Consider the following 72089-nt stretch of genomic DNA (forward strand, 5'->3'; position numbering starts at 1 on the left):
TCTCTCTCTCTCTCTCTCTGTGTGTGTGTGTGTGTGTGTGTGTAAAACATTTTTTTATCACAATTAGAGTTAGCCCAAAAAACAACCAAGCTACAATTAGAGTTGGCTACCTTCATTCGTCTCAGAGTTATATAAAATATGAAAGATATATTTACTCATTTCAAGAAATAACTTTAATTTTATATTATTTCCATTTGAGAAAAGTATACTTTTCGTCCCTTAATTCTTGGTGGAGTCTAGATTTAGTCCCTCAACTCTAAAACCGGACAGCTTGCACCCTTAACTGCTGAAACCGGATAAGATTCATCATTGTTCATGGTTTTGACCGGTTTTAGTGCTGTCCTACCCTGCTTTTGACCGTGCCGACCGAAATTCATGTACTTCTTCCAAGTCCGCGTAATATTTTCAAATTCTGGTACTTTTCTCAAATATGTTAACTTTCTAAAAAAATATGTCCTTTTTTAAATCCACGTACTTTTTTCAACTCTGCGTACTTTTTAAAAGTTCATGTAGTTTATTCAAATTCATGTAATTTTTTAAATGGACTTTCATATTCGCGTAGAATTTTTTTGGAAAGAATTCATGAATTCGAAAAATTTATGCGAGCTTGAAAAAAGTACGCGGATTTCAAACTCTTTTACGCAAATTTATGTGGATTTGAAAAAATATGTCCACTTGAAACAAGTACGTGAGTTTCAGACAAAGTTCATCGATTGGAAAAGAGACACGAATTTGAAAGAAATGCCTGAACTTTAAAATGTATGCAGATAATATACGGATTCCAAAAAAGTACGCAATTTTTTTTCAAAGGACGGATTTGAGAAAAGTAAGCAAATTTTAAAATAGTTCACAAATTTGAAAAAAAGTATGCTTATTTTTAAAATTATGCGACCTTGCAAAAACAACGCGGATTTGTAAAGAGTATGTGAATTTCAAAAAGTTCACGAATATGAAAAAAATACGTGAATTTGAGTCAGCACCGGTCAAAACCGGGGTGAGTCATTACCAAAACCGGTCAAAACCAAGACCGGGGATGAACCTTGTCCGGTTTCGGTAGTTGGAGGTGCAAGTTGTCCAGTTTTGAAGTTAAGGTACCAAATCTAGACTCCATGAAGAGTTGAGGGATGAAAAATATACTTTTCTCTTTCTATTTTGCAGTTTTATGTGTACCCGGCACTAGGAGTACCAGCATTTTCTAAAGAAGACGTTCTACTGTATGTTAACGAAATGAAGATCCCCGAATGTGATAGAAATGGACAATGTGACACGAGCTCTCGGGATAATGTGTATTTCTTGCTATCACTACATAAATAATTATTTATGTCTACAAATATTTGACTTTCCAGAGCTAATATGTTCCCTGGTTTTGTAGATCCTTGCAGAAGTGGAGTTCAACCCATCTGGGCTACCAGATGGATGGGTGAAAGAAATGGTGTACCGAAAAACATTGAAAGGAACAAGGAAAGACCCGGTAAATATAAATTAAAAACAAAACTTCTCCATTGTTCTTTTTTAAAAATATTTTCAAACTCCTAATCACTATTAATTATGCAGTACTACACGGACCCTGTTAGCCGTTATGCATTCAGGACATTGACGTCCATAGATCGCTTCCTTCAAACAGGAAACATTTCAAAACGTTCGTTTATTCAAAGACAAGTGTACATGAATTGTACAATTTTGAGAAGTCTGCTAATCTGGTAACTGATCATTTCAACATTTTTTTATTATCAGTGATTGCCATACATCGTTGCCTCTTATCAAAGTTATGTTCCATTCTAAGAACATCACTTTTCTTGGACTAACATGCGGTGGTATAGCTATTAAAAATTATCCACTTAAAATTGAGTATATATGTTGGGCATGTGTCATGTTACAACAAACTAGCATTCAAATTGTTCATCAAATAACTAGACTTATGTTTTCATATTTTTTTTATTATTTGAGTGCGTGCTAAAGTAAACTTACATTTATGTATATGAGACACACATTTTTTACAAAAAGAATGGCATGCCTTCGGTCAACATATACGTTGGACCGTACTTGGAATGAGCATTGTTTGGTTTCTTCCACAAGTGTGTCAATTTTCTTAGGCAACTTTGAAGAGGTTACTCATTTATTATAAGACCCAACATAGCTTGCCAACGAGACATGACAATGTGATGGCTTAATAGTACAATTTTTTGAACAACATGTTTCTCATGTAGTTTGTAGTTATGATCTTGTGTATTTCATACCTTATTAGTTGAAAAACATGTTCAACTATTTGAATTGTTATCTTTATAAATAAATGGATTTTCACTAACGTTACTAAACTTGTAAAGTTAATATAAATAAATTAATTATATTTATGGATATTCAGTATTGCTATTCAATTGTTTCCTTTTGCAGCATGAGAGTTTGCACAAAAGACTGACAAAAAATGTGATGAATGATAAAACAAATGCAAGTCCTTCGAGACCTAGAAGATCAAAAAGGGGAAAAGGTAGATATGAATGAGCAAAATTCAGGTATTCTTAAGTTCCTCCAGCCATCGCTGCTATGGTATTTATTTATACTTGCATGTCTCACCATATTGTTTTCCTTAGGTTTTCCCATCCAGTCTAGTCAATTTACCAAAAATACGTTACTCGTGCTATTGAGGAGAAATGGAAATAGCATGTGCTAGTAGAAAATATGTTACTACACAAGTATGCAATGAGGAAAAGAAATACTCATGCATACTACTACATAATCTTGTGGGAACATAAATTTGGTTGTACACTTATATGTATTCCTCTCTTTGTGTGATATTAGATTCGTTTTCTCTTGCTCTATCTGAGGATGTCCATTAGTTAGATAAACTATATGTAAGTTCGAGCTTTTTCAAGTAGCTCAATGTCTTTATACACAATTTAATCGAGTTATGGAAAGCGTTCAAGATACTCTAAATTAAATAACCGAATAAATATATGATATACATAGATTATCTTTATATGAGGTTTACGGATTGGAGACTTACAACTGAATCAAACAGGGATCTTCCAATCAATTTTGCATTTTTGCACATGAACATTCACGTATATTTTCAAGCAATTGTGTAATTAGTTTTGAGTAGTAGTAAAGTCTGCATGTTATCTCTTGAAAACCATATTGGTTGCATACTTACAACTTTAGCGACCATATTATGATATTAGTAATACGGCCTCTCCGCCTGTAATATACATTGCTTGTACTTTTTGCCAAAAAAGGTACAAACAATTATAAAATCATCATGATTCCTTCGAAAAATTATATGTAGCTAGTCTAAGGATCAAATTTATATTTCCTTCCTACTAATGTCTATTTTATTTGTTATAGATGAGGATGTCAACACGTCTGCAGACTTAGTTTTTCCCAATGAGCACCAAGAAATCAAGAAGAAAAACATGAAGGCTAATCAAGAAGAAGCATACTCCTCCGGAACTATCAAGCGTCCAAGAGGGAGTCCACCCAAAGTAGCGAGGCAAACTGAGGAAGACATATCTAAGAAAGAAGAATAGGTGGTGAAAACAAAAAATGCCTAGATCTAATACAAAGGAAATCAAACATGGGACAAGGTAACGAAGAAAGGGTTATTACATGAAACCATGAAATAAAATATGGAACACACAATTGGAAGTGACAAGAAATATTTGCCCAAGCTTTTGTAAAGTGTTTTTTATTTGTTGGTACAACTTTTACTATGTTTCTAGAATAATGGGGAATATATATGTCCCCCTAGAGAGGCTCGAACACCTCAAATATTGATCCCACATTTATGTGCTTATATTTCTCTACAATCAGGGTTTTTATTAACTCATTCATTGGGTAATCGGCTTGATCAAATGCGCATTACTTTATTATAAAAAAAATAGATATCACAAGTAGTGGGTAGTACCTGTTCGGATAAGATGCCAAGGAAAATTAGTTCTTGATATTTATAGACAAGATTAGAGGGCAATACGAAAGATAAAATTGAAACCTACAAGGATGCATAACATATTTATAGTTACACACTTAGAAGCATGCCTAATATATTGGATAGTGAAGATAGGTGCCCTAGCTTGTAAGGTCGGGATTAGGGCAGACTGATGGAAAAGAGATGTTTAGGAAGGAAGAGGAGTGTGGTGGGTTCATGACCTAAACAACAGAGGGGAGAAGAGGTGGGGTGGGGAGGGTACGGGGGGGGGGGGGAAGGGGCGGGGGTGGCGGGGCTACGATGGTAGAGGAGGTGGGCGGGGAGAGTGAGCGACAGGGGGAGAGACGGGGGTGACAGTGCGAGAAAGATAGAGGACGAGTCCGTGACGGAGATAGGGTAGGGCGAGCAAGGGTTTTAGCATGCGGTGGCTGCCCTTTATATCTCCCGATGCAAAATGTTGATTCTGCTCCCATCAAAACAACCAAATAGCTCACCGTTGCCATCGGTAAAAATTTCCGATGGCTCATGTTGATGCATGAAATATCCAATGGTCGAGGTTGGTCAGGCGTGAACAGTGCGATTTTCAAAAGTTCCTCGGACATCCAAAATTTATGTTTTTTGCCACGAGCTCCTTGAATGTCCAAACAACACAAAATTTTGCATGGGGTTCACGCTCAGGATCATCTGGCAATACACACAAAATTGGAATTTTTTGTTTTCTATTTTAAATCACGGTATTGTTCATGCTCCGGTTCATCTGATCATGGGCACCAAAACGTCGCTCTCCTCTCCCTCTCTAAAGCCTGGTTCTCTCTCTCTTTCACACACCCAACCTCTTTTGCTCTCGTAGCTCCCGGGAGCTCCTATCCCTAAACCCCAATGCGTGAGAGCTCATACCACTGAGCCCCAAAGCCCAAGAGCTCCTATCCATGAGCCCCAATGCCCTAGAGCTCCCTGCCATGAGAATTCCACACGTCGGGATGCTCACCCATGTTGTCACCGCCAACTCCCTACCACTACCACCTTGCACATCTCTCTCTCTCTCTCTATCACGCACACACAAACACACACAAACACACCATGCACTCCTACTACAACTCTTCCTGACCTCCACCTCTGAACCGCCTCCCCCAATGACTAGCACCGGCCTCTCACGTGCCTCCTTTGGTGAGGTCACCTGCGACCAGTGCCGGCCTCCCATGCATCTCACGAGGCGGCCTCGCCTGCAACTAGCACATGGAAGTTGTACCTTGTATTTTAAATGGCTGAGTTGGCTAATGGCGGTGAGGGAGGCGGGTCGACAACCCTTACTGAATCAGTGAGAGGGGGGAAGGGGAAGCTGCAAACGACGGCATACAATAGTAGGGGGTGAAGACGGGGAGGTTGGATGACAATGAGGGGACTATGAAGTCCTAGAGGGAGAGCGACGGTGAAGATAGGTGCCCTAGCTTGTAAGGTCGGGATTCGGGAAGACACAGGGGAAAGAGATGTCTAGGAAGGAAGAGGACTGTGGTGGCTTCATGACCTCGATGACAGCGGAGAGAAGAGGTGGGGTGGGGACGATGCGCGATGGGAGGGGAGACGGCGGGGGTGGCGGGCCTACGATGATAAGGAGGTGGGACGGGAACAGTGAGCGACAGGGGGGGGCGGGGGTGGCGACGCGAGAAAGATAGAGGATGAGTCTATGATAGGGACAGGGTAGGGCGAGCTAGGGTTTTAGCATGAGGTGGCTGCCCTTTATATCTCCCGATACGAAATGTCCGTTCTGCACCCATCGATACTACCAACAAGCTCACTTTAACATCGGTAAAAATTTCTGATTGCTCATTCTGATCCGTGAAATGTCCAATGGCCGAGGTTGGTCAGGGTTGAGATCGGACGATTTAGATCGCTAGGGAAGACTGACCGAACCAGAAGTTCCAGTGAATGTGATAGCCTATGTAACTATGGGATCCCGGACTTAGTCACCTTTCAGCTCCCACCCACTTTTTTTTTGTTTCTTTCCATAGCTGCACATCACATGATTTGTCAACAACTCAGCAGTACTTACATATGGTGCACAGCCGGTCACTTTACCGTTGCGTTTAATTGAGATTATACTTACAGATGGTCTATGTACGACACGTTTTTGGTAACTCTGGCTGGCACCCTTGCAATGTCCGGGCTGGCCAATAAATAGTTTCCTAAATTTATTTTTTAGTTGCACTCGGGTAACTGAAATGCCAGCAGAGAAACTAGGTGTATCATGGATTATTTGAAATATCTATGGAGAATTTAATGGACAACCTTTCGATCACTAAAGAAACCACCGGTGTAGATTTGTTTTCTTTGGCTGGCCAAATTGAGCAAATACTTTCCATAGATTGAATATTTTCGTAATTGACTACCCTACACCCTGCCGGATGAGCTATACAACATTTCGCGCCCTACCTATACCTAGGCGCAACGGATACACATTTCGATGGCGTCGTGTTCGCGTGGCAAATTATGACATGTCCCTGGCGGTGTAATACTTGAACTGCTACAGAAGCTGGACAACTTTTCGCACCATTTTGTCATACCAGTGTGAAGTAGCGGGGTGAACGTAATTGAGTGATAAAATGATGTTGTTCTATGAGATGCCGTAAATTTTTAACCTTTTTTTGCGGCAAGCCCAAGCATTCTTCATGTGCCGGTGATCTTTCCATACATCCGATGCCGACAGTCATAAAATAAATTGATTTCTTTTCGCGCCAGAACTAACTAGCCGCATAACGAACAGCCGAGTTAAATAACAACCATCACAATTTTACGCTGTCAATGGCGAAGAGCGCGGAGATCAACGAATCGAAATATGCTTTTCCGAGTAGAGAAACAATTTATTTTACGAAGAAACGTGGTTCTTGTATTACTCATATCCGTCGAACAGCAAATTGTGCAAGTCATTTGATGGCAACCTTTGGTAGACCGCAATGCCGGACGAACGACTATGAGGCCTGAATTTGGTATTGAGGACGCATTGGACATTATTAGATGTGATTGTAATCCCTATGTTGATACAAGAATTATAATTTTCCTAAAAAGAAAATTCTTTTGGACCAATACACCAGCCCGCCCTCCCCCTCTCAAATTTCAGCCACCTACCTCGTTTTGGCCCTTCCAACCCTAGCTCCTTTCCTACCGGTGCTTCCTACACTGTCCGATCCATCATCTAGGGCCAGGACAAGGTAACGGCACAGCTGCACCCTTGTCTTCCTGTCCCGTGGATATATGTAGCGGCGACCCCCAAAGATTTCCGCCACCCACAGCCAGACTCCAGCCACAGCTCGCGTCCCGTCTCGTCTCGTCTCGTCCTCGTGCTCCTCCGCTTCCCCATCGATCCGTCCTGCTCCGCAGTCGGGCGGCCGGCTCGCCTCCCTGTCTACCCGTGCAGCCGGCGCGTGGCACGGACGGATTACCGGGTAAACCCGCGTCAGTTTCCCGTGTGCTAACTCCAGCCGGCAGGCCGTGACAGCAACCGGCCGGCCGGCGGTCCTCCCCTCCCCGCGATTCGATCCTGACCGCCAAGGTATGGACCGAATCCTCCCCTTGTCTTCTCGCTAACCATCTTTACTTGGACGGAAATTGGGTGGGCGGTCTGGGGCTGACGTGCGTTGCCGGGAAGTGAACTTGATCTGTGGCGGACGGAAATTTGGTGGGCGATAGAGATTCGTTCGCGAGTTGACATAGGTACGGCGGGCGGTTTGGGGGGTTTGGGGCTGATGTGCGTTGCCGGGAACTCGATCTGGGTCGCGGGGATTAATTCGCCGAGGAACGGCCGCCCGCTTCGGTGGCCGGATCGTGGAGCGCCCGTGGTACCTACCTACCAGTGTCATCGATCCTGGGGCGGATGAATTTTGGTTTCCGCCTTCCTATTCCGTTCGCTAGAGTTTCCGTCATTGTTTGTTTTCCTTGAGTTGGATCTGTGCAGTGGCTATGCAGCGGGAAGCCGATCCACATTCTTGTCTGGGTCGCAGGACGACGACTCCAACCTGATTCATGGCGTCGGTGTCGTTGAGTGTCAGCTGGGTGTTAGGCTTAGCAGAAAAACTGTTCCAAGTGTGGTTAGCATGTACTACGGAAAGCTGTAGTGAAGCTCGAGCTACCTGGTACTCACTATCTCGGTCGTTGGTTCATCTCCATGTACTAGTACTAGTACTAGTACTGATAGAGTTTCCGTGAGTTGGATTGGATCTGTGTAGCAGCGGGAACTCGATCCAATTCTTGCCTGCCTGCGGTGGCTGGATGAGGTCGATTTTTGTCTGTTGTCTGTCTGAGGTTGCTCGGTCCGGTCCTGATGGCGTCGGGTCCTGAACTCAACCTGATTGATGGCGTCAGTTCTGTCAGATCAAACTGCAGAATCCCTGCAAGCTTTACGCAAGAACACGAAGTATTATCACGTGAACAGCGAGATATATAGAGGAAAACCTTAGAGCCGAGAGAGAGAGATCATTTATGCCGCACAAACTCACGGCTCCTGCTATCTTCCTTTCCTTTATATAAGTCTTACAACGAGTTCATGCCCAACACGGCACACCATCTTGCCCAACACGACGTGACCCTTCTAAGAAGGTTTCCTAACTCAATGCGCTAGATCAAATCACCGTTTTATAAATCAACGGTTTGATAGACAGAATCCGGCTACTTCAACTGGCCCAGTTTTTCATGTCACTCTCCTCGCAACATATCCTCCGGTTTCCACAGGCCCTGCAGGTTTGTACAACTCATTTCCTCTAACTATTTTTTGCTTTGTCATTAAGTCATGATTTTTTATAAACTTTAGCTCCTCCATGCTTCAAACCGTTTCTTCTCTTTTCATTGTTTTTGTTTGCTTTTTCATTTGTGGGGGCAGAAGTAGGTGTTGATGAGACAAGAGAGGAGGTGGCGATTGAAGTCAGCAGCGGGCACAACCGTGATGTGAAGAAGGCAACACTCAAGAGAGCTGCAAAATCGCCAGAAAATGCGCCCAAGTTGAAGAAGATGAAGAAGATCAAAATTGATGCAACAGACGATGCCATATACAAGCAGTACTGTTGCACCAAATACCATATTAAGGACCCACCACAAGGCGAGCTACTGTAAGGGTTTTTGTACTCTCTTTTTGTATGTTGAGAAAAAAATTCTTTACCTCTAACCGATCCACTTTCTTTTTTGTAATATGTAGCCCTCCGTTCATCAGGATAGGCGGGTTTGATGTTTCTTTCAAACATTTCAGCAACGGGCTCAAAAAGCATGCACATTTGAACAATGAGGTGATGTCACTATACATTGGAAGTTTCAACATCGAGCACATGTACAGCTCAAGCAAGCCTAGAAAGTTTGCATTCTCGCCGCATATGGCTGTGAGTCAACTACTCTTTTTCCCCTTTTTATCACTTGTGTTTCTGTCCGCAACATTCAATTCTAATCAACAGATTTGTTTTTATAAAATAGACCAAGCTTGCTGTGGAGCCGGATTCTTTTCAGACAGGGTCTTGCATCAAAGATTTCAAAAGGGCATGTGATAGGAACAACATTGCGAATTGTGATCAGGTAAAACATTTTTGTTCTTGCATCAGAGCTATCTTTTAGCACAACTTGCTATGGGTTATTGATTTTTTTTCTTGTTTAATTTTGCAGCTCTTCTTCACTATTGTCCATGACGGGCATTGGGCAGTTGTGGTTGCAAACTTGATGCAAAAACAATTCAATGTGTTTGATTCCAGGAGTGACGATCCTAACTACGTCAGTGTTCTTGAGGAGCCATGTCACAATCTGGTATGGGCGATACACCCCTTCCATCTTTTCTGGTCATTCCTTTTTTCTTTGTATCAATTTTATGTTTGCGGTAGAAATCAAGAAAGATGTCACTGCATCACCTACTTATATATCTTCTTTTTTCCCGATATCAAATGTGCAGATAGCAAACTTTAAAACTTTGGTCAGAGAACAAAACCCATGGAAGCACGACCTTGATACATTCATTCGTTTCAGCCCAGATGGGTATCCGCAACAGTCTACAATGTATTTTATTTATTTATTTTTCCCTTTTTCCTTTGTTTTCCATGTGTCCATCCATAGAATTTTGCATTTTTTTAGGGGAAGCAAAACTCATCTGCTTTTTTGTGCTTTTTTGGTGGCAGGTTTGATTGTGGGTTTTTCTCTATTCTATACATGGAGAATCTGACTGCCAGGGGGATGGATCCATTCAACACTGTATGTCCCATATTTTTGCTATGCAACACTGGTAGCTAAATATCATGTGTACAGGATTTGTTTGTGCAACACTAGCAGCGAAACATACTCTTTTTGCTAACACCATTCACCAACCCTGCTAATGTGTTATCATGTGTATTTTTTTTCTTTTGCATCAGGATACGAGGTCGTTGCTCAATTTCTGGACGTTTGTTGCAGCAAAGCTTTTCAAGCACCCGCAAAACACTCTCAACTCAGCAGAAGAGTTCCAGTCCTTGTTGAAGGGGAAAAGGCCATAGATGATGGAGCCCTAGATGATGCCAATCAGGAGGACAAACACCTTGCTAGTTTGTTTAGGCTATTATTGGGTCCATCATTTTCTTTTTTGTAACTGCAACATGTTGCTTGCTATCTCGTTTTTGTAACTGGGAATCAGCTAGTTGATATTACCTATCACCTTCTTTAGTACTCTATGGAACCCAAACTAAAGCATGTGTCATGCTGGGGATGTTCCTTTTTCTTTTATTTATTGAGTGTCGGAGCATCATCCATTGCTAAGCTTCACTGTGGTACAGTAGAGATGAATTTTTCAGATATGATAATGAAATGACTACCTTTTTTATTCTTTGTTTTCTTTGCTCACTGGTATACATTTTGTCATTAGTGAAACCTCCCATAAATGCCACTTTAAAATCGTCTTTTTATGTCCACTCAGAAACATGTTGCTCCAGGATTGCACAATCAAACCACTTTATAATCGAAACAAAAAAAATCGTGCAATGTGAATAGACAACCAATGAGCTTGTATGTCTCAAATCCATGCACAGATAACAATCTGAGCTATAATTTTATTTTTTCTGTTTTTGCGTAACATAGATTTTCATGTTTTCACATACAACTCAAATACATCATCAAGTTTGCAAAAAATAGCTTAGACATGTATCCCAAACATGGGAAATGGAGCTTGAAATGAAAAGGAATTTGCAAAAAAAAACTTTCTTCCTTGTTTCTCTCATCTCTTCCCTAGAGCTTCAGTTGCGATGCTTGTGCAGTTTTTGGAGCATTTTCCATCACAGCTTTGAAATACACACAAGCTGGGACTGCATGACCAACATCATAACAAAACTGGCATGTAGGGGGTGCTGCCGCCGCCTCCATTGCAGCTTTATAGGCTCCACATGTCTGAATATTGTGTCCTTCTTCATGGCAATGCTTACAGCGAACAGTCTGTTTTTTAGCTATTGGCTTTGTCTTTCCTGTTGTTGTTGGCTTCTTCTCTTGTTATTTCGCCTACTTTTCTTGCTCATCTACTCGTTGCTCTACCAGAGTCTTGTTCCTCTTCACTCTTTCAGTTGGTCTCCCTTTCTTAGGCACGCGAGCCAGGTTTTGTAGCATCTCGAAGCTTTGAAGTTGAGGCAGGTCATCATGCATTGTTCCTATTGCGGCAGCTGCTGGTGTTGTTGGTTCACTCTGCTGTGTTGCATGTTGAGCTGGCAGCGCTCCTCTCCTCACCGCTGCTATGGCAGGCTCAAGAACATTTATTGCTTCATCCAATATTTTGTAGACATCCTCATTGCAACATGCATTTGAGGCAAGCCATTTCAACCTTCGCACAGGGAGTTGTATTTCAGTGTGTTTGTTCAGGGGTGCCCGAAGTCTAGCAATTGCCCAATTCTGGCCATGCTTGTCGTCGCTGCTTCAGACCACCCCTCCAACAAGTATCGCTGCAGAATAACTTGCACATTGAGGTGCACCATCACCCTTATTATGTGGGCACAAACGGGGCCATTATTCATCTCAAAGTAGTGGCAACTACATAGAAACAACCCTTCATCCATCATAACATGCACAGAATAGAGCTTTGGGTTCTCATATAAGCTTGATGTTAGCTTGAATAGGAGACCTTGCGCTTGGTACTCAGGGTCTTGGTTGACAATGTAGCCGGTAGACGCTGTCACTTGTTTCTGGAACTTGCCAAAGACATTGCGTGTGTAGTAACCAGCAGCTTGGCGCTCAATGTTGTATCTGCAACATCACAAAAGGAAACAAAGGTCACAAATTAGATCATAACAAAACATTTTTTCTTTTGGAATTTTGCTTTTGGTATAGAGACGTTGGCCTACCGAGAGTATAGTGGAGGAGCAGTCGTTTCATCAGTGAAGCCAACATTGTCCCCACGATCAAGCGCTATTTCCTGGCACAGTTCATATTGTTGCACAAACCTCCATACAGAATTAGTTGGACGAATCGTTGTTTTGAAATATGAGCTTAGCCCCTGGGACCTGCCTTTCGTGCTCGTGAATGGGAAGAATTGTTTTTTAAGTACGCTGGAGCCCACATATGTCTTGTTCGCCACATGTTCCTCAAGCGTTTGTTTTCAGCAACTTCGAAACAATGGAACATGTGCTGCCATGTTTTCATAAATTCTTCAACCGTTTCTGAGTTGTTGATACAAGTGTAAAACACATCTGCAAACATCTCGAAGTTGGAATCTTCTCTTTGATGAGGTGATCAAAGCATTTTGGTTTATACAAGTTTTTGGAGAATCATGTATTTACAAGAAAGTGAGTGGGAGCTCTATAGCATTTCTAATATTATATGTCGATAGCATATTGCTGATTGGAAACAATATAAAACTTTTGAAAAACGTGAAGGAATATTTGAACAAGAGTTTTTCAATGAAGGTCCTAGGAGAAGCTGCTTTCATATTAGGCATCAAGATCTATAGAGATAGATCGAGACGCTTAATAGGACTATCACAAAGCACATACCTTGATAAGATTTTGAAGAAGTTCCAAACGGATTAGTCCAAGAAGGGGTTCTTGCCTATTTTGCAAGGTGTGAAGTTGACTCAGACTCGATCAATCCCCAGCGACTACAGAGGATAGAGAAAAAATGAGTGGCATCCCGTATGCTTCTGCCATAGGCTCTATCATGTATGCAATGTTGTGTACAAGACCAAATGTTAGCTTCGCCATAAGTATGCCCGGAAGGTTGCAAAGTAATCCAAGAATGGATCACTGGACAACGGTGAAGAATATCCTTAAGTACCTGAAAAGGACTAAGGAAATGTTTCTCGTCTATGGAGGTGATCAAGAGCTCGTCGTAAAGGGTTATGTCGATGCAAGCTTTGACACTGATCCGCATGACTCTAAGTCTCTAGCCGGATATGTATATATTCTAAACGGGGGAGCGGTAAGCTGGTGTAGTTCCAAGCAAAGTGTGGTAGCTGATTCTACATGTGAAGCGGAGTACATAGCTGCCTCGGGGCAGCAAAGGAAGGTGTCTGGATGAAGCAGTTCAGATCTTGGAGTTGTGCCTAGTGTACTGAACCCAATGACTCTGTTCTGTGACAACACTGGTGCCATTGCTCTAGCCAAGGAACCAAGGTTTCACAAGAGGACCAGACACATAAAGCGATGATTCAATTCCATCTATGATGCAGTTAAGGACGAGGACATAAACATTTGCAAAGTACATACAGATCTGAATGTTGCAGATCCGTTGTCTAAACCTCTACCACGGGAAAAATATGATCAACACCAGAACTCTATGGGTGTTAGATTCATTATCATGTAATACTAGATTATTTACTCTAGTGCAAGTGGGAGACTATTGGAAATATGCCCTAGAGGCAATAATAAAGTGGTTATTAATATGTTTCCTTATTCATGATAATCGTTTATTATCCATGCTATAATTGTATTGACCGGAAACTCAAATGCATGTGTGGATAAATAGACAACAACATGTCCCTAGTAAGCCTCTACTGGACTAGCTCGTTGATCAAAGATGGATATGGTTTCCTAGTCATAGACATGAGTTTTCATTTGATAACGGGATAACATCGTTAGGAGAATGATGTGATAAACAAGACCCAAACTATGAATGTAACAGATGATCGTATCAAGTTTATTGCTATCGTTTTCTGCATGTCAAGTATATGTTCCTATGACCATGAGATCATGCAACCCACTGACACCGGAGGAATACCTCGTGTGTACCAAACATCGCAACATAACTAGGGGACTATAAAGGTGCTCTACAGGTATCTCCGAGGATGTCTGTTGAGTTGGCATGGACCAAGACTGGGATTTGTCACTCCATATGACGTAGAGGTATCTCTTGGCCCTCAAGGTAATACAGCATCACAATAAGATTTCAAGCAATGTGACTAATGGGTTAGTCATAGGATCTTGTACTACAAAATGAGTAAAGAGACTTGCCAGTAACGAGATTGAACTAGGTATGGTGATACCAATGACCAAATCTCAAACAAGTAACATACTAGACAAAGGGAACTACAAACTGGATTAGCTGAATCCTTGACATCGAGGTTCTACTGATAAAGATCTTCATAGAATATGTAGGAACCAATATGGGCATCCAGGTCCCGCTATTGGTTATTGACCGTAGTGGTGTCTCAGTCACGTCTGCATAGTTCTCGAACCCGCGGGATCTACACACTTAATGTTTGGTGACGATATAATTATAGTTGAGTTGTTTTGGTGGTAACTAAAGGTTGTTTGGAGTCCCGGATGAAATCCCAGACATGATGAGGAACTCCAGAATGGTCCGGAGGTGAAGATCAATATATAGGACCAAGGGAATCGGAGTCCAGAAGTGTTCCGAGGGTACCGGGTTATGACCAGGAGAACCGAAAGGGGTTGGGGGGGCTCATGGGCCAAGGGAGGGAGGCACACCAGCCCACTGAGGGTCTATACGCCCCCCTCACCTCATCTCATGATCACCAGAGGGTTGCTACGCCCCTTAGGGCTGCCTCCCCCTTGCTTGGGGGGCAAGGAACCTAGGGGCCACCCAAAACCCATCTAGGGTTGCCCTTATGCCCGGCAGCCCCCCTAGGGAAACCCTAGGGCGCCTCCTCCTCCCCCTTCCCCATATAAATAGAGCGGTAAAGGGAGGGCAGCCGCACCCATCTAATGCGCGGCTCTGCCCTCCCTCTCCCTCGTAGCCATCTTCCTCTCTGTAGTGCTTAGCAAACCTCTGCTGAGATTCCACCACCACCACCACCACCATGCTGTCTTGCTGCCAGAGGACTCGAGCAACTACTTCACCATCGCTCGCTGTATCAAGGAGGTGAAGGCGTCATCAAGAAGTACGTGTGTTGAACATGGAGGTGCCGTCCGTTTGGCACTTGGTTCGGAAGTTCGCGGGATGGATCGTGATTGGATCGCGAAGACGTTTGACTACATCAACCGTGTTTCTTAACGTTTCCGCTTAGCGATCTACAAGGGTATGTAGAAGAAACCTCTCCTCTCATAGATGTTCATCTCCTAGATTGATCTTGATGAGCGTAGGAATTTTTTTGTTTCCCATGCAACTTTTCCCAACAGCAACGTCAACAAGAGTTCGTAATCCTCAACCGGTATTTTGTGTTGCGAGTGGTAGTATATAACACGCTCCGGTTGTTGCATCAATGGATGTGTATGCTCCGCAACAACGCAAGTGACTCTCCATCTCTCCTCCCTTAGCCCAACAATCATGTGTGCCTTACAATCATGATGGAGAATCCTGTTCTTCTGGCGTGTTCTTGTTACATTCATTTCAGCACCAGGCCGCCTGCAGGAGTTGCTTGTTTCTGTTGCAACGCTCTCCAGGTGCTACTTGTTTTTGGTTTATCGGGCTTTTGTGACACCCCAAAAATTTGGCCTTGTTTTAATGAATTAAAAATTTTGCCAGGAATTAAAACTTTGAATTTCTGAGCTCCATTTTGATTTTTAAATCATTTCCTTCCCTGTTATGATGAGTTTTTCCCAAAGAGAAAACTTTTCAAATATGTCATTGGACATATTTAATCTCTCAAGAGAAATTTTCCCTTATTTAATATAACTAATTAACTAATTAAATTGCTTGATCTTTACTTTCCTGAAAAATGGTTTTTCAAGGTTATATGGCCATATTTGAACTACAACTATTTGATAAATTCACCTAAAATTCCAACCAAAATTTGGAGATGTCATGTGATGTTTTTAAATCACTTTTATACAAAAATATCTCTTATTCATGAAATATTTTGAGCTCTACACTCAATTTTCTTCTCTGGTCCAGAGTGCAATTTGCACTACAACCCATTTAAATAATTCTTTCTAGCCTCCACCAAAATTATGGGATATTAGTAGTAACACATGATTCAACATTATGCAAAAACCCAATGATGTTATTTGAAAAATTTGAGTGAATCAACCTCATTTTCATTCTGGACCAACTTGATGGTTTGTACAGCAACCATATTTTTTCTTGCTCTTTAACCCTTGATTATTTCTCCTACTTGTAGTCCTCCATGTTAAACCCTTAAGTCCAGGAGCATGCACCTTTTGGATCATTTTTGGTTCATGAAATAATGTCATTTATTTCCTGTCCAGAATTGAAGTTTTGCAAAACTTGCACTAACAAGTTTCTGCATTTGGCAAACCAACCTTACCACCCTCTTGTACATCTAAAGAGACCACCATCTGGAGTTTTTGGCCACTCCTAGACCTGCCTAAGTGCCCTTAGCATTTTGTCAAACACCTTATGGGCAGGATCTGTTTTGGCATGAATTTTTGGATTGCACTGTGAACCTGATCCCCTGACCAAACCAGCATGTGCACTAGACTCCCCGTTACAACTAACCTGGGTCTGTTAATTGCCAGCCTCGACCTCGACCTCTAGCACGCTCTGGCATTACGTCGAGCACCTCCCGTGCACGCCCGGAGCGCGAGCAGAGCGCGCGTATTGCACGACCCGCGCCCGAGCCGACACGCTGGCCCCACGGTTTTGGCTCGCTCTGCAGCACCTCGCCACGCGCTACCCTTCTCACCGCAACGCGCCAAGCAGCCCTCGCCACGCCCGGCAGGCCAAGAGCTAGCCGCCACGGCCACCGACAGCCCCTGCTCCGTTCAGCGCCGCCGAACCTTCCTTCGCTCGCCAGCTTGCCCTTGGAGCAGTAGCCGCTCGTCCGCTAGCCCCTGCCGCCATCCCCAGCCTCGCCACGATACCCTGCCACTACAGGAAGGCGGTCCGCCGTCGTTCTTATCCGGCCGCCGCGGAACCGACCTCGACGAGCTATAAAAGGAGGCCCCCGAGCCTCCCCGAGCACGCAGGCAACCTCAGGCCACCCCAATGGCGCTCCCCTAGCTCGCATTCGACCCGGGGAGGCCTTCTTCCTCATCTCCGGCAACTGCTGCCGCCGCCACCGCCCCGGTCAATTCGGCACCACCAGGGCCTCCCACTCTCCGTTCTCTTCGCCAGGAACCTCCACATCCTCCCGTGAACACATTCCCCTACTCGATTTTGATCGGAATCCACCGTTGCCCCAAAACCACTCCGCGCCCGAAGCTCTCCGTCCGCCGCGAAGCTCGCCGCCGGCAGCTCCCTCCGTCCCCACCGGCCTGGCAACCACCGGGAGGACCGCACTGGAGTGGCGAATCCATCCCCGCCCTCGGGGCCCCGCGAAGAGCTGCCAGTCGCCGGCAACGATCGCCTGAGCTCCGCCTCCGCTCGCGACAGGGGAAGGAGGGGGAGAAAGACTAGTCAAACCTAACTAGTGGGCCCCTTGGACCCACTGTCAGTGACCCTGCGCCTATCCCCGTGGGTTAAGTGAAGGCGTAATCCGCCCAGATTTTGGAGAGAGAGAAGAAACTTTCAAAAGTTTTGGAGAGCACCTCACCCCTCCACAACTTAAAGGCAAGCATTCTGAACCCTGGCATAATGTTTTTGGTGTGTTATTTGACACGCTTATAACACCATCTTACTTCGGAGGACTTGTTATTTCATGTGACATGATCATTTGCATGGAAGCATATTAGTGATTTCCTCGCTGTTGGAAATGAATATACTTGTGATGGTAATCATCCTCATGTGCCTTGCATGCATGCCATAAAGGAATCCGGGAAAGCCTCGGCCTTGGGTAGGCGTGAGCTTGTCGCCGGTCCCCGTCGGGACGGTTATGTCCGGTATGGCATGGTAAGGTATATTGAGTGGTGTTTGTGTTGATTGAAATATATTTGTTTACATGTCATGCCGGGAACTTATGAACCTCCTGAGTCGACCGTAGACCGAGTCTTGTTTCGAGTAACCCCCATACTTGCTATTTACTACCACTTGTCCCTGCCGCAGGTAGGGTATGGTTCAGTAAGTCGTCAACCCCTTTCAAGCACACACCGTACAGAGAGGCCATGGTGGAAGATATCGGTTGTAGCCGGTAGGCATGCCACCTGGTCCGGGGGCATGGGTGTTTCCGGTTGGGACCGAGAGGGGAGGCCACCCCTTAGAGCGCGCGATATAAATTTGATCCCATGCTACGCGAGGTTGTAGCCTCCCCACTTAGAGTTTGCTTGACAGGTGTCGTGGGTGATTCCAGACACCGGTGAGTTAAGCTGGTGTGTGCAAGTTAGGTGTGTTTTCAACTAAAAGGCCGTAGACGGAATTAGTCCCGATGGACTAAAGGAATCCGTTACTCGTGGGTAAAGAGTACACCCTCTGCAGAGATTAAACCTATTCGAATAGCCGTGTCCATGGTTAAGGATTACAGTGTGGGATGGGTCAAGTGTTGGTCTTAGTGTCGGTCTTCGGAGGAGATATTATTAAACCAAACTTGGATACCGACTGGTTACTTGTGAGGATTATGATTAATATCTTGTGATGTACTAACCCGTTGCATTATTTGTATTATTGAGTATCCCTGGGACGGTTCTACCTCCTGGATATTCACTGTGATTATTTATCTTGTAAGCCCTTTATGTGGTGTCGCTTAGACGCCCGACTGTGGCATTTCTTTTAAGGCGATTTATGTGGTGTCGCTCAGACGCCCGACTGTGGCATTTCTTTTAAAGCCCTTTATGTGGTGTCGCTCAGACGCCCGACTGTGGCATTTCTTTTAAAGCCCTTTATGTGGTGTCGCTCAGACGCCCGACTGTGGCATTTCTTTTAAAGCCCTTTATGTGGTGTCGCTCAGACGCCCGACTGTGGCATTTCTTTTAAAGCCCTTTATGTGGTGTCGCTCAGACGCCTGACTGTGGCATTTCTTTTAAAGCCCTTTATGTGGTGTCGCTCAGACGCCCGACTGTGGCATTTCTTTTAAAGCCCTTTATGTGGTGTCGCTCAGACGCCCGACTGTGGCATTTCTTTTAAAGCCCTTTTTGTGGTGTCGCTCAGACGCCCGACTGCGGCATTTTATTCCCTCTCTATTACTGCTTATTCACGTTGCATGATAATAACCTGCTTGCATGCATAAAAGATATTTTAATTGTGACTGACGATGTGATCATAGAATATTTCAGTGCATGATTATCAATTATATTATCCCAGTGTTCATAATGTTTGCGAGTACATTCAAAGTACTCACTGGCTTGTCCCTGGCTATTGTCTTGGCCAGATTTCTGCATGGAGAGGAGCGTTGCGGTGACAGCCCCGGAAACTAAGCAACGGTGATAGCAGCCTCGCGAAGATAGGAGTTAACCTGGTCAGCTGTTCCCGTGGGAAATGGAGTCCCATACACTGATGATTCACAAACCGCTTCCGCCATCAACCACTAGAAAACCATTTGATGTACTCGTAGGCCACAATGGTCTTGTACTACACATTTTGTACTTTTGCTTGGAATTTCTGTAACAAGTTGGTGCCTCATCAGCTAACAGTAATCCTGGGGCTGGTGAGCACAACGGCCATTTTCTGGAAATTTATATCCGGAAAACCCGGTCGTGACAGACTTGGTATCAGAGCCAGGCTGACCATTGGCTAATCCTATTTTAGCCGGGCCTATAAACTTAGGCAAACCAACCCACCAAGCCATAACCAAACCCCAGCCAAGCTTCTCGTGCAAGATAGCCACATAGTGACCCAACACCTTTTTGGCAGTCGGTGCCCAACCTATCAACCTAACCTGTCACTCATGCGCCAGTGACCGGCCCCTAAATAGTCCTTTCTCGCAAGCGTGCGAAGGAAGACTCCGTCCCCTTTTCCTATAAAAAGGGGCACACTAGTCCCAACACAGCACAGCACAGCCTCTACCCCAAACCGAGCCACAATGCCTGGCCCTGTCGTGCACAATGAGACCACGGCAACCAACCTTGGAGGCTTTGTGACCATACTCGCAAACCTCACCCGTCGTGCCTATGCGTTAGAAGAGCCCCCAGAATATGTTGTGTACCAAGGACCCATGAACGGTGAGAGCCGTCAATTCTGGGCCACTGTACACATCTACGGTAGGGGTCTAGAGCCCGAGCGCCCCTACAGGTTCACCGGGAGAACAACTTCCTTTGAGCTTCAAGCCATCCAACTAGCTGCCCGAGAGGCCATAGTTCATCTCCGGCACTTGTCGCCCATAGTTAACTGTCGCTCGTTCCACTACTACCCCAGACGTGAAGGGTATGGTAGGCCACCCCAAGTTGCCAACGGAGATCATGAGACAGATCCTGCATTGTTGCACCTGGTGCGCTATGTAAGTGCACTAGAGGAACTATGCGATCAAATCACTATCGATCTAATCGCAGCTCGAGGAGAGCTGGTTCGTCGAGCCCCGGCGAGAGAAGAAAACGAGCCCAACGCCGACAACCCAGTCGTGCTGTTTGGACACCCGATCGAGTCTCTAAGGTCTGCCCCAGCCATCGGCCAAGGTGCTGCAATAACCCCAGAAGTGCTTCGTCGCATATTGGGAGCACACTCCAACGGGATTGTGGCCAACAATCCCCGAGATGGTCCTCATCGCTACCCCGAGCCTGCAGCCCCTCGACCCACTCCAGCTAATTCCAATGACGAGACTCGTGAGGAGCCTCAAGGCACGCCCATTTGGATGTAAACGAGGTAGACTAAGTCACCCGAGTTGTATCGAGTTCCAGTGTACCCTCGCTTTGTAATCGTGTGGCCTTGTTATTAAACGCCGCCTGTTGTCGTGCCTCTGTTTTAATAGTAGCCTTGCCTGGATGCGCCAGTATGCGGTAAAATATTTCTATCCCAGGCACAGTTACCAAAGATCACCCCGTCAACCCCCCACAGTACCACATCACTATAGTGAAATGTGTGAATCTGTGGCTTGACCCCGACCCTTGGGACAGAGCTGAATATTTTCTTTACCATTCACCACAGTAAAAATGACCCAGCTCCAGTGCTATAAAAGGCCACCGCGTGACCTTGCCAAGCACCCCTCACCTTGTGCACCACCCTCACAACCATTTCCTAGCAATGCCGAGCCCTAGCATTTATCTGAGAACCCCAGATGCAACCCCAGGAAGTTTTGTCAAGATATTGCGGGATTTTACCTGCAGTACCATGGGCGCTACCCAGCCACCCCAGTACGAGCTGTTCAAATTGAGGATCACCCCTTCCACCTCGAGATATTGGGCAGCAGTACACATCCCTCCCGTAAACTCAAACCAAGACCCAACAGAAGTCTCCTTCGTGGGGAAATCTATGCCAACCTCACAGATTGCCATAGAAGCGGTTGCATACGAAGCGCTTGCTCGCCTTCGATTCGCGGTACCCTATGCTAGCGAACGAGGGTATTATTACTTCCCGAGCCGTGCAGCACCCGGAGGAGTGACATCTTTTCCCGGTGGACAAATTGAGAGAGACCCAGTCCTGGCCAACCTTGTCCAGTACGTCATCGCTCAAGAGCATTTAACCCAGCGTGTGATGAGTTATATCCAGAGCCTCGCAGATTTAAATCCTCAGATCGCCATCGGCAGAGCACTAAGGCCCGACTAGGAGAGACACGTGCATCGACTGGTCAATCCACTTTCCCCGATAGAAGAGGAGTGTATCCCAGTACCAGAGACGTTTTCTAGGGACCCCATCCAGTTACCGTTTCCATTTTAGACGTTGCTGCGGTGTTCATTATTGCAAACATTTATTTATGTGTGTGACTTATGCGTGATGCCATGAGTTTGTATGACGAGTCAATTATTTGGTTTCTACTAATGTGCGTAATTTTTGTTGTGGTTTATGCTCTTTTAAAATTAACTGTTTTCCCTCGCAAAATCCTAGAGTGAGATTTCTTTTCCCTGAGTTGCTACACCTGCCCCTTCTCACGGCGTGGATTTATTAATTTCACACAGCACCACGCAGCAGACTCACAACCATTACCATTCGAACACATATACTGTTTGCAAAACTTTGCAACAGTGTTGCATCCAGCTAATCACCCCCAAACAACGGTTAAGCACCCGGCACACCCCATCTACTCCTCGTGATCACCACCACCGCGGAGAGCCAACACCCGAGCAGCAGCGTCCCGACGCTCGTCGAGCATCATCGCGCACAGGAGCACGGAGAGCCCCAGCAGTGTCGCCAGCCCTACGTATATCAGGACCGCAAACCAGTCCGGCATCGCCTCCGCCATTAGAGCCTCACCCGAGCTTCTGTAAGCAGTAATGGAGGAAGATGGAGGAGGAGAAGTGAGGCCAGGTGTGAGGAAGAAGAGGAGAACACCCCGGCCGTTTTATAGCTCGAGCTCGGTGTACGGTGGGCGAAGTCCACCAACGCCGCTCGTCGCCCGATCGCCGGTGTTCGGAGTCGAATCCGCGAGTAGTGCCGACATCACGCTGGCCCGCGAGGTGAGTGCACGCTGCACCGGCAGCTAGCACGCCGCGCACTACTGCGGTACGGCCTAGATGCCCTACGCGCTAGGCGTCGCCGGTGGAGAAAGCGCGCGGGAGAGTGGAAGAAGAGAGAACCAGAGGGAGAAGAGGAGACTGACAGTGGACCCCGGGTCCACCTGTCAGCCAGAGAGAGCACTGTGCTCTCGGGTACGACCAGCGTATATTTAAATTTAGAAATTATTCTAAATTTATATCTAGCATAGAATCCCATGATTTTGTCCCGGACCGTAGACTTTTCCACGCAGCACCAGTTTTCACACTGTGGTTTTTCACCACTTTTTGCCCTCTCACTGTATCCACATTTTTACGGCTTATTGTTCTTCTTAAAACAGCTTTTAACAAATCTCGAGGACAAGATTTTTCTTAAGGGGGGTAGTGTTGTGACACCCCAAAAATTTGGCCTTGTTTTAATGAATTAAAATTTTTGCCAGGAATTAAAACTTTGAATTTCTGAGCTCCATTTTGATTTTTAAATCATTTCCTTCCCTGTTATGATGAGTTTTTCCCAAAGAGAAAACTTTTCAAATATGTCATTGGACATATTTAATCTCTCAAGAGAAATTTTCCCTTATTTAATATAACTAATTAACTAATTAAATTGCTTGATCTTTACTTTCCTGAAAAATGGTTTTTCAAGGTTATATGGCCATATTTGAACTACAACTATTTGATAAATTCACCTAAAATTCCAACCAAAATTTGGAGATGTCATGTGATGTTTTTAAATCACTTTTATACAAAAATATCTCTTATTCATGAAATATTTTGAGCTCTACACTCAATTTTCTTCTCTGGTCCAGAGTGCAATTTGCAATACAACCCATTTAAATAATTCTTTCTAGCCTCCACCAAAATTATGGGATATTAGTAGTAACACATGATTCAACATTATGCAAAAAAACCAATGATGTTATTTGAAAAATTTGAGTGAATCAACCTCATTTTCATTCTGGACCAACTTGATGGTTTGTACAGCAACCATATTTTTTTCTTGCTCTTTAACCCTTGATTATTTCTCCTACTTGTAGTCCTCCATGTTAAACCCTTAAGTCCAGGAGCATGCACCTTTTGGATCATTTTTGGTTCATGAAATAATGTCATTTATTTCCTGTCCAGAATTGAAGTTTTGCAAAACTTGCACTAACAAGTTTCTGCATTTGGCAAACCAACCTTACCACCCTCTTGTACATCTAAAGAGACCACCATCTGGAGTTTTTGGCCACTCCAAGACCTGCCTAAGTGCCCTTAGCATTTTGTCAAACACCTTATGGGCAGGATCTGTTTTGGCATGAATTTTTGGATTGCACTGTGAACCTGATCCCCTGACCAAACCAGCATGTCCACTAGACTCCCCGTTACAACTAACCTGGGTCTGTTAATTGCCAGCCTCGACCTCGACCTCTAGCATGCTCTGGCATTACGTCGAGCACCTCCCGTGCACGCCCGGAGCGCGAGCAGAGCGCGCGTATTGCACGACCCGCGCCCGAGCCGACACGCTGGCCCCCCTGGTTTTGGCCGGCTCTGCAGAGCCACGCCACTCGCTCCCTTCTCACCACAACACGCCAAGAGCCCTCGCCACGTCCCCGGCAGGCCAAGAGCTAGCCGCCACGGCCACCGACAGCCCCTGCTCCGTTCAGCGCCGCCGAACCTTCCTTCGCTCGCCAGCTTGCCCTTGGAGCAGTAGCCGCTCGTCCACTAGCCCCTGCCGCCATCCCCAGCCTCGCCACGATACCCTGCCACTACAGGAAGGCGGTCCGCCGTCGTTCTTATCCGGCCGCCGCGGAACCGACCTCGACGAGCTATAAAAGGAGGCCCCCGAGCCTCCCCGAGCACGCAGGCAACCTCAGGCCACCCCAATGGCGCTCCCCTAGCTCGCATTCGACCCGGGGAGGCCTTCTTCCTCATCTCCGGCAACTGCTGCCGCCGCCACCGCCCCGGTCAATTCGGCACCACCAGGGCCTCCCACTCTCCGTTCTCTTCGCCAGGAACCTCCACATCCTCCCGTGAACACATTCCCCTACTCGATTTTGATCGGAATCCACCGTTGCCCCAAAACCACTCCGCTCCCGAAGCTCTCCGTCCGCCGCGAAGCTCGCCGCCGGCAGCTCCCTCCGTCCCCACCGGCCTGGCAACCACCGGGAGGACCGCACTGGAGTGGCGAATCCATCCCCGCCCTCGGGGCCCCGCGAAGAGCTGCCAATCGCCGGCAACGATCGCCTGAGCTCCGCCTCCGCTCGCGACAGGGGAAGGAGGGGGAGAAAGACTAGTCAAACCTGACGAGTGGGCCCCTTGGACCCACTGTCAGTGACCCTGCGCCTATCCCCGTGGGTTAAGTGAAGGCGTAATCCGCCCAGATTTTGGAGAGAGAGAAGAAACTTTCAAAAGTTTTGGAGAGCACCTCACCCCTCCACAACTTAAAGGCAAGCATTCTGAACCCTGGCATAATGTTTTTGGTGTGTTATTTGACACGTTTATAACACCACCTTATTTCAGAGGACTTGTTATTTCATGTGACATGATCATTTGCATGGAAGCATATTAGTGATTTCCTTGCTGTTGGAAATGAATATATTGTGATGGTAATCATCCTCATGTGCCTTGCATGCATGCCGGAAAGGAATCCGGGAAAGCCTCGGCCTTGGGTAGGCGTGAGCTTGTCGCCGGTCCCCGTCGGGACGGTTATGTCCGGTATGGCATGTAAGGTATATTGAGTGGTGTTTGTGTTGATTGAAATATATTTGTTTACATGTCATGCCGGGAACTTATGAACCTCCTGAGTCGACCGTAGACCGAGTCTTGTTTCGAGTAACCCCCATACTTGCTATTTACTACCACTTGTCCCTGCCGCAGGTAGGGTATGGTTCAGTAAGTCGTCAACCCCTTTCAAGCACACACCGTACAGAGAGGCCATGGTGGAAGATATCGGTTGTAGCCGGTAGGCATGCCACCTGGTCCGGGGGCATGGGTGTTTCCGGTTGGGAGCGAGAGGGGAGGCCACCCCTTAGAGCGCGCGATATAAATTTGATCCCATGCTACGCGAGGTTGTAGCCTCCCCACTTAGAGTTTGCTTGACAGGTGTCGTGGGTGATTCCAGACACCGGTGAGTTAAGCTGGTGTGTGCAAGTTAGGTGTGTTTTCAACTAAAAGGCCGTAGACGGAATTAGTCCCGATGGACTAAAGGAATCCGTTACTCATGGGTAAAGAGTACACCCTCTGCAGAGATTAAACCTATTCGAATAGCCGTGTCCATGGTTAAGGATTACAGTCTGGGATGGGTCAAGTGTTGGTCTTAGTGTCGGTCTTCGGAGGAGATATTATTAAACCAAACTTGGATACCGACTGGTTACTTGTGAGGATTATGATTAATATCTTGTGATGGACTAACCCGTTGCATTATTTGTATTATTGAGTATCCCTGGTACGGTTCTACCTCCTGGATATTCAGTGTGATTATTTATCTTGTAAGCCCTTTATGTGGTGTCGCTCAGACGCCCGACTGTGGCATTTCTTTTAAGGCGATTTATGTGGTGTCGCTCAGACGCCCGACTGTGGCATTTCTTTTAAAGCCCTTTATGTGGTGTCGCTCAGACGCCCGACTGTGGCATTTCTTTTAAAGCCCTTTATGTGGTGTCGCTCAGACGCCCGACTGTGGCATTTCTTTTAAAGCCCTTTATGTGGTGTCGCTCAGACGCCCGACTGTGGCATTTCTTTTAAAGCCCTTTTTGTGGTGTCGCTCAGACGCCCGACTGCGGCATTTTATTAAAGCCCTTTATGTGGTGTCGCTCAGACGCCCGACTGTGGCATTTCTTTTAAAGCCCTTTATGTGGTGTCGCTCAGACGCCCGACTGTGGCATTTCTTTTAAAGCCCTTTTTGTGGTGTCGCTCAGACGCCCGACTGCGGCATTTTATTCCCTCTCTATTACTGCTTATTCACGTTGCATGATAATAACCTGCTTGCATGCATAAAAGATATTTTAATTGTGACTGACGATGTGATCATAGAATATTTCAGTGCACGATTATCAATTATATTATCCCAGTGTTCATAATGTTTGCGAGTACATTCAAAGTACTCACTGGCTTGTCCCTGGCTATTGTCTTGGCCAGATTTCTGCATGGAGAGGAGCGTTGCGGTGACAGCCCCGAAAACTAAGCAATGGTGATAGCAGCCTCGCGAAGATAGGAGTTAACCTGGTCAGCTGTTCTCGTGGGAAATGGAGTCCCATACACTGATGATTCACAAACCGCTTCCGCCATCAACCACTAGAAAACCATTTGATGTACTCGTAGGCCACAATGGTCTTGTACTACACATTTTGTACTTTTGCTTGGAATTTCTGTAACAAGTTGGTGCCTCATCAGCTAACAGTAATCCTGGGGCTGGTGAGCACAACGGCCATTTTCTGGAAATTTATGTCCGGAAAACCCGGTCGTGACAGCTTTCTAGCGTGCACACACCCAAAGACCTGCTTGATCATTATTGCATCCTCTTTCTTCTAGCCTCTCTTTTGGCAGTACTTTCTAGAATATATGTGTGTGTCAAACACCAACTTGAAGGCATAGTCATTGTAGAATTTCTTGGCATCCTCAATTGTGTCAAACACCATGCCCACATAGGGCAGTAGTGGCTGTAATGAAACTGAAGGAAATATGCCCTGGAGGCAATAATAAAGTTGTTATTTATATTTCCTTATATCATGATAAATGTTTATTATTCATGCTAGAGTTGTATTAACTGGAAACTTAGTACATGCGTGAATACATAGACAAATAGAGTGTCACTAGTATCCCTCTACTTGACTAGCTCATTAATCAAAGATGGTTAAGTTTCCTAGCCATGGATATGAGTTGTCATTTGATAAACGGGATCACATAATTAGAGAATGATGTGATTGACGTGACCCATCCGTTAGCTTAGCACTTTGATCGTTTACTTTATTGCTATTGCTTTCTTCATGACTTATACATGTTCCTATGACTATGAGATTATGCAACTCCCGAATACCGTAGGAATATTTGTGTGCTATCAAACGTCACAACGTAATTGGGTGATTATAAAGATGCTCTACAGGTGTCTACGATGGTGTTTGTTGAGTTGGCATAGGATTTGTCACTCTGATTTTCGGAGAGGTGTCTCTGGGCCCACTCAGTAATGCACATCACTATAAGCCTTGCAAGCAATGTGACTAATGAGTTAGTTGCAGGATGTTGCATTATGGAACGAGTAAAGAGACTTGCCGGTAACGAGATTGAACTAGGTGTCGGAGTAAATAGCCATGGGTAGCCTAGCCAGCTTCCCCTGGCACTCCTGAAAAAGTTACGAGGCCGCCCGGCTCTCACGAATCCAAGACATGGGGCCACCTTCCCCCCGCCGGCTGCGATCCAGGCCGGCTTTGGGAAGGCGGTCCGACTTTAACCTTCATGAGAGGGCCGACTCCAAGAAGCCGGCTGCGAGAAGGCCGAATCCTTTGAGGCGGCTCCCCGTAAAGTAGTCAAGACCGTACCCACAAAGTTTGCACCCACCTAACGGCGGTGCGACGGGGCGTGGCTACAGAAGAGCCTGCCACCCCCGAATCCCGGGGCACGCCTGGCACAGTGCGTCGTACGAGGTAGGCATGACCCGTCTGGCGTAGCACTATTGCCATGTTGACCCTGGCGTCACCCACGACGGGCCGCCAGCGTGGCCCACAGGCGGTGGGCCCCTTAGAGCAGGGAGACAGCCGAAGGCGGCCACGCTTCCAACCAGCCGGCCCAAGACGGAGCCGGCTCCCCGCGGCTGGCTCGCCGCCTCCCTCGAAGAGGACGCCCCATTAAGGAGACAAGACGCGGTAAGGCTACAGCGATCGTCCGACAGGCGGCGGTACTGTAGCTGCGCTTACCACGATGAAGCTCACGTCAACAAGATGAAGCCACAGTGACCAAGGAGTTGGCAGCCGGCGGGCCCCAGCAGCCGGCGCAGAAGCCGGCGAGCGCAGTCACAGACGGCTGGGCCCCGTGCCCAGTCGGATTACCATTGTACCCCCGGGGGGTAGGCCTATATAAACCCCCCGGGGCGCCCATGCAAAGGGTTGGACCCCCTGCTAGTTCTAGACACCATACAAGGAGAAGAAGCAGGCTAGCCGTGCCCTTTCTTCCTCCTCCCCCCAAAACAGCTCAAGGAGCGTTGTGTATCTACTCGATTCATCTAGTGAGCATGCGGAGACCCCGCAGAGCAGCAGTAGGGGTGTTATCTCCTCGGAGAGCCCCGAAGCTGGGTAAGATCCGCCGGCGTGCATGTCTTCGCCTCATCCCGCTTCCAGGCACCGGCGATGTCTTACTGGTTCCCACAAAGATAAGCCACCCGTTGGCATATGTCGCAACCACCACCCGACATTTGGCGCCCACCTTGGGGCCAGGCGCACCGTCGTCCGGAGACCTGTTCTGGACGGGAACCCTTTTCCTCCCCAGCGAGCGTAGCCAGCCCGGCACGCCCGATGGCGCTTGCCACGATGCGCTGCAAGGCGTCACCAGCATCTGCGCGTCAAGCGGCCTCGCCAATCTCCCCGACGAGACCTTCATCTCCGACGAGCTCGCCTCTGATGCGGGCACTGACCGCCTCGCCAACCTTCTCGGCCAGCTCCATGTCTCCAGCGAGCCCGCTGCGGACCGGGAGTCGGTTGGCTCCACCGACCCGATGCCTGTCGACTCCGACACGGCCTCCTACGACGCCTTCCCCGCCAACGTCGCGATCTACAACGACCCGCTTCCTCGAGCCGACGGCTACGCTGCTGTCACCGCCGAAGTGATGGTTGTCGGCCACGGCGGCCTGGCCGACGAGAGCGCCCGCGACGCCCCGCGCGCGGTGGCCCACGACTTGTCCGCTCCTCTTCCGGCGGACGCCGACGACGAAGCACTGGAAGCACGCCGCCTCGCTCTCCTCGCAGAGGGCCGGAGGCTGGCCTCCGTAAGACGCCTCACTGAGGCCTACCGGCGCGAGGCTGACCGCGCCGCCTTCGGCACGCCGGCCCCGGGCGGGCCAAGCCGGGTCGGCCTTGTCAAGCAACGCGGCGCCGTCATCGCCGACACGCTGGGAGTCGACCGCCCGGTCTATGCCACTCCGCTCGAGAACTTGCGTGCCGCCCAGGCGGCCGTAGACGAGCTGGACGGCCTGGAAGCCGAAGACCTTCCGCACATGACCCGGCGCATCTAGCAATTGATTGACGCCGCCGCGCAGCGGCACGAAGCCGCCGCTCGCGCGGAAAGCCTTTCCCCGCACCGAGAGCACGGCGCGACGTCCCGGGCGCCGACTACGAGCAATGCCCGCGCGCGACGCGAGAAGGAGCCGACTACCAGCCGCAGCCGAACCCGGATCTCCATCGAGCGGGACGCGGACGGTCATCCCCGAGCCATGGAGTGGCGGGGCGACCCACCTCCGCCCCGTGGAGGGAGATATCCCGCCTCACTGCCAGTGGCGCACCCTACTCTCAGCGGCCGGCTGGGCCGCCGCGAAGGAATCGGCGAGAACGACGCCCGTCATCGGCTCGACCGCCTGGCGCGATCCCTGGCATTGGAAGAAGAAGACGATGTCGGCCCGCCTTGCTTTGGCCCCCGCATCCGCGACGAGCCCTTTCCCAAAGGGTTCTCGCTCCCAAGAGACACGCCCAAGTACAACGGCTCCGTGAAGCTGGAAGATTGGTTGATCGACTACTCCACCGCAGTTAGCATAGCCAACGGCAATCGACGCGTCGCCGTGAAGTACGTGCCCCTCATGCTGCAGGGCACGGCGCGGACCTGGCTCAACAGCCTCAAGCCGCGTAGCATCAACAGCTGGCTAGACTTCACAAAAGCCTTCATCCGCAACTTCACCAGCACCTACAAGCGGGCTCCCAAGCCCAGACAGCTCTCCTTGTGCGTACAAGGCCCCGCCGAGTCCACTCGCGATTACCTCACGTGTTGGGCCGAGCTCCGCAACTCCTGTGAAGGGGTGCACGAGGTGCAAGCCATAGAGTACTTCACAGCCGGATGCCGAGAAGGCACCCTCCTCAAGCACAAGCTCCTCTGCGACGAGCCGGCTACCCTCGACGAGCTTCTGGACATAGCGGACAAGTACGCCACCGCCGACTCCTCGATGAAGACCGAGCTTCGGGTAGACGCGTCCGGAAAGGTGCTTAACCCGGCGCCCAAGAGCCGGCTGGAGAACCCGGCCGACATCCCAACTCGAACGACAACAAGCCTCCGGCCGCTCGGCCCGCAGTCGGAGCCGTGCATGACGAGTTCCCTGATGAGCAAGCAACCTACATCGTCTTCACCAGCCAGCCCGAAGACCGGCGCAGCAAACGCCGAGAGCACCAGGAAGTCAGCGTGGTCGCTGCCAACCCCGCTGGACACATGCATTGGTCAGAAAAGCCCATCAGCTAGAGCCGGGCCGACCATCCGGAGGTGATGCCGTCTCCCGGCTCTTATGCTTTGGTTCTGGAAGCCACCCTTGCAACGGACAGACGCGCCGCCCGCTTCTCCCGTGTGTTGATAGACGGCGGGAGTAGCATCAACATCCTGTATCGTGACACCCTGGAGAAGTTGAACGTCAAGACAAAACAGCTCATGCCCACTCGGACAGTGTTCCACGGCATCGTACCCGGCCTGTCCTGCGCCCCCATTGGCAAAATCAAGATTGATGTACTTTTTGGGGACAAGGAGCATTTCCGCCGGGAAGCGATCTGGTTTGAAGTGGTGGACCTGGAGAGCCCTTACCATGCATTGCTGGGCCGACCTGCTTTGGCCAAGTTCAGGGCTGTCCCCCACTATGCCTACCTCAAAATGAAGATACCAAGCACCAAAGGCATCATCACCGTAGCCGGTGACTACAAGAAGTCCTCCGAGTGCGCAGCGGCCAGCAGCCGGCTGGCCGAGTCCCTTGTGATCGCCGAAGAGAAGAAGATGCTGGACCGAGTCGTGGCCATAGCCGGCAAGCAGTCGGCCGTGTCCCCCGACCCCAAGGAGCATGATACTCAAGGGTTGTTTCAGCAGGCCAAGGAGACGAAGAAGATACCTCTTGACCCCGAGCGTCCAGAGAGGTTTGCCGTCATCGGGGCAAACCTGAACAGCAAATAGGAAGGCGAGCTCGCCGATTTCCTCCGTGAGAATCGGGACATCTTTGCGTGGTACCCCAAGGACATGCCGGGTGTTCCGAGGAAATTCGCCGAGCACAAACTACATGTTCGAGAAGGCGCAAAGCCAGTCAGACAACCCCTTCGCCGACTGTCGGAGGAGAAATGCAGGATTGTAGGGGAGGAGATAGCCCGGCTCTTGGCGGCCGGCTTTATCATGGAAGTTTTCTTTCCAGAGTGGCTCGCCAACACGGTCCTTGTGCTAAAGAGGAATAACAAGTGGCGCATGTGTATAGACTACACAAGTCTCAACAAGGCTTGTCCCAAAGATCCTTTTGCCCTGCCAAGGATAGACCAAGTGATAGACTCCACAGCCGGATGCGAGCTGTTGAGTTTTTTGGATGCTTACTCCGGATATCACCAGATAAAGCTAGACCCGGATGACCGCCTGAAGACCGTCTTCATCACGCCGTTCGGAGCCTTCTGCTACCTGACTATGACATTCGGCTTGAGAAATGCCGGTGCCACCTTTCAGCGTTGCATGCAGAAGTGCCTCCTCAAGCAGCTCGGCAGGAATGCCCAAGTTTACGTGGACGACATCGTGGTGAAGACGGAGAAGCGTGGCACCTTGCTGGAAGACCTCAAGGAAACATTTGAGAACCTGCGCCGGTTCCAAATCAAGCTCAACCCCGAGAAATGCGTGTTCGGGGTGCCAGCTGGCCAGCTCCTAGGCTTCCTGGTCTCCGAACGCCGCATCGAATGCAACCCGGCGAAGATCAAGGCCATCGAGAGAATGGCGATCCCTACCAAGCTTCGAGACATTCAGAGGTTCACCGGGTGCTTGGCCTCCTTGAACCGCTTCATGAGCCGGCTCGGAGAGAAATCCCTCCCCCTCTACCGCCTCATGAAGAAGAGCACTCACTTCGAGTGGAACGACCAGGCCGACCAAGCTTTTCACGAGCTGAAGAAGATGCTGGCCACGCCGCCTGTCCTCGCGGCGTCGACCGAGAAAGAGCCCATGCTCCTTTACATCGCTGCAACCAGCCGGGTAGTCAGCACCGTTATCGTAGTCCAGCGCCCGGAAGAAGGCCGAGCCCAGCCAGTCCAGAGGTCGGTGTTTTATTTGAGCGAGGTGCTGTCCGCCTCAAAGCAGAACTACCCGCACTACCAAAAGATGTGTTACGGCGTGTACTTCACCGCCAAGAAGCTGAAGCCCTACTTTCAAGAGCATCCCGTCACGGTCGTATGCACTGCCATGCTAGCCGAGATCATAGGCAGCCGGGATGCATTCGGCTGAGTCGCGAAATGGGCAATCGAGCTGGCCCCCTACACGATCTTCTACCAGCCCCGCACCGCCATCAAGTGCCAAGCACTGGCCGACTTCCTCGTCGACTGGGCCGAGACCCAGTACCTGCCGCCGGCTCCCGACTCCACCCATTGGCGCATGCACTTCGACGGGTCCAAGATGCGCACCGGCTTGGGAGCCGGCATCGTCCTTACCTCTCCCAAAGGCGACAAGCTCAGATACACGCTACAGATCCACTTTGCCGCCTCCAACAATGTGGCCGAGTACGAGGCGCTCATACACGGGCTCCGGCTTGCCAAAGAGCTTGGCGTTCGCCGGATCCTATGTTATGGTGACTCGGACCTGGTAGTCCAGCAGTCATCCGGCGACTGGGACGCCAAGGACGCGCACATGGCGAGCTACCGTTTCCTGGTCCAACAACTCAATGGATACTTTGAAGGATGCGAGTTCCTCCACGTACCTCGAGCTGACAACGAGCCAGCCGATGCCCTGGCTCGAATAGGCTCCACTTGGCAAGCAATTCCAACCGGCGTCGCTCTACAGCGCCTTCTCAAGCCGTCCATCAAGCTGTCTCCGGAATCCGATTCGCCTGACCCCGATGCGGCCAGGTCCGGCTCGAAGAATCAAGTAGCCGACCCCAAGACCCCCGTAGCCGGCTCGGGGACTGCGGTAGCCAGCTCGGGGACGGTGGTAGCCGGCCCGGGGACTTCAGCAGCCGTCTCGGGGACTGCGGTAGCCGGCCCGGGGACTGCACCAGCACTACAGCCGGCGGCTGACTCCAGCACCTCACCGCCCAGCCCGCCCACCCTGGTGGCAGTAGCCACTTTGGCAGTAGAAGAAGTCGCGGCCCCGTCATGGGCTCAGTCCATCCTCAACTTCCTAGTAAACCAAGACCTGCCGGCTGACGAAACAGAAGCAAGACAAGTCCAGCGTCGAGCCGGAGCATACACAATCGTCAACAGAGAACTACTCAAGCGCAGCGTCACCGGAGTCCTCCAGCGATGCGTCGAGCAAGAGAAGGGCATTGCAATCCTCGCAGACATTCCCCAAGGAGAATGCGGCCACCATGTGGCCTCAAGATCACTTGTCGCCAAAGCCTTCCGCCATGGTTTCTTCTGGCCGACTGCTTTGGATGACGCCAAAGAATTAGTCAAGCATTGCAAGGGATGCCAGCTCTTCAGCTCCAAGCAACACATGCCGGCTTCGGCACTCAAGACCATTCCCCTCACTTGGCCCTTTGCCGTTTGGGGACTGGACATGGTGGGCCCATTCAAGACGGCGCGCGGCGGCATGACGCATTTGCTCGTTGCCGTGGACAAATTCACCAAGTGGGTTGAGGCGAAGCCGATCAAGAAGCTGAATGGGCCGACTGCCGTGACGTTCATCGCGGACATAACAACTCGGTACGGCGTGCCGCACAGCATCATCACCGACAATGGCACGAATTTCGCCAAAGGAGCCTTGGCACGTTTCTGCGTAGCCCAAGGTATCCGGCTGGACTTAGCATCCGTCGCCCACCCGCAGTCAAACGGCCAGGTCGAGCGAGCCAACGGCCTCATCCTCTCCGGCATCAAGCCCCGACTGGTTGTACCTCTGGAGCGCTCGGCCGGCTATTGGCTCGATGAGCTGCCAGCTGTCCTCTGGAGTCTGCGCACTACACCGAACAAGTCAACCGGCTTCACCCCTTTCTTCCTTGTGTATGGTGCCGAGGCGGTCATCCCAACTGACATCGAATTCGACCCGCCTCGAGTAACCATGTACACGGAAGCGGAGGCCAAGGAAGCACGAGAAGACGGCGTCGACCTGCTGGAAGAAAGCCGGCTGTTAGCTCTCAGCCGGTCTGCAATCTACCAGCAGGGTTTGCGCCGCTACCACAGCCGGAAGGTCAGGCCAAGATCTTTCCAAGAGGGCGACCTTGTGCTCCGGCTGATTCAGCGGACAGCCGGCCAGCACAAGCTCTCAGCCCCTTGGGAAGACCCTTTCGTCATCAGCAGAGCTCTAGGCAACGACTCCTACTATCTGATCGACGCACAGAAGCCGAAGGCACGCAAGAGAGACGACTCCGGCAAGGAGTCGGAACGGCCATGGAACACTAACCTCCTTCGAAGATTTTACAGTTGAAAGGCAGTATGTATCACGCTAACTTTTGTATTAAGTACAAGACAATAGGCTTCCCGAGGAGGGCTCGGGGACTGCCATCCCTTATTTATGAATGAAAAGTATCATGCTCATGACCTCGTCATATCATTTACTTATTCCGTCCGGCACCGAGTTCGACTAGTCGGCTCGGGGACTGGCCGACTGAAGTTATATTAGAAGTCCTACCTGCAGTCAGACAAGTAGTGTGCCGGCTCTCAAGCCTTCCCTTGCAAAAAGTCGCAGTTCTAAGAACCGGCTGTCCGGCTGGCAAGAGTTAAAGGTAGGAACGACCGCCCACACGAAAAACGGCTAGGGACTAACGGACTAATATAACAAAAGCCGGTTTTTCCCACACCGCCGACCAGCTACCAGAGTAGCCGGCCGGCCAGTATCCATTCACTTTACTTTAAATCCAAGACAGCTCAAGTACTTGCCTCCCCAAAGAGGGAAGGCGGCAAAGGGAAAAGCCTAAGGATAAACAAGCATACGCGAATGGAAACCAAACATGCACATGATAATATTTACATAAAAAGACCTCCAAGAGGCCAGCATTCAACATAGTTTGGATACACCCGCAGTGGGTGGAACTGCGAAACTTAACAAAAGATTGTTCAAAGACAACAAAGCAGGAAAGATAAAGACGGCAGGTCAAGCTGGCGGAGCGGCCGACTGGTTGGCAGAGACGGTCGTGCCGGCTGAAGGAGCGGCCGGCTGACGAACTTCGGCTTGGTCGCCGCCTCCCGCAGAGGGCACACTTCCACGCGCCTCGTTGCTGGAGGCACGGTCGGCCTGAGGTCGGCTGGTTGTTCCACCAGCCGGCTCGACGTCTCCGCCGTCGTCGTCTTCGTCTTCTTCACCCTCGTCGCTGGAGGCGATCTCCTACGCCGAGTCCTCGCCCACCGCCGGGTTCAGCCCGAACCACTTCTCCGGCTGCGCGACACCGTCATCATCAATTTCGGGTGCGAAAACGCTGATGTCGGTGCACTCGGCGATCGTTGAAGCCCGCTGGGCGATGGCCGGCCTCACCGCCTCCAGCTCCGCGTTGGCCTCCATGCGCCAAGTGCGCAGCTGGTCCAGGCTCAGTCCTGGGTACCAAGCCCGGACGAATTCCAACGCCCGCCCAGCTCCGAGGCGGGCCGCCGACGCCTTCCAAGCCTCAAAGCGACCAACTGCGACTTCCAGCCAGTCGGCAGTTCGGCTCGGAGTGCGGGGGATCGTCTCGCCGGGCCAGAGGGCGGCCAGCACTTGCGCCCCGGCACGTTGGAGCCGGCGAAGCATCCGATGAGCCGGCTGCAACCGTGCCTAGACAGCCAGAAGTTGCTCCTCAAGGGTCTGGTTTGCATCCGGCGCGATGTCATCGGCCCGCCGGCTCAACTATCGAGCCTGGGAGTCGAAGGCGGCAGCACGAAGGTTGTGGTATTCCTGAAAGTTTAGAAAGAAAGCAAAGTAAGGTGGCCGTCGAGAAAGATCCGAACCGACTGCGCAGCAGTCGGCCCGAATCTCGGGGACTACACCCAGTGGGTGCGCTGACGCGCCCCCACGGAAGAAATCAAGAAAGCAAAGTAGCCAAGAGCGAAGGACTCACCCGGACAGTGGTTCGTGTTGACAAGAACACTTGGTTGAGCTGTTGCAGCAGGGCGGCTTGAGCTCGTAGCCGGCTCTGGACCCCTTGAGCCGCCGCATCCAGCTCGCCGGTCCCCCCGCTGGGAGTCCACTCGGACCCGGCGGTGCTGGCCGCCTCCAGATCTCTAGCCGGCTGGCCTGCGCCCGCAGCTCGGCGCAACTCCAGCGGAGCGGCGCCTCCTCCAGCTCGCCGGCCCGGCACCAGCTGCACCTTGAGGCCGGCCCTGCTCTCCGGCCCACCTCCGGCCGGCTCCTCTGGCGCCGCTGATGATTGACCACCTTTGCCCGCTCCGGTTGGCGCCGCAGGGGGCGCTCTCCCGGCCAAGGCCACGGGCTCCTCCTCCCTCTCCAACAGCGGCGGCTCTTGGATGATCTCCTCCGCCAAGGGCAACGGGGTGTCTGGGGCCACGGCTCGGAGAGGAACGGCGAGCAGCGGAGGCTGGCTGCGCGAGCCTTCTGCCTCCGTCTCTGTGGGAGCCGCCTCCCTCTGGGCCTTGGCTACCGCTTCGGCCTCCCCCTTCGCCGCCTGGGCGGCCGCCTTCTCCGCCGCCTCGCGCTCCTCCCGCACTTTGTGGGCGTTCCGCTCTGTGGCCTCCCTAAGATCGGCGCGGGGGTCCACACGGCGGGAGCTCGAGGGCCCTCCAGCCGGCCCCACGACGGAGCCGCTCGGGCCCCGCTCAAGGGAAAGCGGCGCCCTGTCCAGCAAACGAGAAAAAGTTAAGAAGAAGTTCGAAGAAAAGAGAACAACGACGAGCGCGGCAAAGCGATCGAAGACTTACACCGAGACCGCCTGGGGCTGTTTCAAAGCCTTGCGGAAGCGTGCCGCCTTCGCGGCCGCCTCATCCCGCTTTGTTGCCGCGGCGGAAGGCTTGGACTTCTTCAGCCGACTGCCGAAGAGGCCCAGAGTGGCCCGCCGCTTCTGCGCGCCGCCGGCAGCCGGCGCGACGGACGAGCCTGTGCCCTGTTGGTCGGCCGCCCGCTGGCGACGCGGAGCGACTTCAGCTTCGAAATCGTCCGACCAGTCCTCGAAGCTCGCGGTGAACCTTGAGCCTCCAGGCTCGGCACTGTCCCCCACGACGGCGTCTTCCATGGCAGCTGCCCCCAAGTCCGGGTCGTCAACATCATCCATCGTGCGGTCGGGGGCGTACTCGCGCTCGATCCCTGCCACCCCGGCCGGCGGCGCAAGAAGAGGGTTCTGCTCAGAGAACCGACTGGTCAGAAGCCGGCCGACACGAAGCCGGCTGACGACGAAAAAGAAGATAAAGAGAGAAACTTACCACGGGTGGAGGATTTGCGCGAGAATACGGCGCCTTGCCGTATTGCCAGTCCCCGCTAAGCTTGCAGTTGGCAATGTAGTTGACCATGAGCGCCACCTCCGCATGGGGCATCTCCCATGTGCTCAGCCGGCTTGGGTCAAAGCGGCAGCTCATCTGACACATCATATGGGGCCGGCTCTGGAGAGGAAGGATCCGGCGCTCCACGAAGGCGGCCACCAAGTCGGCATCGCGCAAGCCTTCCGACTGAATCAGCACCCGAAGCCGGGAGATGGCGGCGTTCCCGGCCGGAGACAACGACCGGGATCGGAAGCTCCACGAGGGCTGCCTCCCAGCCGGCGGGCCGGCTACGTAAGCCGGCAGGTTGATGTAGTCTTCTTGCTCAGCGACGTTCTTCCCATAGAAATAAGATCTCTGCCAAACCTTTACCTACTGGATCAGGGGGATGGGCGGGAACGGATTGTTCTCGCTCGCCCTCCTCATGGCGATGAAAGCTCCGCAGGGGGCGGGCACGCTGGCGAGAACTGTGCCGAGCTTGCTCTGGAAGAATTCTCCCTAGAGCTCCAGCGTGGGGAGCAGCCCCAAGAAGCCTTCACAGAGGGAGACGAAGGCCGACAGCAGCATCACCGCATTGGGCATGAGGTGATGCGGCTGGAGGTTGTAGAATTCGAGGAAGGAACGCAAAAACCCGCTTGCCGGGAGGCCGAAGCCGCGCAGGCAGTGCGAGCGGAAGACGACCCGCTCGCCCACCTCTGGCGCGGCGAGATCTCCCTCTCGGGCGCCAGGCGGACCTACACGCGGTCGGCGCCGGGCAGGCGCCGGGTCTGGCAAAGGAACTACACGTGATCTTCATGGACGTTAGAGCCGTCCCAGGAGCTTGACAATGCCATGGGAGCGAGGTGGCGTGGAGACGCGACGGCGCTGAGACAGGAGGCTGCGGCGGCAGCGAGAGGAAGAAGACGAGAGTTAGGAGGGACGGAGTGGGAGGGAGCGCGCGAACCTCTGTCGCTCCCCCTCCTCCCCCTACTTATAGGCTCACGTGGCGGAGCCGAGGAGGCGTGGCGTGGGGAAGCGTGAGGGTCGATCGTGCCCACTTCCCACGCCCCGCGATTATCGATCCTTAATGGCGAGACAAAAACTGCCGTGAGAAGGCGAGCGGCCCTGTGGGCCACGGGAGATCCGCGCCCGGACCGAGGCTCGCGAGTGGCGGGCCCGGGCCTGCGGCGGCGTCCCATCGCGCGCGTGCGCTCTTAGGATCCTGCCGCCACGTGGCCGCGAGAGGGCCCATGGTCAGCACACGAGCCCCCTCCCCTCCCGCCTACGCGGGGTTATCTAAAGTCGGCGCACGCCCGCGAGGCTGGCTCCTCAGGATAGGAAGCTGACCAAGCTTCTCGTCCCCCTGTTCACCTTGGAGCTCGATCAGCTTCGGGGACTACTGTCGGAGTAAATAGCCATGGGTAGCCTAGCCGGCTTCCCCTGGCACTTCTGAAAAAGTTACGAGCCCGCCCGGCTCTCACGAATCCAAGACATGGGGCCACCTTCCCCCCGCCGGCTGCGATCCAGGCCGGCTTTGGGAAGGCGGTCCGACTTTAACCTTCATGAGAGGGCCGACTCCAAGAAGCCGGCTGCGAGAAGGCCGACTCCTTCGAGCCGGCTCCCCGTAAAGCAGTCAAGACCGTACCCACAAAGTTTGCACCCACCTAACAGCGGTGCGATGGGGCGTGGCTACAGAAGAGCCTGCCACCCCCGAATCCCGGGGCACGCCTAGCACAGTGCGTCGTACGAGGTAGGCATGACCCGTCCGGCGTAGCACTGTTGCCATGTTGACCCTGGCGTCACCCACGACGGGCCGCCAGCATGGCCCACAGGCGATGGGCCCCTTAGAGCAGGGAGACGGCCGAAGGCGGCCACGCTTCCAACCAGCCGGCCCAAGACGGAGCCGGCTCCCCGCGGCTGGCTCGCCGCCTCCCTCGAAGAGGACGCCCCATTAAGGAGACAAGACGCGGTAAGGCTACAGCGATCGTCCGACAGGCGGCGGTACTGTAGCTGCGCTTACCACAATGAAGCTCACATCAACAAGATGAAGCCACAGTGACCAAGGAGTTGGCAGCCGGCGGGACCCATCAGTCGGCGGGCCCCAGCAGCCGGCGCAGAAGCCGGCGAGCGCAGTCACAGACGGCTGGGCCCCGCGCCCAGTCGGATTACCATTGTACCCTAGGGGGGTAGGCCTATATAAACCCCCCGGAGCGCCCATGCAAAGGGTTGGACCCGCTGCTAGTTCTAGACACCATACAAGGAGAAGAAGCAGGCTAGCCGTGCCCTCTCTTCCTCCTCCCCCCAAAACAGCTCAAGGAGCGTTGTGTATCTACTCGATTCATCTAGTGAGCATGCGGAGACCCCACAGAGGAGCAGTAGGGGTGTTATCTCCTCGGAGAGCCCCGAAGCTGGGTAAGATCCGCCGGCGTGCATGTCTTCGCCTCATCCCGCTTCCAGGCACCGGCGATGTCTTACTTGTTCCCACAAAGATAAGCCACCCGTTGGCATATGTCGCACCCACCACCCGACACTAGGTATGATGATACCAACGATCGAATCTCAGGGAAGCAACATATCGATGACAAAGGGAACAACATATGTTGTAGTGCGGTTTGACCGATAAAGATCTTCGTAGAATATGTAGGAACCAATATGAGCATCTAGGTTCCGCTATTGGTTATTGACCGGATATGAGTCTTGGTCATGTCTACATAGTTCTCGAACCCGTAGGGTCCGCACGCTTATCGTTCGATGATGATTGGTATTATGAGTTTTTGTGATTTGATGTACCGAAGGTTGTTCGGATTCCCAGATGTGATCACGGACATGACAATGAGTCTTGAAATGGTCAAGACATGAAGATTGATATATTGTAAGGTTATGTTTGGACACCAGAAAGGTTTCGGATTAGTTCGGGCATTTTTCGGAGTACCGGGGGGATACCGGAACCCCCCGAGGGCTTAATGGGCCTAGATGGGCTTGAGTGGAAGAGAGGAGGAGGCAGCCAAGAGGTGGGGCGCCCCCCCAAGCCCAATCCAAATTGGGAAGGGGGTCGGCCCCCCTTTCCTTTCTCTCTCTTTTCCCTTCCTTTACCCTCCTAGTAGGACTAGGAAAGGGGGGAACCTACTCCTAGTAGGAGTAGGATTCCCCCCCCCTTGGGGCGCGCCATAGGAGTCCGGTCGGCCCCCTCCTCCACTCCTTTATATACGGGGGAGGAGGGAACCCCATAGACACACAAGTTGATTTCTTAACCGTGTGTGGTGCCCCCCTCCACAGATTTCCACCTCGGTCATATTGTCATAGTTCTTAGGCAAAGCCCTGCGTCGGTAACTTCATCATCACCATCACCAGGCCGTCGTGCTGACGAAACTCTCCCTTGGCCTCAGCTGGATCTAGAGTTCGAGGGACGTCACCGAGTTGAACGTGTGCAGATCGCGGAGGTGTCGTGCGTTCGGTACTTGATCGGTTGGATCCCAAAGACGTTCGACTACATCAACCGCATTACTTAACGCTTCCACTTTCGGTATCAGAGCCAGGTCTATGCGTAGATGTTCGACACACTCTCCTCGCTCTTTGATATTCTTCTCCTAGATATATCTTGCGTGATTGTTGGGGATATAACTATTTACGTAAGCCGCCCAGGAGGTGCCGGGTTCCGCAAAAAGAAGCCCATCTGAAGCCCAAGACCAAGACGTGAAGATGGCGGTTCAGTAAAGGGTCTAGTGGCCCACAGACGATTTATGGCCCATGGTGATAAACCGCCACGAGGGCACGACTTGTATTGTAAGGTAGAAATAACTAGTCACCGAGCCGGACACTGTTTATGAGCCGGCCGAGACTCTATAAGCCGTAGGGTGTCAGCCCTTGTATATAGGGGGACGACTCGCTGGCGACTTAGGGAGAGAAGAAACAAGAGATCGAGAACCGGGTATAGCGTATCTCGCTCCCTGGTCATCGAAACCTCAAGCAATTCGAACCCAACTAGACGTAGGCCTTCCTTCACCGTAAGGGGCTGAACGAGTATAAACCTCGCGCGTCCTTTGTCCCGATTAACCCCTTTAAGCTTCCTAGTTGCGATGGCTCCACGATCAAGTCCTTGCAAGACGACATCTTCCGTGACAATTCCACGACAGTTGGCGCCCACCGTGGGGCCAGCGCACGGTGGATTTGAGTTCTTGAAGGGCAGCTTCGAAGGGCTCAAAGGATACGCAGTTGGCCGGAGGACCAAGAGTCGTCGCGGCAAGATCTACATTGACGACGAAGGCTGGGGCCCCGACGCCGGCTCAATTGAGTACGGCTACTAGGTCCCCTTTGGCGGAATTCACGTCTTCATCGGCCGGATTGGTGAGCCGGGCCCTGAGCCGGACAGCTGCACCGACCTCGTCGAGACGACTCAGCGTGCGAAACCCGCCCGAGCTCAACCCGTCGTGAAGCGTGCCTTTGTGGGTTGCATCCATGGAGGTGAACTTCCTGAAGGATCTGAAGTTGATGGTGAGCCGGCCGTCCTCTCTGACGGTGATTCGTCCGCCGACTCAACAGATTCGCTGTATCAAGTTCAAGATGGTGTGCTTAGGGGCTGTTCCGATGGCAGCACTATTCCGGACATCTCAGAGTCGCCAAACTGGGCAGGAGTCTTCATGGCTGGTACTCAACCCGGCCAAAACTCTACGGCCTCGGCGGCGATAACGTCCGCGTTAGGAGCAACCGGGGCAGGAGGCCCCGTGCGCTCACCGGCTCAGGTGCTGATGGATCTCATGGATAAGCTTACGACTTTGTTAACTGTTACGGTCATCCCTGCGAACCAATCTGAGCATGAGGCAGAGGTGGCACAGGTTCGCGATGAGATCGCCTGGGTCAAGGAAACCTTAGCAGCTGAGGACACTAGATTAGCAGCAGAGCAGGCGGCTTTGGACGTACGAGCGCAGCAACTTCAGGCAGAGGCCTTGCAGCTCACGTTGAGCTTAAACGCATCTAATGAGGTAATGAGGAGGAGACATCAGAAAACTCAGTCCCATTTACCTCAGAATTATGATCCTCGGAATCTCTTTGCTACACCCAGGGCCGGCCCAAGTAACCCGCCAGGTGCGAATCAGCTTATTACATCCGGAGCGGGAGGTCCAGTCCAGCCTCAGGGGATGGCACCTCCTCACGGCAATATGGCACCGCCCAATTATGTACCAATACCACAGGGTCACTTCTCCAACCCCATGGAGAACTTAATCGTAGCATCAGCACGTTTGGCGGCTCTCCCAGTAGATGGGGATGATCCGACAGCGGTGGAAACCCAGAAGATCAGAGAACTTGTCCAAACAGCCCTGGCTCAGCAAGAAACCTACTCCTACAGCCGGGATAGGATTCACTCGACTCCTCCGCCCTGGTTAGCTCCGCCTTGTCAAAATCGGAGCCAGAGTTACAGTAGACACATGGAGTCAGAGGCCTTGTCAAGTAACGCTCAGCGCCGGAACCAGCCCGACGGGTATAACCCGGTTCAGGATCGGATACGTCAGGAGGACAAGCGGGCGGCTAAGCTAGCGGCTCAACTAGCAGCCCAACAGAACTCACCGGCTTACCCGACGACTTCCGTTGAAGCGGGAGTTGCTACTAGAACCGGAGGAGTTCCTTGTCTGGTACCGGCTCTACGTAATGTACTTCTGCCCAAGGATTTCAAGGGACCTCGGAAGGTGCCGAATTATACGGCCGATTTATAGCCTGGGGCGTGGATTGAAAGTTAAGAGATGGCTATGGAGCTGCTGGAGGTTAGTGATGAAGCGATGGCTAAATATTTCACCATGATGCTGGACGGAACGGCCCGTTCTTGGTTAAAGGGTTTGCCACCCAACTCCATTAGTTCATGGGCGGAGCTAAAGGCCCGTTTCATCCAGAACTTCAAAGATACTTGCAAGCAGTCTATGTCAATTGTGGATCTGACAAATTGTAAGCAGGAAGAAGGTGAATCTACGACTCATTGGGTGCGCCGGGTCAAGGATATAATACATTCGTCTGACAAGATGGATGCCGGCTCAGCAGTTCTCATGCTGGAGAAGAATTGCCGCTTTGAGCCTCTGAGACAGAAGCTGGGGCGCCTTAAGCGTGATTGCAACGATATGGGGACGCTGATGGCGGCTTTAGTCAAGTATGCCGACTCTGATAGTACCAAGGATCCCGCGTCTGATGAGGAAAAGACAGGGAAGGGAAAGAAGAACAGTAATGGAAAGGGTCAGCAGCATAACCCGGCGAGTCAAGGAGGTAATAAGCGGAAGGCGGACGGTAACCCGGAATTTGTGGCCAATGCATAGGGTAACAATCAGAAGCGCAAAGGAAAGCCACCCCAGTTTGGTGGGTCAGGTCCGTCTCTCGAGCAACTACTCAATGAACCCTGCCCGAAACACAGCACCCGGGAACGACCAGCGACTCATTTATGGAAGGATTGCACAATCATGAAAGCTTTCAAGAATTCTAATACATTTGATGGCAATCAAGGCCCATGCGGCGGCTCAGGAGCCGGCGGCTTTCATGGCCCGGGTGGTGGTTCAGGATCCGGTTTTCAGGGAAATCAGGGTGGTTATAATCAGCAGCAGTCTGGTCAAGGAGGTCAGCAGCAGCAGCAGTCGGGTTATCAGAGCCATCCAAAACAGTTAAACCGTGGGCAGTATCATGTGTTCACCACAAGTTTGTGTAAACGTGATCAGAAAGTTCATAAGAGGGCTGTGAATTCTATTGAACCAGCAGTCCCTCGTTACTTGAGGTGGTCGGAACAGCCTATTGTCTGGAGCAGAGAGGATCACCCTCCCCGGGTTGATAATCCGGGTCAACTGGCCCTAGTGGTGGCACCGCAGGTTGGTGGTTATAAATTTACTAAGGTGCTCATGGATGGAGGTAGCAGCATCAACATCCTCTATTATGAGACCTTTCGGCGCATGGGCTTAACTGACAAGAATTTAAAGACTTCCAACACCGTCTTCCATGGAGTGGTGCCCGGTAAGTCGGCCTATCCTGTGGGGAAGATTGAGCTAGAGGTGGCCTTCGGAGACGAGCATGATTCTAGGGAGGAAAAGTTAACTTTTGAGGTGGTCAAAATCAACAGTCCACATCATGCTTTGTTCGGGCGGCCGACCTATGCCAAATTCATGGCACGGCCGTGTTATGTTTATCTACAGCTCAAGATGCCGGGTTACAAGGGTACCATCACTGTGCATGGAAGCCGAAAGGTGGCCCTGGAGTGTGAGGAAGGTGATGTGGCTTACGCCGAGTCTGTCTGTGCAGCAGAGGAGCTCAAATTTTATCAAGATAACATTGACCCGGCAGATATGACTTCTCTCAAGAAGCTGACTATGGAGCATGACCCGGCCATGAAGTTTGAATCGGCTACAGAGACTAAGCTTGTTGATTTCACTCCGGGCGATTCATCTAAGCAATTCAGCATTAGTGCCAACTTGGATCGTAAATAGGAAAGCGCGCTCATCGAGTTCATCCATGAGAACCGGGACATCTTTTCATGGAAACCTTTTGACATGCCGGGTGTACCGAGATAACTCGCTGAGCACACTCTTAATATTGATCCGAAGTATAAGCCGGTCAGACAGTTCCTGTGGCGATTCAATGAAGAGCGACGAAAGCTATAGGAGAAGAGGTCGCCCGGCTCTTGGCGGCTGGGTTTATTGTTGAAGTTTTTCACCCGGAGTGGTTCGCTAACCCGGTGCTCGTACTCAAGAAAAACGGTACCTGGCGGATGTGTGTGGATTACACGAACCTAAATAAGGCTTGTCCGGCTGATCCTTTTGCTCTCCCCCATATTGATGAAATCATTGATGCTACGGCAGGTTGTGCACGTTTGAGCTTTTTGGATGCTTATTCTGGCTATCATCAGATCAAGATAGCAATTAAGGACCAAGAGAAGACGGCTTTCATCACCCCGTTTGGAGCCTTCTGCTATGTGTCTATGCCGTTTGGGCTCAAGAGTGCCCAGGCAACTTATCAACGGTGCGTATAGAATTGTCTTCACAATCAGATTGGGCGCAATGTTCATGCTTATGTGGATGACATAGTAGTGAAATCCAGAGAGGCGGAAACCTTGATATCTGATCTCAGAGAAACCTTTGACAATCTCCGGGTTTACAAAATGATGCTTAACCTGGAGAACTGTGTATTTGGTGTGCCTACAGTCAAAATTTTGGGATTCTTGGTCTCAAACAGGGGCATCGAGGCTAATCCGGAGAAGATTAAGGCAATCACTTCTTTGGCTAAACCGGCATGTATTAATGATGTTCAGCGATTGGCGGGTCGTGTTGCCGCTTTAAGTCGGTTCATAAGCCAGTTAGGTGAGAAGGCCCTACCGCCGTACCAATTGATGAAGAAGGCAGACACCTTTGTCTGGAGTGATGCTGCTAATGCTGCTTTTGAGGATTTGAAGAGGAAGTTATCTGAGCCGCCAGTTCTTGTGGCTCCTGTTGACAAAGAGCCTTTGCTGTTATATGTGGCTGCTAATTCACGAGCCGTCAGTGTGGCAATTGTGGTAGAGCGCAAGGAGGCTGGTAAGGAACATCCGGTTCAACGGCCGGTTTATTATGTCAGTGAGGTACTCATCGAGTCAAAACAAAGATATCCTCATTGGCAGAAACTTGTTTATGGGGTGTTCATGGCAAGACGGAAGCTGAAGCAATACTTCCAAGGTCACCCTATCAATGTGGTAAGTTCTGCCCCCTTGGGAGACATTATTCAGAACAGAGAGGCTACAGGACGAGTCGCCAAATGGGCCATCGAACTCGGGCCTCATGGTCTGAAGTACGTACCGCGCACTGCCATTAAGTCTCAAGCTTTGGTGGATTTCATCAACGACTGGATAGAGATACAGGCACCTGAGGAGAAGCCCGATAACACTTATTGGATTATTCACTTTGATGGGTCCAGACAGTTGGAAGGCTCGGGGGCTGGAGTTGTATTAACTTCCCCTCGAGGTGACAAATTTTGTTATGTGCTCCGGCTTATGTTTCCTTGCACTAACAATGCAGCTGAGTATGAGGCCCTGCTCCATGGTCTCCGGATGGCCAAAGAGATGAACTTGAGCCAGGTAAGATGCTTAGGAGACCTAGACCTTGTGGCTCAGCAGGTGTCAGGCAAGTGGGACTCTAAAGATCCCCTCATGGTGGCTTACCGTCGTGAAGTTGATGCTGTGGCTGGATATTTCAAGGGTTACGTAGTGGAACACATTGATCGAAGGAAGAATGAGGCAGCGGATGCCTTAAGCCGGCTGGGGTCTCAGCGTAAGCCGGTGCCGCCTAACACCTTTCTTGATGTTTTGCATAATCCTTCTGTTAAGTTAGCAACAGAAGAAGATCTGGCAATACCAGACCCGGAGGCACAGCTGGTGGCGGCTCTCCATGTTACCCCGGATTGGACAGTGCCTTATTTGGCTTACATGACCCGGGGAGAGTTGCCTGAAGATGAGACCTTGGCAAGACAAATTGTCCGGCGGTCCAAGTCCATGACAATTGTCAATGGCGAGTTACATCATTACAGCGTCACAGGAGCGATTCAACGTTGCGTGTCACCTACAGAAGGTCAGGAGATCCTTCGTGAGATTCATGAAGGTGATTGTGGTCATCACGCCGGCTCAAAATCTCTTGTGGCCAAAGCTTTCCTTCATGGGTTTTATTGGCTAACGGCTCATGCTGATGCGGAAGACCTGGTCAGTAAATGTGACGGATGTCAGAAATTCTCACGACGAGCCCATGTGCCGGCTCAAGAATTGAGGATGATTCCAATTACCTGGCCATTTGCAGTCTGGGGGCTTGATATGGTCGGGCCTTTCAAAAGATCTATGGATAAAAAGACTCACCTCTTGGTGGCGGTTGACAAGTTCACAAAGTGGGTGGAGGCAGAGCTACTCAGTAAGTGTGATGCAGCCACAGCGGTCCAGTTTATGAAAAAGGTGATTTTTCGCTATGGTTTTCCACACAGCATCATAACTGATAATGGTACTAATCTTTCCAAAGGAGCTATGGAAGAGTTCTGTCAACGAGAGCATATCCGGCTTGACGTTTGAGCTGTAGCTCACCCTCAATCAAATGGTCTAGCAGAATGAGCCAATCAAGAAATCTTGAAGGGTATCAAGCCCCGGCTCTTGGTCCCTTTACAGCGGATGCCTGGTTGTTGGGTGGAGGAGTTACCTTCTGTACTCTGGAGCATCAATACTACACCTAACAGATCTACGGGTTACATGCCTTTCTTTATGGTGTATGGAGCAGAGGCGGTCCTGCCAAGTGACATCCGTCACGATTCACCCCGTGTGGAGGCTTATGTTGAGGAAGACAATGAAAAATCTCGGCAAGATGCACTTGACCTATTGGATGAAGAGCAAGACTTGGCAATAGCCCGCTCGGCGATTTACCAGCAAGACCTGCGTCGCTACCACAGCCGCCGGGTTAAGTCCAGAACCTTTCAGGAAGGCGACTATTGCTCCGACTCATCCAAGATCAATCTAACACGCACAAGCTATCCCCTCCTTGGGAAGGACCCTTTGTGGTCAGCAAGAATCTGAACAATGGATCATACTACCTTATCGACGTTCGGAAACACAAAGACTCGCTTAAGTCGGAGGAGGAGACCCGTCGGCCGTGGAATATCGCTCATCTTCGGCCTTATTATACTTGAGCCGTCTGTTCTAATGTGTATATACTTATACTATGTATATTATATAAAGCAATAAAGCAGGACCTCTGTCCTTTTTCCACTCCCAAAAAGGTTTATGTGTTTTCCTTGTCAGGTGGTGGAGATGACCAAGGAGAAGCGGATCATATCTGAATCCGGCTTTCCTTTGGTCCGGCTTATGATCATATCTGAATCCAGCTGTGATCACTTGGGGGCTTCCTGTTCAAACATAGGTCGTATTCGAACCAAAGAGAAAATAGCTGTCGATACCCACTTGATTGGCATAGTGCCAAACACACTTGGGGGCTTCTTGATCATATCTGAATCATAGCTTAACTCCTTCTGGGTCTGACGTGGATCGTATTCGAATCAGCGTCATTAAACAACTCTTATGGTCACTAGGGGGCTTCCTGTTCAAACATAGGTCGTATTCGAACCAAAGAGAACATAGCTGTCGATACCCACTTGATCGGCATCGCCACAGCCACTGGGGGCTAACAGATTGTATCTGAATCTTAGCTCAACCCCTTTGGAACGGGTCACTGATTGTATTCGAATCAGAAACCCTTGAATTTTGTTCATCATATTTTACAAGTGCCAGCATTAGATATCTTGTGACCCTCTTGAAGGTACAATGGAGTACATTACAATCTTCCAGAATTAATATTAGTTACATCAGGTTGTTAAGAACCAGGTGAACTTGTATGTGCCAATTTTCAGGAGTTAAGTTTACCCTCAGGGGTTGGTTTATATAAACCGGAAAAACAGCTGTAAGCACTACAGAGCAATGCAAGGTATTTCTGCAAAGGGCATAACAGATGCATATAAAGTATATAGTTACGGCGGCTTATGAAAGTACTAAAGGCCATAAGCATACGCAAAGGCATAGCAAAACTCAAGGTATTTTTTACTCTATTACAAGACTCTACGAGTCTGAATGATGTGGCATTGTTTTTCTACAACTACATAAGCAGGTGGCGCGTGATAATCTACTCTTGGGGTTGATTTGAAGCCTCCGGATTATCCTTCTCCGCCTCTTCGCCGGCTGCTTTGTCCTGGAAGGATGATGAGGCCCAGTCAATGCCACTCAAGGCCTCAAACTCAGATTCATCATCTATTAAACTGGTTGGGTCGACTTCAGGAGCAATGGTGTGCTTACGGGTTGGAGGGATCAAGCTGACGTCGTCATAATGCGGCGTGGGGATTCTCCGATTCTCATTGTCATAACCCGGCTGACACTTGGAGAGGTCAGTGTCGTTCCCAATAAGAGTAGCCACCGGACGTATATCTTTCACACAGGCGGTGAAATCTTTATCATTAAACACGGTGCCATCTTCCATTAAACTTGGATACCCAAGAGCAATACCAGCAGGGTCTAGTTCTGGAAGCCACGCCTTGGCCCGGCTCAATGCGGCTATAGCTCCGGCTCTTGCAGATGCTCGTCTTAACTCTTGGATCCGCTGAGGTAGCATAGCAAGCCGCTTCAGCACATCTTGCAGGAGATAGGGAACATCATTTGATAAAGATGCAACGGCCAGGGCACGTTGTGACCCGGTGTAGAGCTGTTCCACCAGAGTATAAACCGCCTTCAGCTTGATCACCATGTTCTGCTTGAGATTTGGGCCCTTGGGGCCTGTGTTATTAAGCATAAGGTGAGTCAGAGGAAACAACCGAAAAGGTCATTCAAGGAGTTTTGCAGTGTTTAAGATTTGAGTAAGTCACTCACCAAAGATTGCTGAGACCATTCGAGATATCTGGCGCTTTAAGTCGGACAGTTCGGCCGTTGTTTCCGCCAGCGATGCCTCTGTTGTCTCGGCCCGGCTCACCAGTGCGGCCTTTTCATCAGCCCAAATTTTCTTCTCTGATTCAAAATTTTGCTTCAGCCTCTCTTGTTCAGAGACGCTGAATTCGAATTTGGAGTTAGCCTTTTGAGTTTCAGTCTCCTGGGCTGCCACGCGGTTCTTCAGGTCAACAATTTCCGATTCAAATTGACTTATCATGACCTGCATTGCACCAGATAACACTCAAGTTTACGATAAATAGTGCTAAGTCCCAAGCACTTTGCAAGCAAAGGTAGTTGGCACTTGGGGGCTAATGTATCCTGAAGAATTTTTCAATTACTACTTCGGTTTATGGAAATTAAAGTCCCAAACACTTTGCAAGCAAAGATGTTTAGCACTTGGGGGCTAATGTGTATCGCAAATGTTACCGGGTTAAAAGTCTTTTTCCTAAGCCGGATAAGCAGTGCTAGGCAATTTTCAAAAGTCTACAGCATATTTGCTTATAAGCAATAGACTTGGGGGCTGGTATAGTAATTATGGTTAAAGAAAGCTAGCATAAGTCATACCTCAGATTTCTGCTGTATCTGCTTCACCATGTCAATTTCCAGGTCACGGCTGCTATGTACTTGATTGATATAGCCGGAGACGATCTCTCCGATACTCAAATGAGTATAGTCAGTGACGTCCAGCTTGGTCTTTCGACGTTCTACCAACTCCTCTTTAGAACACTTGGCAAGTACAGATGGCTGTGCCGGTTCAACAAACTAAGTTTTGAGGATCTCAACTTCCGGATCACTTGCTTTGGCGGGGCTAGGAGCCTCCGGGTTACCAGACTTGGTGAAGATTTGCTCAGTAGGCGGGTCAGAGGAAGATATAGGAGCGTCATGAGATGGTTGAGGCGGCGTCTCGTGAGCAGGGGCATCAGGAGCAGCTGTACCCAGCTCTGGTTCAGTCACAACCACCTCTTGGGGCGGCTTATTCTTCTTTACCCTTTTGCTGGGTTTTACTTGCACACTGCAGAAAAAGTAGACAGATTAAATACGAAAAGTATGAGTAAAATAAAGGCATGAGGTACAACAAGTTTATATTACCCAGGAGCAGTTTTGAAGGCTGGCATGTTGGACTGCATAGACTCATCGGAGGAAGGTGAAATATCCTTTTTAATTGGATTCAAAAAAATTTGAGAGGATAACGAATGAAACCCGCCAAAAGAAAAAGAAGGTGTGAATCGGAGGTAACCTCAGTCTGGCGTTTCCTGGTCACATCAGGTAAGCCGGAGGAGAGTTCCGCATCTTTGCTGGTCCGGGTCTGCCTCCGGCTCTCATAAATCTATCGCTTCAAAAGAAAGTCAGGATCTTGGTAAGCCAAAGGATGTGAAAATCTTACTTTCCGGGTTACTCTTCGAATTTTCTGATGCGGCTGAAGCTCAGAGTCGGAGGAGATTATAATTACCTCTTCCTCGACGGGTTGGCTGTTGCCCGTGTCTTCCTGAAAGAAGGTTAGTATCAGTAAGGTAATGATAAAGGAGAAAGGGAAATTCAAAGGTTACCTCTTCCTCATTATCATCAGTATCATCAAGCTGAAACAGCTCAGAGGCGCTTGGCTTCCTCTTCCTTGAGGTGGTGGGCTTGGTGGTTTTCTTTTCGGCTCTCTTGGCCGCCCTGGCTTTCTTGGCTGCCTCATGATCATATTGGGTTTTCCAGAAGTTATCATTTGCCTGTAAAAGGTTATAACGAGTTATGCATAAGAATACAGCCTAATAGGATAAAAAAAGATAATAATAAACCGACGGCTGGAAACTTACTGCAGGGGCCGGGTTCTTCTGGCAAAAAGGTAGTAAGCCGAAGGCATTACTATTCACCGTGCCCTCCTTCAACAAGGACTGAGTTGTAGCTTACACTACGTCATCTGGTAAGTCGTTAGGGCTATGACGCTGAGGGTCATCTTTCTCGCATATATAATTACACATTAAGCCAGGGCGGCGGCTTAACGGAATTATTCTCCAAGCAACCCAGACTCGGACCAGGTCAATGCCATCTAAGCTGTTCCCTAAAAGAGCTTTTATCTTCTTGATTTTGGGGGTGAGTGGCAGACATTCAGTAGCTGTCAACTTATCCGGCAGCGGGTGAGTAGGTTCAAGCCGCAATGCACGGAACCCAGCAGCGGGTTTTCACCAGCCGGAGAAGTGTCCTGGTAGTAGAACCACATTTGGTTCCAGTCCTTTGGATGACTCGGCAGTTCAGCATAAGGGAAAAGGTAGTCTCTTCGTCGCTGAATCGAGATGCCACCAAGTTCTAGACTGGGTCCGTTGGCGCGTTCATTCTGCCAGTTCAAATAGAACAACTCCCTGAACAAAAGTAGGCTGGGTTCTTCTCCAAGTAGACCTCACAGAAAACTTGAAAGTTGCAGATATTTGACACCGAATTGGGCCCGATGTCTTGAGGTCTTAAGTCAAAGAAGTGCAAAACGTCTCTAAAGAATTCTGAACCGGGAGGAGCAAATCCCCGGCTCATGTGATCGGTGAAAATGATCACCTCCCCTTCCTTGGGTTGAGGTTTCTCTTCAGATGGGTCAGGAGCGCAATAAGACATGACATCCTTCTTGGGCAGATGGCCAGACTTTACAAACTCAGACAGTTTGCTCTCTGTAACAATGGATGGGACCCAGTTGCAGGTAATCGGAGGCTTAACAGCTTTGGGTGCCATTGGGCAAATTGAAGCCTACAACAAGATAAAGGAAATTTTTCGGTTCATTATAACCCGGAGAATAAGCATTATTGGGTTATCTGAGATGGCGGCTTAAGAAGGGGCCTAATGACATACAGGTAACTATGTGATAATGATTAGCAGCTGCAGGTATTAAAGATGATTAAGGTTTTCTTAAGTCGCCATAAGCAAGCGGTGCTGACAACCGGTATTATTTTAAACCGGTAACATGAATTATTATGGCTGAAGCAGAGTCAACAGATGCGGTTTTTTGGTTAAGTATGGAACAAACAGGTTTCACAAGTTGCAATCATTATTTTGGATCAAACGAGGTTCTGAGAAAGAAAATATTTCTAGACCTAAAAACAGTAGAGAGAAGTTCATATACTCGCGGAGGGTTTCCAAAACAAGGGAAATGAGATCTGTTCTTATACAGGATAAGTACAAATATTTTCCGCAGCAGTTCTATGTTGTTTCTATAATCTAAATCAAAGCATTGGAGGTGAAACTAATGGAGATCTGCGTCGGGTGGTGATGAACACCGACGAACTCAAGACGATTTCAAAGCAGATCTGAGAAAGGGGAAAGAGGAACTCACAAATGCGGAAGAGCTGCAGAGGGTCGCCGTTGTTTTCTGGTCGAAATCAGGGTGATGCAGCGGCCTGAGTCGGTGAAGACGAGGGGTTCGACGGCGGCGGCGGTGGAGCTTGAGCAGCAAAGGAAGAAGTGTGAGGAGGAAGACGACTGAAGGAAATGGAGAAGGCCTAGGTCACATCTATTTATAAGGAGGGGCCGACCAAGACGGCGCGAGAAACGAGGAGACCAAAGCATCATTATCCAGCGGCCCCGACGCCTCGATTCTCGGGATGGTCAGTAAAGGCAAAGATTCGTTGGAGGATATGGCGGAATAAAATATGAATTTTATTGAAGATGACGTCACAGAGATTTGACCCGGATCCAGATGATGACGTCACGGCGGGTTAGAATTTCCGCACAAAACAGAGGACTAAGGGCTAGCTTATAATGTTTTTAAAGATTGACATGAACCGGTTCAAATCAATCTGGGGCCTAATGTTGGGGATATAACTATTTACGTAAGCCGCCCAGGAGGGGCCGGGTTCCGCAAAGAGAAGCCCATCTGAAGCCCAAGACCAAGACGTGAAGATGGCGGTTCAGTAAAGGGTCTAGTGGCCCACGGACGATTTATGGCCCATGGTGATAAACTGCCATGAGGGCGCGACTTGTATTGTAATGTAGAAATAACTAGTCACCGAGCCGGACACTGTTTATGAGCCGGCCGGGACTCTGTAAGACGTAGGGCGTCAGCCCGTGTATATAAGGGGACGACCCGCTGGCGGCTTAGGGAGAGAAGAAACAAGAGATCGAGAACCGGGCATAGCGTATCTCGCTCCCTGGTCATCGAAACCTCAAGCAATTCCAACCCAACTAGACGTAGGCCTTCCTTCACCGTAAGGGGCTGAACTAGTATAAACCTCACGCGTCCTTTGTCCCGATTAACCCCTTTAAGCTTCCTAGTTGCGATGGCTCCACGATCAAGTCCTTGCAAGAGGACATCTACCGTGACAATTCCACGATATTGATCGTAGGAAATTTTTTGATACTATGTTCCCCAACAGTGGTATCAGAGCCAGGTCTACGCGTAGATGTTATATGCACGAGTAGAACACAAAGGAGTTGTGGGCGTGGGTATATATATTGCTTGCCATCACTAGTTGTTTCTTGATTTGGCGGTATTATTGGATGAGGCAGCCCGGACCGACATTACATGACCGCGTTCATGGGACTGGTTTCTACCGACGTGCTTTGCACACAAGTGGCCGGCGGGTGTCAGTTTCTCCAACTTTAGTTGAATCGGATTCAATGAACAGGTTTCTTTCAGAAGATCAAAAAGCAATCACTATACCACGTTGTGGTTTTGATGCGTAGGTAAGAACGGTTCTTGCTAGAAGCCCGTAGAAGGCACGTAAAACTTGGAACAACAAAGTAGAGGACGTCTAAATTGTTTTTGCAGGGCATGTTATGATGTGATTTGGTCAAGACGTGATTATATATATTGTTGTATGAGATGATCATGTTTTGTAACACAGTTATCGGCAATTGGCAGGAGCCATATGGTTGTCGCTTTATTGTATGAAATGCAATCGCCATGTAAGTGCTTTACTTTATCACTAAGCGGTAGCGATAGTCGTGGAAGCCATAGTTGGCGAGATGGCAACGATGCTTCGATGGAGATCAAGGTGTCACGCCGGTGACGATGGTGATCATGACGGTGCTTTGGAGATGGAGATCAAAGGCACAAGATGATGATGGACACATCATATCACTTATTTGATTGCATGTGATGTTTATTCTTTATGCATCTTATTTTGCTTAGTACGGCGGTAGCATTATAAGATGATCGCTCACTAAATTTCAAAGTACAAGTGTTCTCCCTGAGTATGCATCGTTGCTACAGTTCATCGTGCCAAGACACCACGTGATGATCGGGTGTGATAAGCTCTACGTTCACATACAACGGGTGCAAGCCAGTTTTGCACACGTAGAATAGTCGGGTTAAACTTGACGAGCCTAGCATATGCAGATATAGCCTCAGAACACTGAGACCGAAAGGTCGAGCGTGAATGATATAATAGATATTATCAACATAGTGATGTTCACCATTGAAAACTACTCCATCTCATGTGATGATCGGACATGGTTTAGTTGATATGGATCACGTAATCACTTAGATGATTAGAGGGATGTCTATCTAAGTGGGATTTTTTAAGTAATATGATTAACTGAACTTTAATTTATCATGAACTTAGTACCTGATACTATTTTGCATGTCTATGTTGTTGTAGATAAATGGCCCGTGTGACTGTTCCCTTGAATTTTAATGCGTTCCTAGAGAAAGCTAAGATGAAAGATGATGGTTGCAACTACACGGACTGGGTCTGTGACTTGAGGATTATCCTCATTGCTGCATAGAATAATTACGTCCTGGAAGCACCCCTAGGTGCCAAACCCGCTGCAGGATCAACTCCAGATGGTATGAACACCTGGCAGAGCAAAGCTGATGACTACTCGATAGTTCAGTGTGCCATGCTTTACGGCTTAGAACCGGGACTTCAGCGATGTTTTGAACGTTGTGGAGCATATGAGATGTTCCAGGAGTTGAAGTTAATATTTCAAGCAAATGCCCGGTTTGAGAGATATGAAGTATCCAATAAGTTCCATAGCTGCAAAATGGAGGAGAATAGTTCTGTTAGTGAACATATACTCAGAATGTCTGGGTACCACAATCACTTGACTCAGCTGGGAGTTAATCTTCTGGTTGATATATAGTGTCATTGACAGAGTTCCTCAATCACTGCCACCAAGCTACAAAAGCTTCATGATGAACTATAATATGCAAGCGATGGATAAGACTATTCCCGAGCTCTTCGCAATGCTAATGGCTGTGGAGGTAGAAATCAAGAAGGAGCATCAAGTGTTGATGGTCAACAAGACCACCAGTTTCAAAAAGAAAGATAAAGGGAAGAAGGGGAACTTCAGGAAGAACGGCAAGCAAGGTGCTGCCCAAGTGAAGAAGCCCAAGTCTGGACCTAAGCCTGAGACTGAGTACCTCTACTACAAAGGGACTAGTCACTAGAAGCGGAACTGCCCCAAATATTTGGTGGAAAAGAAGGATGGCAAAGTGAAAGGTATATTTTATATACATGTTATTGGTGTGTACCTTACTAATGCTTGCAGTAGCGCCTGGGTATTTGATACTAATTCTGTTGCTAATATTTGCAACTCAAAACCGGGGCTACGGATTAAGCGAAGATTGGCTAAAGATGAGGTGACGATGCGTGTGGGAAATGGTTCCATAGTCGATGTGATCGTCGTCGGCACGCTACCTCTACATCTACCTTCGGGTTAGTTTTAGACCTGAATAATTATTATTTGGTGCCGGCGTTAAGCATGAACATTATATCTGGATCTTCTTTGATGCGAGACGGTTATTCATTTAAAGCAGAGAATAATGGTTGTTCTATTAATATGAGTAATATCTTTTATGGTCATGCACCCTTGATGAGTGGTTTATTTTTACTAAATCTTGATAGTAGTGATACACATATTCATAGTATTGAAGCCAAAAGATATAAGTTTAATAATGATAGTGCAACTCATTTGTGGCACTGCCGTTTACGTCACATTTGTGTAAAGCGCATGAAGAAACTCCATGTTGATGAACTTTTGGAATCACTTGATTATGAATCACTTGATGCTTGCGAACCATGCCTCATGGGCAAGATGACTAAGACTCCGTTCTCCGGAACAATGGAGGGAGCAACAAACTTGTTGGAAATAATACATACTGATGTATGCGGTCCGATGAGTGTTGATGCTCGCGGCGGGTATCATTATTTTCTGACCTTCATAGATGATTTGAGTAGATATGGGTATGTCTACTTGATGAAACATAATTCTCAAACATTTGAAAACTTCAAAGAATTTCAAAGTGAAGTGGAAAATCATCGTAACAAGAAAATAAAGTTTCTACGATCTGATCGTGGAGGAGAATATTTGAGTTATGAGTTTGGTCTTCATTTGAAACAATGCCGAAGAGTTTAGCAACTCACGCCACCTGGAACAGCACAATGTAATGGTGTGTCCGAACGTCGTAATCATACTTTATTAGATATGGTGCGATCTATGATGTCTCTTACTAATTTACCACTATCGTTTTGGGGTTATGCTTTAGAGACGGCCGCATTCACATTAAATAGGGCACCATCTAAATCCATTGAGACAACACCATATGAACTGTGGTTAGGAAAGAAACCCAAGTTGTCATTTCTTAAAGTTTGGGGCTGCGATGCTTATGTGAAAAAGCTTCAACCTGATATGCTCGAACCCAAATCGGAGAAATGTGTCTTCATAGGGTACCTAAAGGAGACTGTTGGGTACACCTTCTATCACAGATCCGAAGGCAAAATATTTGTTGCTAAGAATGGATCCTATCTAGAGAAGGAGTTTCTCTCGAATGAAGTGAGTGGGAGGAAAGTAGAACTTGATGAGGTAACTGTACCTGCTCCCTTATTGGAAAGTAGTTCATCACAGAAATCAGTTCAAGTGATTCCTACACCAATAAGTGAGGAAGCTAATGATGATGAGCATGAAACCTCTGATCAAGTTACTACCGAACCTCGTAGGTCAACCAGATTAAGATCTACACCAGAGTAGTATGGTAATCCTGTTACTTCACCATGACGAACCTACGAACTATGAGGAAGCGATGATGAGCCCAGATTCCGCAAAATGGCCTGAGGCCATGAAATCTGAGATGAGATCCATGTATGAGAACAAAGTGTGGACTTTGGTTGACTTGCCCGATGATCGCCAAGCCATAGAGAATAAATGGATCTTCAGGAAGAAGACTAATGCTGACGGTAATATTACTGTCTACAAAGCTTGACTTGTTGCGAAACGTTTTTGACAAGTTCAAGGAGTTGACTATGATGAGACCTTCTCACCCGTAGAGTTGCTTATGTCCGTCCGAATCATGTTAGCAATTGCCGCATTTTATGATTATGAAATTTGGCAAATGGATGTCAAAACTGCATTCCTTAATGGATATCTTAAAGAAGAGTTGTATATGATGCAACCAGAAGGTTTTGTCGATCAAAAAGGTGCTAACAAAGTGTGTAAGCTCCAGTGATCCATTTATGGACTGGTGCAAGCATCTCCGAGTTGGATTATACACTTTGATAGTGTGATCAAAGCATATGGTTTTATACAGACTTTTGGAGAAGCCCGTATTTATAAGAAAGTTAGTGGGAGCTATGTAGCATTTCTGATATTATATGTAGATGACATATTGTTGATCGGAAATGATACTGAATTTCTAAATAGCATAAAAGGATACTTGAATAAGAAGTTTTGAATGAAAGACCTCGGTGAAGCTGCATATATATTGGGCATCAAAATCAATAGAGATAGATCAAGACGCTTAATTGGACTTCCATAAAGCACATACCTTCATAAAGTTTTGAAGAAGTTCAAAATGGATCAAGCTAAGAAAGGGTTCTTGCCTGTGTTACAAGGTGTGAAGTTGAGTCAGACTCAATGCCCAACCACTGTAGAAGATAGAGAGAAAATGAAAGTCATTCCCTGTGCTCCAGCCATAGGTTCTATCATGTATGCAATGTTGTGTACCAGATCTGATGTGTGCCTTGCTATTAGTTTAACAGGGAGGTACCAAAATAATCCAGGAGTGGATCAATTGACAGCGGTCAAGAACATCCTGAAATACCTGAAACGGACTAAGGATATGTTTCTCATTGATGGAGGTGACAAAGAGCTCGTCGTACATGGTTACGTCGATGCAAGCTTTGACACTGATCCGGATGACTCCAAGTAACAAACCGGATACATATTTTTATTAAAGGGAGGAGTTCTAAGTTGGTGCAGTTCCAAGCAGAGCGTCGTGGCGGGATCTACGTGCGAAGCGGAGTACATAGCTGCTTTGGAAGCAGCAAATGAAGGAGTCTGGATGAAGAAGTTCATATCTGATCTAGGTGTCATACCGAGTGCATCGGGTCAAATGAAAATATTTTCTGACAATACTGGTGCCATTTCCTTGGCAAAGGAATTCATATTTCACCAGAGAACCAAGCACATCAAGAGACGCTTCAATTCCATCCGCGATCAAGTCAAGGAGGGAGACATAGAGATTTGCAAGATACATATGGATCCGAATGTTGCAGAACCATTGACTAAGCCTCTCTCACAAGCAAAACATGATCAACACCAAGACTCCATGGGTGTTATAATCATTACAATGTAATCTAGATTATTGACTCTAGTGCAAGTGGGAGACTGAAGGAAGTATGCCCTAGAGGCAATAATAAAGTTGTTATTTACATTTCCTTATATCATGATAAATGGTTATTATTCATGCTAGAATTGTATTAACTAGAAACTTAGTACATGTGTGAATACATAGACAAACAGAGTGTCACTAGTATGCCTCTACTTGACTAGCTCGTTAATCAAAGATGGTTAAGTTTCCTAGCCATGGACATGAGTTGTCATTTGATAAATGGGATCACCTCATTAGAGAATGATGTGATTGACTTGACCCATCAGTTAGCTTAGCACTTTGATCGTTTAGTTTATTGCTATTGCTTTCTTCATGACTTGTACATGTTCCTATGACTATGAGATTATGCAACTCCCGAATACCGGAGGAACACTTAGTGTGCTATCAAAAGTCACAACGTAACTGGGTGATTATAATGATGATCTACAAGTGTCTCCGATGGTGTTTGTTGTGTTGGCATAGATCGAGATTAGGATTTGTCACTCCGATTGTCGGAGAGGTATCTTTGGGCCTTCTCGATAATGCACATCACTATAAGCCTTGCAAGATATGTGAATAATGAGTTAGTTGTGGCATGTTGCATTATGGAACGAGTAAAGAGACTTGCCGGTAACGAGATTGAACAAGGTATGATGATACCGACGATCGAATCTCGGGGAAGTAACATACTGATGACAAAGGGAACAACATATGTTGTTGTGCGGTTTGACTGATATAGATCTTTGTAGAATATGTACCAATATGAGCATCTAGGTTCCGCTATTCGTTATTGACCGGAGATGAGTCTCGGTCATGTCTACATAGTTCTGTAACCTGTAGGGTCCGCACGCTTAACGTTCGATGACAATTGGTATTATGAGATTATGTGATTTGATGTACCGAAGGTTGTTCGGAGTCCCGGATGTGATCACGGACATGACAAGGAGTCTCGAAATGGTCAACACATGAAGATTGATATATTGGATGCCGGGGTACTGATCCACGGGCACCTATGCAACCGGCGGACCGGGTCCCTTTCGGTTCGGCGGGGGCGGAGATCGTGCAAAGAGCGGATCGAAGCGATGCACGTGAGCGATTTACCCAGGTCCGGGCCGCACGGATGCGTAAAACCCTACTCCTGCATTGTGGTTTGTATTGATTTCTTGCTCGGGAGCGCGGAGTGCTACAGTACACTTCAGCAGCTAGCAAGACCGAGCGTGAGAGTTCGAACTGGCTAACCCCCCTCTACGTTGCACACGGGCCTCCTTTTATATGCTCAAGGGGTTACCGACATGTGGCAACGGAGGTAAAGGGCAAAAATAGAAAGGTGCTGTGGTAGGCACAGCTACCTGCTACAGCGTATCATACCTAACCCTGACGGCAGGGGACAAGGGCCTTAAATGCCCGTCTGTGTCGCCTAAACAGTGCGAAAAGGGACCGCCAGGGACGCCACCGTTCGCCACGATGGCGCTCTTGTCAGCGCCGCTTGCCACCGCACGCCGCTGGCTGCACATCCTCCCGCCACGTACGCCTGGAAGGGCCCTAGAGCGACACGTTGGTGGATGTGCTGGAGCGCGGGCCCAGGGAGGTGGCTTGCCGCGGCAAGCGTCTTGCCGCTGTCGTTATCTTGTCGCGTCCGGGAGCTTGTCGCTCACCGGGCCTTGCCGCGGCGCGTGATGCGCCGCGGCAAGTTCCTTGCAATGCCTTGGGTGGTTTTCCCGGCAAGCTCCTCTTGCCGAGGTCTTGGGATGCTTTTGTTAGCCTTCCCAGCAAGCTCCTCTTGCCGGGGTCTTGTCTTCTTGGCTTGGACACTTTGTTCTTGAATGGCTCCAAAGGAACCACGGAGGACCTTGGCGGTCACCCGGCAAGCCTTGCCGTGGGATGCTGCGACTGGCCGTGCACAAGTTCGGGATACTAGGGTACCCCTTTCGGGATACTAGGGTACCCCTACTCTAGTACACCGACAGGAGCCCCCGGGCCTGGGCCATACACGGTGCCGAGCGCTGTTGGGCCAGGCCCAAAACAGGGCACGGGCACGCGCGGCCTAGGTTACGCCGTATCTTACTCCGTATCCACCGCGCCCTCCCCGAACGGCACGCGTTGAATGCGGCGTCGTGGGAGATCGTGGGTGGTTATTTTATTCGGAAATGCGGAACGTCCGCCCCCTCCCTCTTTATAAGCAGAAAACGGGGGCAGTTCGCACATTCGCCCGTTGCTGCTTCCAATCTCAGAAATCTCTGCCGCTCCCTCGCCTTCCCAGAGTAGAGAGAGAGCAGCGCCCCGCCCCCCATCGCCGCCGGCATCACCAACGCCACCGACCTCCTCCACTGCTTCCGCCATGGCTCCAAAAGGCGACAAGGGGAAGGCCGTGAAGTCGACCGAGGCGCAGCGGCTCGCGGCGCTGCGGAAGGAGCGGGCAAGTTTTCCCCCCCAAGCTTGCCACGAAGGAGCTGAGGGAGAACTACTACCTCTTCTGGTCGGCGGAGACACGAGCGCATCCGCGCACAAAGGTACTCCCCGCCGCCGCTTGGAAGAAGGCTCCGAACGGATACCCCTTTTTTGCTCTGTTCTTCTACTGCGGGCTCTGCTCGCCTTTCTCTGATTTCTTCTGCGACATTATGAATACCTATGGATTCCATCTCCTCGACTTCACCCCCAATGCCGTCCTGACCATGGCAGTTTTCGCACATCTCTGCGAAAACTTTGTCGGAGTCCTTCCCAACGTAGCCCTCTTCCGCCACTTCTTCATACCCCGAGTAGAGAGAGGAGAGCCTCTATCCGGCGGGATTGCCTGGATCTCAAGGGCCGGCAAGAAGGAAACCTATCTGGAGGGAGAGTTCCGCGGCAAGTGGGAGGAGTGGAGAGCAGATTGGTGCTGGATTGACGAAGAGAAATCCGTAGCCATCACCACCCGGCGCAAACCCCAGTTGCACACGGCAGCGACTGGAGCGACGTGGCCCGACGGAAGACGACAGGCTGAGAATTCCCGTCACTGGATCCTGCGCCTCAGGCTTGCCGGGCTTACTGTTGGCGCCGTTGGCGCAGACTTCCTTCGCCGCCGCATCGCCCCCCTGCAGGAACGGGGGCCCACTTGGGAGTTCAAGAACGCGGCAGACATCATGAGGCTGCGGCCGGGCCTCAACTACAACTTCACAGTCTTGGAGCTCAATGCAATGCTGCAGGAGCTGTTCAATATGACCCCCAACATCCCGAGGTGTTCAGGTTGCCGGGGGGCGTCGTCCCGTTGTGCAACAATTCCGCGCTCGACCGCATCCGTGCAATGATGCCGGAGTGCGACTCGCACGGGATTGTGCCAACTTGGCAGGAGCCTGCCGACGAGGTCGTGCAGCAGTTCTTCGACGACTTGGTGGAAGTGCAGTCCGCCCGACGAGAAGGACGGCCTCACCCGCGACACCACGGATGCGGAGTTGGCGCTCATCGCCACCAGGATGGAGGAGGCAGCGGCAGCCGCAGCCGCGGGCGAGTTCGGATTTTACTGTGGAGGAGGCTGATGCAGCGGAAGCGGCAAGCCGTGCCGAGCGAGGGGAGCCGCCGGCAAGAAGGAGCTTGCCGGGCGTGACGCCGAGCCGAGCGAGCCCGCCAGGGACACGAGCGGCTCGTTGGAAATCAACTCTTCTTCCTCCTCGTCTTCAGGCAGCTCGCCGCAAGCAGGGCCTCCATCCCCCACAGAAGGCGTCTCCGCAAGGCCTGTGACGTGGCGGAGCGGCAAGCGGGTCAACAGTCGCCGCGCCGCGTGACACGCTCTACCGCGGCAAGCACCGTTGCCGCGGGAGCGCCTCATGCTGCGACGGCAACTTGGAGCGGGAGTCTAGCCGGACCACCGCTTCAGTCCCTGCCGCTACTCACGCCGCGCAGACAGCCGGAGCGGGGTCGTCTCAGTCTACCACCACCACACCGCTCCCGCCAAGCGGCCAAGGGAAGCTACCCCTCCACCTCCTCACGCCGGGCGCGCGCTGGACTTCGACTTCTCCGCGTTCAGCTCCGGCGAGGAAGAAGAAGAAGAGTAAGCTTCTCTTGCGGTACTTATAGTTCTTCGATTCTTGCTGTTTTGTCTTGTTTCTCATTTGCTTTGCTTTGAATTTGTTCCTTCTCAGGATTCTGGCTCAGAGAGCAGCAAAGAGAGCCAAGGCCCCTGTGATCGTCATCGAGGATGAGCCCACTGCGACAGCAGGTGGCGTGCCCGAGACAAGCTTGCCGGACCCGGCGACTTTTCTCCAGGGCAGCCCCCAGCGTAAGTGTATGATTTACTTTCTGCTGCGAGGCGCGTTGGGTACTTGTCTTTGCTGATATCTGCTTGTTGACTTGTGTAGGAGCCGAGCAGCCTCACCAGAGCCAAGGGAGAATCCCCCGACAAGGGAGAATTCTCCGGCAAGGGAGGGCTTCCCGGTAAGGGAGAAGTCTCCGGCAAGGGAGGGTTCTCCGGCAAGGGAGAAGTCTCCGGCAAGGGAGGGTTCTCCGGCAAGGGAGAAGTCTCCGGCAAGGGATCCGGCAGGAGGTCTCCGGCAAGGGACAGCACCAGCGGCCCCCCGACGGCGGAGACCACAACTGCAGAACCTGGTGCAGGTACTCCTCTTGCTTCAAAACTTCCCTTGGGTTCTTCTTCTTTGATCTTCTTGAGTTTTTGCTGGATTTTGCTTGACTCTTCCCCTCTTTTCCGGCCGTCAGATCCATCCGCTGCGGAGCAGATGGAAACCGAGGTCGCCCGACGAGGCAACCGGTGGGGCGACGATGCCGGCGCAGAGGCCGCCAAGGCTGACGCCGCGGCAACTGGCGAGGGGTCCGGCGATCGCACTGACGGCCCTGAGGCCGCAGGAGCGCCAGGCGCTACACCGACCGCCGACCCGTCCGCCGCTGCCGCAGCGCCAGGCTCCGGAGAGCCCCAGCCAGGCGTCTACCTGAAGGCCGGCGACGACGTCTTCATCAATCTTCCCTGGGCATCAAGCTCCAGAGCGCCGGTCGAGGGGGAGATCTTCGACGGAGAAGTGCTTGCCTCCGCGGGGTTGACGCTGGTCAAGCAGCAGCAGCAACGAGCCCGAAGAAGAGCGGCTGCTGCGGAGGTTGATGTCGCTCTACCGCGCGCGACAAGCCAAGCTGGAGTCCCGCGAGGCGCTTGTCGCGAAGGCGGGGGCAGACATTGAAAAGCGCGCGGAAGAGCTCGGGGGTTTCCACCGGGAAGCCCTCCGATCCCTGGCGGAGGAGCGGGAGCAGCTCGTTGAAGCGCAGAAGGCCTTTCTCCTCGAGAAGGCCGAAGCCGAAGAGCGCCAGCGACTTGCCGCTGTGAAGCTAGCCGCGGAGGAGGGCGAGCTGGCGCAGCGGAAGGTCAATCTTGACGCCCACGAGGAGGAGCTTGCCTCGCGCGAGGAGAAGCTTGGCGGAGCCCTCAAGCAAGCGGAGGACGCTGCCGCCGCCGCTGAGGCCGCCAAGGAGAGTTGAAGACGAAGGTGGCGCGGCTGGAGGCCGATCTCTCCGAGAAGGGCAAGGAGCTCAGCGCCGCCAAGGTCTCCAACGTGGATCTTGAGTTGAAGCTAACCACTTTGACCAAGACTCTGGACAGCGCCAAGAAGCGGGAGGCGGCCTTGAAGGAGGAAATCAAGGCCGACAAGGCGCTGCTGGAGAGTGCTGCCACCGCCCAGAACGCCTTCAGGGAGACCGTGATGCACTGGACGGAGAGCCTTGTGAACGCCGCCACGGATATCGACAAGGAGCTGGCGCAACTGGGGATGGAGGATCTCGGGTATCCCACCGACGACAACCTCCAACCCAGCACCAAGCTCGTTCTGTTCTTCAAGGGCGTGGCGACGGCCCTTCAGCGACTCCGAGAGAGGATCCCCAAGCAACTGGCTGACGAGTCGCGCAGATCTGCGCAGGGGCCCTCGAGAAAGTGTTGATGAAGGTGGCCTTCCGCAATCCGGCCTCCGCCTCACCAACATCCTCAGGACCTTGCCGCCAGAAGCTGATCTGGAGGAGCTCAAAGCCCTTGTCGCACCCATTGTGGACAAGGTGAGCGGGATCAAGAGGGTTTGAAGGCGATCGCGTGGATTAGGCCGCCCATTTCTTCTTTCCTTGTCGCTGTTTATCATATTATGAAAACAGTCTGTTAGAGCTATGACAAGCTATTTTTGTAATATAACTTTGTTCTGGGTATTATTTGCAATGTCATTCCCTTTACTTGACTCTTTGCTTTGTATGCTTTTACCCTACGCTTTTAGGGAACTTGCCGGTGCAGGCACCTTGGCCGCGAGCGCTGAGTGCGGAGCAAAAGAAGAACAGGAAATATTTTTGGGTTTTCTATTTAATTACTACTACAAGCATGGAGAGTGAACTAATTAGAAGCTACAAATTTTTTTTGGTTTTTCTTAAGGTTTATTAAACACACAAGAAGAAAGCATAAAAAGGAAAATAAACTAGCATGGATGATACAATGAAAAAGTATGAGCACCGACATCTAGCAATGAGTGTGCGAACATGAATGTAATGTCTGTGGGAAATACGTACTCCCCAAGCTTAGGCTTTTGGCCTAAGTTGGTATATGGCCATGGTTGGCCTGGCGGATATCCATAGTAAAATTTGGGGTCGTACTGAGATGCAGCGGCTGTCGCCTCCTGAGCTGCAGCATGGTGGCGAGCTGCCTCTGCCCTCCTCTCGTACTCATCTGCCTCCTCTCTGGTAATAACATATCTTCCTTTTACCTGATAATCAAAGAAGGCAGGAGCAGGGAGAGTAATAGGACAACCCGACGTTTGTGAAAGATTAAGCGATACTGGAGAGGTGATTCATTCCTCTTGACAAACTGATAGTGAACCATAGCATTAAAGTCTAAGTAAGTAGGAGGCAATTCAATATCATCATTACGTATGGTTACACCAAGAAAATCAGCTAAGCGGGTTGCATAAATTCCACCAAAGAAATCTCCATTATATCTATTAAGATGCAACCTACGTGCAACAATGGCTCCCAAATTATAAGATTTAACTCCTAACATAGCACTCCTAAGATTACTGAGGTCAGGGACACACATGTGCCATGCCTCATCTTTACCATTATGCATCTACCTATGAAGAGAGCAAAATAATGTATAGCAGGAAAGTGAGTGCTCCCTATGGTAGCTTGTGTTATATCTCTAGATTCCCCCATAGTTATACTAGCAAGAAAATCTCTAAATTCAGATTTGCGAGGTTCCCTGACACTACCCCATTGTGGAAGTTTGCAAGCAGTGGTAAAATCCTCTAAGTCCATAGTGTAAGAATTTTCATAAAGATCAAACAGGACAGTTGGAGAATTATGTGAAGATGAAAATTCAAACCTCCTCACAAAGGAACTAGTGAGATAGTGATACTGGCGGCACTTTTCTTCCTCGAAGCTCACAAGATCAGCGTTACGCAAATATGCGTTAAATTCTTTCTTAATTCCCGCTCGATCCAAAAAGTTTTCCGAAGGCCATTCACAAGGACGCACTGGAGCGTCTCTTGGTGGTTCTTCATCAGCATCACGCATTGCAAGCCTGGCTCCTTGCTTCCTTGAAGAACCACGTTGGTACATTTTCCTAAGCATATTTGTTCCTCTGAAGAATTTCTGAAATTTTTAGTAACTTCAAATAAAAGTAAACCAAACTTAACAAAATTGATAGCAACTACTCCTACAAGTGCCTAGAGGCAATATCATGCATCAAAACTACTTTTGACCATATAAATTTGACATGCAAGCTCAAGAACAGGGTCACCTAAGTAGCACAAATTTGCAATGAATAAAGCACTAGAACAAAAACTAATTGGACCAATGGAGGAGTCACATACCAAGGAACAATCTCCCCAAGCAATTTTGTGAGAGGTGCTTCGAGTAAGGAGATCGAAAATCGCAGCAAAATGAGCTAGAACTCGTGCTTGAGCTGGATATTCATGTTTGTGGGAGGAAGAAGAAATGTGTGTGGGAGGAAGAAGAAATGTGTGGGTGCAGAAATAAGTGGAGGAGGGCCACCATGGGCCCACGAGGCAGGGGGCGCGCCCAGGGGGTAGGGTGCGCCCTCCACCCTCGTGGCCAGGTGGATGCCCCTCCTGCTGTGTTCTTAGTGCCAAATATTGTCAAATATTCCAGAAAAAAATCATATTTAAATTTCAGGGCATTTGGAGAACTTTTATTTTCGGGGTATTTTTATATTGCACGGATAAATCAGATAACAGACGGAAAATACTTATTTTTTATTTATTTAATATAAATAATAAAAATTAGAAATAGGGTACAGAGAGTTGTGCCTTCTAGTTTCATCTATCTGATGCTCATCAAAAGGAATCCACTAACAAGGTTGATCAAGTCTTGTTAACAAACTCATTCCGAATAACATGGAACCGGAGAAATTTCGGATAACACTATGTTACCTCAACGGGGATATGCACATCCCCAATAATAAGAATATCATATTTCTTGTTGACAGTAGGAAGAGGAAATTCAAAACCTCGAAATATAATCGATGGATTTTTTTCAATAGAGTTGATACTATGAACTTGAGGTTGTTTCCTCGGAAAGTGTATCATATGCTCATTACCATTAACATGAAAAGTGATATTGCCTTTAGTGCAATCAATAACAGCCCCTGCAGTATTCAAAAATGGTTTTCCAAGAATAATAGACATACTATCGTCCTCGGGAATATCAGGAATAACAAAGTCTGTTAAAATTGCAACGTTTGCAACTACAACAGGCACATCCTCACAAATACCGACAGGTATAGCAGTTGATTTATCAGTGATAACCCACAAGTATAGGGGATCGCAACAGCTTTCGAGGGTAGAGTATTCAACCCAAATTTATTGATTCAACACAAGGGGAGCCAAAGAATATTCTCAAGTATTAGCAGCTGAGTTGTCAATTCAACCATACCTGGAAACTTAGTATCTGCAACAAAGTGTTTAGTAGCACGGTAATATGATAGTGGTGGTAGCAGCAAAAAAAGTAAAGACAACAAAAGTAATATTTTTGGTATTTTGTAGTGATTGTAACAGTAGCAGGGGGAAAGTAAATAAGCGAGAACCAGTATATGGAAAACTCGTAGACACCGGATCAGTGCTGGATAATTATGCCGGATGCGATTCATCGTCTAACATTCATAACATAGGGTGACACAGAACTAGCTCCAATTCATCAATGTAATGTAGGCACGTATTCCGTATATAGTCATACGTGCTTATGGAAAAGAACTTGCATGTCATCTTTTGTCCTACCCTCCCGTGGCAGCGGGGTCCTATTGGAAACTAAGGGATATTAAGGCCTCCTTTTAATAGAGAACCGGAACAAAGCATTAGCACACAGTGAATAGATGAACTCCTCAATCTATGGTCATCACCGGGAGTGGTCCCGATTATTGTCACTTCGGGGTTGCCGGATCATAACACATAGTAGGTGACTATAGACTTGGAAGATAGGATCAAGAACTCACATATATTCATGAAAACATAATAGGTTCAGATCTGAAATCATGGCACTCGGGCCCTAGTGACAAGCATTAAGCATAGCAAAGTCATAGCAACATCAATCTCAGAATATAATGGATACTAGGGATCAAACCCTAACAAAACTAACTCGATTACATGATAAATCTCATCCAACCCATCACCGTCCAGCAAGCCTACGATGCAATTACTCATGCACGGCGGTGAGCATCATGAAATTTGTGATGGAGGATGGTTGATGATGACGACGACGACGAATCCCCCTCTCCGGAGCCCCGAACGGACTCCAGATCAGCCCTCCCGAGAGGTTTTAGGGCTTGGCGGCGGTTTCGTATCGTAAAACGCGATGATTTCTTCTCGCTGATTTTTTTCTCATCAAAACTCAATATATGGAGGTGGAGTTGGAGTCGGAGACGCAACAGGGGGGCAACGAGGTAGGGGGGCGCGCCCTAGGGGGGGGCACCCCCCACCCTAGTGAGAAGGGTGTGGGCCCCCTGGTCTTCTTCTTTGGCGAGGATTTTTTATTGTTTTTTCTAAGATGTTTCGTGGAGTTTCAGGTCATTCCGAGAATATTTGTTTTCTGCACATAAAACAACACCATGGCAATTCTGCTGAAAACAGCGTCAGTCCGGGTTAGTTCCATTCAATCGTACAAGTTAGAGTCCAAAACAAGGGCAAAAGTGTTTGGAAAAGTAGATACGACGGAGACTTATCAACTCCCCAAACTTAAACCCTTGCTTGTCCTCAAGCAATTCAGTTGACCAACTGAAAGAAAGAAAGAAAAACTTTTACAAACTCTATTTGCTCTTGTTGTTGTAACTATGTCAAGCCAGCATTCAAGTATTCAGTATAGATCATAACTAACCACATTTGCAATAATTCTCAGGTCTCACAATTACTCATATCAACAGCATAATCAACTAGCAAGTCATAATAATGAATCTCGGATGACAACACTTTCTCAAAACAATCATAATATGATATAACAAGATGGTATCTCGCTAGCCCTTTCTGAGACCGCAAAACATAAATGCATATCACCTTTAAAGATCAAGGACTGACTAGACATTGTAATTCATGGTAAAAGAGATCCAATCATAGTCATACCCAATATAAATTAACAGTAATGAATGCAAATGAAAGCTATGCTCTCCAGCTAGTGCTTTCTAATAAGAGGGTGATGACTCAACATAAAAGTAAATGGATAGGCCCTTCGCAGAGGGAAGCAGGGATTTGTAGAGATGCCAAAGCTCGGTTTTGCAATAGAGATAAATTGTATTTTGAGTGGTATACTTTCATTGTCAACGTAACAACTAAGAGATGGCGATATCTTCCATACTAAACACATTATAGGCAGTTCCCAAATAGAATGGTAAAGTTTATACTCCCCCTCCACCAACAAGCATCAATCCATGGCTTGCTCGAAACAACGAGTGCCTCCAACATACATCAGGTCCCAGGGGGAGTTTTGTTTGCAATTAATTTTGATTTAGTTTGCATAAAGCATGGGACTGGGCATCCCGGTGACCAGCCATTTTCTCGTGAGTGATGAGCGGAGTCCACTCCTCTTGAGAATAACCCGCCTAACACGGAAGATAAGGACAGCCTTTGTTGATACATGAGCTATTCGAGCATACAAAACAGAATATTTATTTGAAGGTTTAGAGTTTGGCACATACAAATTTACTTGGAACGGAAGGTAGATACTGCATATAGGAAGGTATGGTGGACTAATCTAGAATAACTTTGGGGTTTAAGGGATTGGATGCATAAGCAGTATTCCTGCTTAGTACAAGTGAAGGCTAGCAAAAGACTGGGAAGAGACTAACTAGAGAGCGACAACAACCATGTACATGCATTAAAATTAATAAATATTGGATGCAAGCATGAGTAGGATATAATCCACCATGAACATAAATATCGTGAAGGCTATGTTGATTTTGTTTCAACTTCATGCGTGAACATGTGCCAAGTCAAGTCACTTAAATCATTCAAAGGAGGATACCACCCCATCATACCACATCATAATCATCTCAATAGCATGTTGGCATACAAGGTGAATCATTATAACTCATAGCTAATCAAGCATGGCACAAGCAACTATGATCTCTAATTGTCATTGCAAACATGTTTATTCATAATAAGCTGAATCCAGAACGAGGGACTCATCATATTTACAAAAACAAAGAGGTCAAGTTCATACCAGCTTTTCTCATCTCAGTCAGTCCATCATATATCATCATAATTGCCTTTCACTTGCACGACCGAATGGTGTGAATACTAATAAGAGTGCACGTGCCTTGGACTAAGCTGGAATCTGCGAGCATTCAATAAACAGGAGAAGACAAGGCAATATGGCTCTGGGTTAAATCAACAATAATGCATATAAGAGCCACTTCAACAATTTAATTATGGTCTTCTCCTACTGACCCCCAAAGAAAAGAAAAGAAATAAAACTATTTACACAG

This window comes from Triticum urartu, chromosome 7, assembly GCF_003073215.2.
Source record: "Triticum urartu cultivar G1812 chromosome 7, Tu2.1, whole genome shotgun sequence".
In the NCBI taxonomy this organism is placed as follows: Eukaryota; Viridiplantae; Streptophyta; class Magnoliopsida; order Poales; family Poaceae; genus Triticum; species Triticum urartu.